The sequence below is a fragment of the Mandrillus leucophaeus genome, unplaced genomic scaffold (genome assembly GCF_000951045.1).
Source record: "Mandrillus leucophaeus isolate KB7577 unplaced genomic scaffold, Mleu.le_1.0 Scaffold421, whole genome shotgun sequence".
Taxonomy (NCBI): Eukaryota; Metazoa; Chordata; class Mammalia; order Primates; family Cercopithecidae; genus Mandrillus; species Mandrillus leucophaeus.
Genome location: NW_012104488.1, coordinates 2,259,143 through 2,331,231, shown reverse-complemented (window position 1 = coordinate 2,331,231; position 72,089 = coordinate 2,259,143). Strand labels below are relative to the sequence as shown.

The 72,089-nt window shown below is 42.0% G+C and overlaps 2 protein-coding genes across 4 annotated transcripts; one reads left to right on the top strand and one right to left on the bottom strand.

The window, feature by feature from the left end:
* The first annotated feature begins 10,924 nt into the window (after positions 1-10,924).
* Positions 10,925-20,782, top strand: RFXAP (regulatory factor X-associated protein). 2 transcript variants are annotated; one of them, XM_011992997.1, is made up of 4 exons: positions 10,925-11,691; positions 17,134-17,241; positions 19,328-19,434; positions 20,122-20,782. In XM_011992997.1, exons 1-4 carry the CDS (start codon positions 11,092-11,094, stop codon positions 20,207-20,209), a joined length of 903 nt encoding a protein of 300 aa, XP_011848387.1. In that variant the 5' UTR covers positions 10,925-11,091; the 3' UTR covers positions 20,210-20,782. The 2 variants fall into 2 exon arrangements, with proteins under 2 accessions (XP_011848387.1, XP_011848388.1); XM_011992998.1 differs by having other exon boundaries at positions 19,328-20,782.
* A 13,465-nt stretch (positions 20,783-34,247) lies between these two features.
* On the bottom strand, positions 34,248-67,867 carry SMAD9 (SMAD family member 9). 2 transcript variants are annotated; one of them, XM_011992995.1, is made up of 6 exons: positions 67,266-67,867; positions 60,313-60,570; positions 54,876-54,986; positions 53,154-53,375; positions 39,613-39,869; positions 34,546-35,003 (listed from the first exon to the last, which is right to left on the bottom strand). In XM_011992995.1, the coding sequence occupies exons 1-6, from the start codon at positions 67,675-67,677 to the stop codon at positions 34,860-34,862; spliced, it is 1,404 nt and encodes a 467-aa protein (XP_011848385.1). In that variant the 5' UTR covers positions 67,678-67,867; the 3' UTR covers positions 34,546-34,859. The 2 variants fall into 2 exon arrangements, with proteins under 2 accessions (XP_011848386.1, XP_011848385.1); XM_011992996.1 differs by lacking the exon at positions 54,876-54,986 and having other exon boundaries at positions 34,248-35,003.
* Between the last annotated feature and the right edge of the window lie 4,222 nt (positions 67,868-72,089).

The window sequence follows — 72,089 nt, the reverse complement described above, 5'->3', positions numbered from 1 at the left end:
GTAGAAGAAAATAGTTATTTCCTAAATCCTACCAATCCAGCTCATTCAATAAACTGCTTACCCTGCCATTACCCTTAATTGAGCCCTTTTTAAGTGCTGGCATATTATCTCATTTAATACTGTAGAGGGGAAAAGTAACTTCTTTGCCTCACCCATCACAAGGGTCATGGCTAATACTCCTATAACAAAAGACAGATTAATGAGAGAAAAGCTTAACAAATTTATTTAACACAAGTTTTACTTGAAACGAGAGCCTTCAGAAATAAATACCCAAAGAAATAGAGAAAACTGTGTTTTCATGCCTAGGTTTGATAAAGAGTGGATAGTCATGTAAAAGTGTAACTGGACAAAGGGGATATGATCTAGCAGTAATAAACTGGGGGAACTTAGCAAGGCCTGTTTGATCAGACTCTTCTTAGCATCACTATGTCTTTATTCCTTTCCTCTGGGTTTAGGGCAGGACACCTGTCACATGAGGTTCTTATGACCTACTTTCAGGAGAGGTACGTCAAAGAATTCTTTTACAGCCAGCTCTCACACATAAAGACAGGAGAAGGTCAGACAGTGGCCTCCAAGTTTCCATATTTGGGGTAGCGTGTCTTGGACCCCATCAATAATAACAGCAAATCTCTAAGGTAGGCAAGTTCTCATAGTCTCTTGCTAATTTAGGAATAAGATTTCCTTGGGGCTTATTAAAAATAAACGTTGAGGCCGAGCACAGTGGCTCATGCCTGTAATCCCAGAACTTTGGGAGACCATAAACTGAAGAGACTGGGCATGTGGTTGTGGGGGTACACATTGATGTACCACCTCGATTGATGGTGGGGTAACTTTGCAATCGAGGTACCTTAGCATTAGAGCTCTTCTGCATGAAAAATGGCAAGGCTGAATGAGAAAACAACAATACATTAGGAAAAAAGTTGAAGATCTAAGTGGCCCAAACCATGACTACACAAATTATAACAATAACTACTTTTCTTCCTGTTGTCTCATAGTTCTGAGTAGGTCGCCAAAGAAGAGAACACCAGGTTTTAGGTGCCCACACTTAGGTACCAGCTCCCAGGGCACCAGTGTGGTCCCAAACTGGTTCTGTACTCTGAAACTCATTCCCCCTCTTCAGCCCACATCTTCTTCTAAGAAAAGCTGACAGTGGCAAAACCAAATAAAATGCAAAGAGAGGATTTCTTCTAAGAGAGTGGCAAGCGAACTGTGTGTTTCCTTTGTCAAAAAACAAAATCTCAACAAATTCAATCTAAAATGTAATTGGATTTTATTAGCAATTCATGAATCAAGCAGCACCCCATCTAAAGATTTGGACAGGTGTTCTGCTGGACATGGAAAAACAGTCCTTTTTTAAAAGGCAGCTTGAGCAGGAACAAGGAAATAGTATAATACAAAAAAGCAGATTGGTTAGTGTCAGATTACTTTCCTTGTAAGGGTTAGAGCAGAGGGAACTTCCTTATTATGTGGGCTAAAACTGGGCTGATCAGAGATTTGGCTATCATCTTCTGATTTCTCAGAAGGTCAGATTAAACAACCTATTTTCAGTTTGGGGATGTGGAACTCGAGCATGAGTGACTGCATTCTTTTTTGGTCTGCTGGAACCTGGTGCAGGGGCTCAGTCTAAATCAATGGACTCTCATAAGTTTAACACCCTTCTTCCTTTCAAGATAAATGAGTAGGACTTAGAAAAAACATAATTGCACACATATACTGTATAGTTTGGAGGGTGACAAGGAATGTTGCCTGAACCTTTCTAAAATACATCTAAAAGCAAGGGACTAGCTAACACTGTCTTGATAAAAATGTAAAAGCCTAGGGACACCAGGAGCTATAGGAGTCAGCTTCTCTTTTATCTCTGGTAGGCCAAGATGGTTGGGCTTAAGTTATCCCAAAAGGACTTTGTCCAGGAGGACCACATGTGGCAGTATGGCGATCCACCAGCAGAAAGATTCTAAGTAATGGGTATCATCTAAATCAGGGAAACAGAAGTCATAGAAGCCCCCAGAAAGGAAGCCATCATTAGGACATCTGTCACATGAAAAGCCCCAACTACAGATTCCAGTAGCACCCACCATCACTCTTCAACTGTAGCTCTCCCCATCCCTGTGCCTTAATTGAAGGAGTCAAAAATAGCAACATAGTCAGGCGTGGTGATAGCATGCACCTGTAATCCCAGCTACCCAGGAGGCTGAGGCAGGAGAATCACTTGAACCCGGGAGGCAGAGGTTGCAGTGAGGTGAGATCGTGCCATTGCACTCTGGCCTGGGCAACAAGAGCAAAACTCCGTCCAAAAAGAAAAAACAAATCACAACAGTAAGTGGGGAGAAAGTGGAGGACAGGAGAATGAAGAAACTGGGCATGCTGTCTGCCCGCCACCCCCTAGTTAATTTTCAGACTCGAATTATGAAAGAGAGAAGCTCCAAAGTACATGAAAAAAATATGAAGTTTGATATTATTATTTTCCAAGGCTTTTTGTAGCCTGAAAATGAGATTGCTTATTAATTCATGAAAGTGAATAGAAGACACTAAGGGATCGTCCCAAAATATTCTCCAGAGTTGGGAAAGGAAAAGCAGATACATCAGGTCTGAAGAAAGTGGTAGAAGAAAATAGTTATTTCCTAAATCCTACCAATCCAGCTCATTCAATAAACTGCTTACCCTGCCATTACCCTTAATTGAGCCCTTTTTAAGTGCTGGCATATTATCTCATTTAATACTGTAGAGGGGAAAAGTAACTTCTTTGCCTCACCCATCACAAGGGTCATGGCTAATACTCCTATAACAAAAGACAGATTAATGAGAGAAAAGCTTAACAAATTTATTTAACACAAGTTTTACTTGAAACGAGAGCCTTCAGAAATAAATACCCAAAGAAATAGAGAAAACTGTGTTTTCATGCCTAGGTTTGATAAAGAGTGGATAGTCATGTAAAAGTGTAACTGGACAAAGGGGATATGATCTAGCAGTAATAAACTGGGGGAACTTAGCAAGGCCTGTTTGATCAGACTCTTCTTAGCATCACTATGTCTTTATTCCTTTCCTCTGGGTTTAGGGCAGGACACCTGTCACATGAGGTTCTTATGACCTACTTTCAGGAGAGGTACGTCAAAGAATTCTTTTACAGCCAGCTCTCACACATAAAGATAGGAGAAGGTCAGACAGTGGCCTCCAAGTTTCCATATTTGGGGTAGCGTGTCTTGGACCCCATCAATAATAACAGCAAATCTCTAAGGTAGGCAAGTTCTCATAGTCTCTTGCTAATTTAGGAATAAGATTTCCTTGGGGCTTATTAAAAATAAACGTTGAGGCCGAGCACAGTGGCTCATGCCTGTAATCCCAGAACTTTGGGAGACCAAGGCGGGCAGATTGCCTGAGCTCAAGTTCGAGACCAGCCTGGGCAACCTGGTGAAACCCCATCTCTACTAATATACAAAAGATTAGCCGGGTGTGGTGGTGTGTACCTGTAATCCCAGCTACTCAGGAGGCCGAAGCAGAAGTGCTGGAACCCGGGGAGCAGAGGTTGCAGTGAGCCAAGATGGCACCACTGCACTCCAGCCTGAGCAACAAGAGCAAGACTCCATCTCCAATAAACAAACAAACAAACATGGAAAAGAAGAGAGAAAGAAAGAAAGAAAGAAAGAGAGAAAGAGAAAGAAAGAAAGAGAGAGAGAGAGAGGAAGGAAGGAAGGAAGGAAGGAAGGAAGGAAGGAAGGAAGGAAGGAAGGAAGGGTGAAAATGAGTCCCGATGATAAGGACCCTGCACAATCATTTTTAAATATAAAGAAAAAAGGAAATCCTTTACCTAAGACAATTCCAAACCATAATCGCCCTAAGTAGGCCTTTAAATTTAAATGAAATATGTCCTTTCTGAGGGGCCATGGAAACACAAACCTTCAGTTCACCCCTTATCTGGACAGAGTACTTATAACAAGAGGTAGGTTTATGCAAAGATGAAACTTAAGTTCCTGATCCTCCACTTTCCCCTCCAAGGCTGGGAGAGGCCAGCAATGTGTTCACATGGTCCTGCATTTGTGTAAAATTTGTAAAAGAAAGTAATTAACCTTAATCAGTTGCACCCACTCACAGTGTCTTTCCACTGGAACTCTCCTTCTGTCACATTTCATCTCACATTGGGTGGTGTTGAAGAGGCACTGGGCCTTCAGGGGTCTGGCTGAGCGAGTGAGGTTGTAATACAGTTATCTTGGGCTTAGTGGGATGTATTCATGTCATTCACAGTCTCTTCTGTTAATGGTTCAGGGATTGCTCAATGGCTCTCCCAGTGGCTTTCAGTAATATTCCCACTTCCTACAGTGCTGACTCATTGGACATCATGACAAGAAAATGTAGGGCCAGAGGTCAAATCACAATATAAATGTGTCCTACAGCTCTCAGCATGAGCTAGTGGAGGAGAAAAAGAGTTTGAAATGTAGAGAGCCAGAAACCGATCTACGGAAAATTATTTGGCGGGGTGCAGGGGCTCACATCTGTAATCCCAGTACTTTGGGAGGCTGAGGCAGGTGGATCCCTTGAGCTCAGGAGTTTGAGACCAGCCTGGGCAACATGGTGAAACTCCGTCCTTTAAAAAGATACAAAAATTTGAATGGGTGCAGTGACTCACACCTGTAATCCCAGCACTTTGGGAAGCCAAGGTGGGAGGATCACTTGAGGTCAGGAGTTTGAGATCAGCCGGGCAAATATGGTGAAACCCCGTCTCTACTAAAAATACAAAATCTAGCTGGGTGTGGTGGCCGGCACCTGTAATCCCAGCTACTAGGGAGGCTGAGGCAGGAGAATCACTTGAACCCAGAAGACAGAGGTTGCAGTGAGTTGAGATTGTGCTATTGCCCTCCAGCCTGGACAACAGAGCAAGATTCCACCTCAAGAAAAAAAAAAAAATTAGCTGGGCATGATGGCATGTGCCTGTGGTCCCAGTTACTTGGGAGGCTGAGGTACAGGATCACTTGAGTTCTAGAGGTCAGGGCTGCATTGAGCTGAGATTCCACCACTGCACTCCAGCCTGGGTAACAGAGCTAGACCCTGTCCCCCCGACCTCAAAAAAAAAAAAGAAAAGAAAAAAAGAAAATTATTCTTGTCATTGAATGTGTAAAATTATAAGTACAAGATTTGTTTCTCATCAATGCTTACTCAAAAAGAAGACTTCTTCTGTTAGGAATATAGCACATACACTGGAAATATGTAAATACACAATGTACCATGTATTTCTTTCCCTTTTTGATGGAAATTGTACAAAACAGAATTTACCAGAATGTTTGTGCTTTTAAACACAAATATAGCAGTACTACAAGCCGGAAGTACATCTGTAGGTGAATTGCATGTTTTATGTATCATATGATTAGGCTTCTTTCCCTGGCTCTCTGTCCTTTGAGATCTTCTCAGAGTCCCTCGATGAAGGTATAATGGCAAGAGTGGTCTAAAATATAGTTGGGGCACTGGTCTTCCCAGATTGGACTGGCCCAGAACAAATACTACTTCACATATTGGACTACCAAAGTCGTCATCTTTACTCTGTCATTAGAAGCCTTTTTTGCCTAACTAGAATGGACCTTTGGTAAAGTAACCTACTCACATTTCTGTAAATCTCCCATCTTTGGAAAAATTAATGTTGCTATAAACTGATGGGGTTTAATGCCTCATTACGGTTCATCTTAATCAAAACAATAGCATCTTAATAAATAAGCAACTTAGTTAAACCAACAATTTAGTAAGTTTTTTAAAAAATGTCACCCCCGGCCGGGCACGGTGGCTCACGCCTGTAATCCTAGCACTTTGGGAGGCCGAGGCGGACGGATCATGAGGTCAGGAATTCGAGACCAGCCTGGCCAAAACGGTGAAACCCACCTCTACTTAAAATACAAAAATTAGCTGGGCGTGGTGGCAGGTGCCTGTAATCCCAGCTACTTGGGAGGCTGAGGCAGGAGTATTGCTTGAACCCGGGAGGCGGAGGTTGTGATGAGCCGAGATTGAGCCATTGCACTCGAGCCTGGGCAACAAGAGCGAAACTCCCTCTCAAAAAAAAAAAAAAAAAAAAAAATGCTCCCCCCACCATCTCTACATATAGCAAGAAGGATGAGAACATCACCTATTTCTCATCCAGACCCAGACTTTGGCTGCCATAGCAAATGGATTCGGTTGCCAGCTCTGTGTTTATATATGAATCAAGGACTGCTTCTCATTGCCCTTCCAGTCACACTATTTGTCTGGGACCAGACTTATCTAGATTACTAAAAAATAGTTTTAAAAATAAATTTCCCTACTCGTGTCCAAATGAGGAATCATCTTGGTGTGTGAGTATCTGATAACATCACAACTATTGTGAATATATGTCATGTTGCTATGGCTTAGATGTGGTTTGTCCCCACCAAAACTCGTGGAAACTTGAGCCCCAGTGCGGCAATGTAGGATGATGGGGATTAGTGGGAGGTGTTTGGGTCATGGGGGCAGATGCTTCATGAATGGCTTGGTGCCATTCTCAAGGCAGTTCGTTTTTGCTCTGTCAGGACTGGAATAGTTCTCTTCGGAATGGATTAGCTCGCATGAAAGCGAGCTGTAATAACGTGAGGCTCCTCCTCCTGTTTTGTCCTCTCTTCACACGTGACCACTTTCCCTGTGACCTTCTCCACTATGTTTTGACCTCTACCACGTCTGGCCCTCACCTGAAGTCAAGCAGATGCTGGTGCCATGCTTCTTGTGAGCCAAATAAATCTCTTTTCTTTATAAATTAGCCAGCCTCGGGTATTCTATTATAGCATCACAAAACAGACTAACACACATGTGTTGATGAAAGAACTGCTCTTGTAAAGGAACCACAGAAGGTCATGCTTGGGGATATTTCTCTGCTATCCTATGTTGTATTAACATATGAGCAATACATCCTGTGACATCTGTGTTAGGCCAGATTCAAGAATGATTTGGGATGTAAAAGATAAAAAACATAGGCACTCAGCCTCTGACTGAAGTGAACATATGAGGCATGACTATCTAAGAATATGTAAGCCCCTAAAACTGCTTCACGCTTACACGATGAGATAAACATAAAAGTGTTATGTATCCAACAATTCTTTAGAATCTTCTTTCAAAGGAGGTCATCTCCTGGCTATTCTAAACAAAATCAGAACAGTATTTCTGGAATTCTGAGCAGTCTCTTTTTTGTTCATGCATTATCTATGAACCGAGGAATGCAAGAAATACAGAGGCTTAAAAATGAACTCTATGTTCATTTTTATTTTCCTAATATTCTTCTCAGTTTCCTGGAAGCAAAAGATGAGGTTTTTTTAAAAAATAAATTTTAATTAAATAAAATGGTGATATATGATATAATATGTAATACAGATTGTCATAAATTTCTCATATCAGAATTCTTCATTGTGAGTCCTATGCTATAATAACAATAGTAAAGTTCTGTTTTGGTGAGAATTGGTACTCTGTGGACACCAAGCTTCACAGGTGATTGAAAAAGGATTGAAAAAAAAGGTGATTGGCAAAAGAAAATTAGAATGGTTCCTTTCCTCAGCCCCCAACTCACAGCATAAATTACTTCTCAGGAAAACATGACACTGTTTTATGAAGACAAGAAATGAAAGAAAAATAAGCTAGAAAAGGGGAAATGGAGCATAGAGTTGGAAATAGAGGAGAAAGGATATAGCCCTTTGGTTCTAGAAAATAATTCTTAACTTTTATTAAAGTTAAATAAAAATTCACCATATATCATTTTCTTTACCAAAGGCAGAAGTCCAAGTCAGGGTTAAATTACACGAATGTTGGGAAGGCAGAATTAAAGCAGTAGATTGAAATCAGTTGGTCCCTACCAGCCTGCATCCCCCTTTAAGGGAAACCACACAGCCACAGCCCCTGTTCTATGTGAAGGATTCCTCCTCCAGCCACCGACTGGATCAAGAATGGGCACCTTACCCAGGTGTAGACCATCCATGGCTTTCCCACAAGCTCCAACCAACCCAGCAATAAGAAGAACAAATGAGGCAAAACAAAGTCTCAACATCTGGAATCTGAAATGGAAACCTTGGAGACATGGCACCAGCGGGCAGTGAGAATTAAGATGGAAAGGTCCTCAGGAACTGAAGAACATGAATCCCATTGACGGCCACTATATCTTAAAGTCCCAGCAGGAAACAGAAGATACAGATAGTTCAAAGAAAGAGACTTTAACCAAGACTGTTTGCAGGAATGTAAACAGGGTTAAGAGAACATGCAAATGATGATAAAGTCATCCAGAAAGTAGCAGCAGCAGGAAGCCATTACTACCTGGGCATGAAGGAGCAGGGGGCAGAAATAGTGTTACTGGAGCTCAGCGAGACCGAGTAATGTGCAAGAGCGCCCCTCAGCAGGAGCTGTAGCCTCGGAGGGATACAGAGACTGCCAGAGAGGCAAGGTGGTGGAGAGAAGCAGAGTGCAGGAGAGAAGCAGAGTGCAGGCAGCATCCTCATCGCTCACTTTCCCCTTGCTCTAGTGGCCCACTCATTAGTCACACCCAGTCGGAATCCAGAGACCATGGGAATTCTGGTATGGTTCAGTCCTGCCCGTCTCCACCACAAGAAAAGAACAGGGGACAGCAAGCAAAATATGTTGCAAACAGAGACCAACCAGAAAGCCACGTACAAGCCCAAGTTATGAAGGATCTGAAGAAAGCTGGTAGACAAAGGAAAACTGTCCAGAAAAAAGTAGGAGACCTGAGAGAAAGACAGCTGGGGAGAGCAGCTGGTCCCTAGCCCTGCCTCAATTCTGATGCCATTCTGTCCTGGTTTTGTCTACTGATGGCATTGCCCCACCCTGACCCCCAGAGCTTGAGGCCCCTTTAATAGGCCTTGCTTCCTTGTCATGAAAAAAGCCCAAATAAGCCAGATTATCAAAAAAGAATACGCACTTCTCCATCTCACTGGTTCCCACTTAAAGAGACTACTCCTGGCAGGGCATGGTGGCAATCTCTTCCTCCCGGGTTCAAGCGATTCTCATGCCTCAGCCTCCTGAGTAGCTGGGATTGTAGGTGTGGGCCACCACACCTGGCTGATTTTTGTATTTTTAGTAGAGATTTCACCATGTTGGTCAGGCTGGTTTCGAACTCCTGACCTCGTGATCCGCCTGCCTCAGCCTCCCAAAGCGCTGGGATTATAGATGGGAGCCACTGAGCCCGGCCTTAAATTTAATCTTCATTAACATTTTCACTATCAGTTTCTTAAGTGCAGAGACAATCAACAATAAGTGTAAACCTGCTTTGTAGCATTTGATAATTTCCCTGGTGTAAATACTGCAATAGTGGCTGATTTCAAGCAATCAACATGCCATACTGAAGGCAGAGTTGGGAAAATGTGCAGTAACACACCACTAAATAATATTTCCGTATACAGATACGACATAAATAACCTTAAGAGCACAGATAATGATAAAACATAATAAAATAATTAGAAAATGAAGAGTTTTGAGATTTGTAACCTTTGTTTTTTGGTTTTGTTTTGTTTGTTTGTTTATTTATTGAGGCGGAATCTCGCTCTGTCACCCAGGCTGGAGTGCAGTGGTGCGATCTCGGCTCACTGCAAGCTCCGCCTCCCGGGTTCCCGCCATTCTCCTGCCTCAGCCTCCGGAGTAGCTGGGACTACAGGCGCCCGCCACCAAGCCCGAATAATTTTTTGTATTTTTAGTAGAGATGGGGTTTCACCGTGTTAGCCAGGATGGTCTCGATCTCCTGACCTCGTGATCCACCCTCCTCGGCCTCCCAAAAAGTGCTGGGATTACAGGCGTGAGCCACCGCGCCCGGCTGTAACCTTTGTTTTTAATATAATCTTATTGTAAGTTCATGTAGTAAGATTTTTAATAATAGCAGTGTTTAATTTTTCTGCTAATTATATTTCTGAAATGTTAGCAACCAGGTATCGTCAGTTGGCCCTAGCACACCACCGACTGCCAAGTTTTACTAATGAGGAAACTGAGGCTCAGAGAGGCTGTAACCAACTTGCTGTAGTCACACAGGACAGTACTACTTAGGTTGCTCTAATTCCAAACCTTCTCCCTTCCACTTGCCTCTTTTTAAAACATAACTGATCTACCTACATGTCAGCACCCAAACGTCTTGGTGTGAATGGATTTACAGTTTGTTGAATAAAGTCATTGCTTTCCGGTAGGTGGGATGGGAAATCTGACCAGGCGAAAGAACAGGATGAAGGGAAAAAGAACATCTACTTAACAGTTCAGGATACGGCAGGATATTTTCTCTCCTGGGATTTGGGCAAGCCAAGATTTAACAATCAGCAATTACCCAGCAACTGATAGAACTGATAGAACATTCATTGTTTTTTTTAAACTTTTGCCATTCAGTATTCCTTTTCACACATTTTCACTGTGTGAAATGAAAACGTTAAGACTTATTTCAGCAGCCACAGCAAAGAGCAAGTATTAAAAATCAAGTGAGTTTCCAGGAGAAGAAAACAAAGTTAACCCTCAATACAAATACAACTCGGCCAAAGGTGTGGCCCACCCCTCTCCGCTCCATTATTTTCAAATAAGCCATTTCTGCCCTCATGGACTGCGAGCTAGTGGCTCCAGGCTGTGACACCACTACAACCCAGCTTCAAATCTCCCCTTGCAGGCAGTTTGGGGGTAAATAATAAAATTAGCATCCTAACACTACAAGTTGTGAGACTGCTCAGGAACAATCTTAATTTGCTTACTGGAACTCCTGTAGAAGATGCTTTGAACCGCTTTAGATACAATAGGTTCAGGTAAAACGGCGCTGCCTTGCCAACCACAGCCCCGCAGACCGGATCTGCAAATCCCTCAGCTGGCCGAAGGGGCCGGATCCGCACATGCGCAGTCAGTCCCGTCGGCTGTGCGCTCAGCCGTGCGCTCAGCCCCGCCCCCAGAGGCGCTGCGCTCCATGACAGCCAGCGGGCGTACACACGCTGACGCTCAGGCTGCGGACGCGCAGGCGCAGTCGGGGCGCCTTCGGGGCACCGCCGCGCTTTCCCGAAGCGTGTCTTGAGTCTTTTTTTTGCGAAGTGCTGCTAGGCCAGGCAGGTGCTAAAAGCCCGGAGTCGTGGACCCCTGCTAGGTCTCAGCAGCATGGAGGCGCAGGGTGTCGCGGAGGGCGCGGGGCCGGGCGCCGCCAGCGGCGTGCCCCACCCCGCGGCCCTAGCCCCGGCTGCGGCTCCCGCCCTGGCGCCAGCCCCGGTGGCGACCGCGGCCTCGCAGTTCACCCTGCTGGTGATGCAACCCTGTGCTGGGCAGGACGAGGCCGCGGTCCCCGGGGGCAGCGTTGGGGCGGGCAAGCCCGTTAGGTACCTGTGCGAAGGGGCCGGGGATGGCGAAGAGGAGGCTGGGGAGGACGAAGCGGACCTGCTAGACACTTCGGACCCTCCAGGGGGAGGCGAGAGCGCGGCTAGTTTGGAGGATCTGGAGGACGAGGAGACCCACTCGGGGGGCGAGGGCAGCAGCGGGGGCGCCCGGAGGCGGGGCAGCGGCGGGGGCAGCATGAGCAAGACCTGCACCTACGAAGGCTGCAGCGAGACCACGAGCCAGGTGGCCAAGCAGCGCAAGCCGTGGATGTGCAAGAAACACCGCAACAAGATGTACAAAGACAAGTATAAAAAGAAGAAGAGCGACCAGGCCCTGAACTGCGGTGGGACTGCCTCGACTGGCAGCGCGGGAAACGTCAAACTCGAGGTATCAGACTTAGCTGAGGCCTAGGGGTGGGCGGTGGAAGAAGAAACCCAATCTTAACGCAAACCGCATCTCCAGGGCCGGCCCATCCGCTTCCAGATGGGCCGGGTTGCAGTGACTGGGTTAGTGGTTGAGAATTAGAATGTTTACCCTAAATTAAAGTTTATACCAGCGTGTGCAAAGCAGTAACAGTTCTGTTGCACCCATATGATAGGTGCCGAAATTTCAGTAAAAATAATGTGACATCGGCAGAGCTGTCATAGATCTGGGATGTGGCTGGAAGGACACAGAGTAAATGTTCGGTCTGGTTCATCGCTAAAGGAGACTTAGGAACCTAGATGAAGTTGGTACTTCTGAGAAAGTCATCTCTTTCGGTTTTCACTACTCTATTCTCAGTATCCAGTTCTCAGTACCTCTATTCGTAATACTCCTTGATTTAGTACTTTGTTTTTAGTGTCCTGTTCTGTTAACCCTCTTCCTAGTACCCTATTTTTAGTACTACTATACTCAGTTGCCTGTCTGTAGTACCCCTGTACTTAGTACACTTTTCTTACAACTCTGTTCCCAGTACCCCTATGTTTAGTCCCTTGTTCTCATGTTCTCACTACCCCAATACTTAATATACCTTGTTCTCAGTATCCTTGTTCTTAGTACCCTGTTTTCACTATCCCTTTTCTTAGTACCCCTGAGGAGGGGGAAAAAAGGATGATAATGGGGTATAAGTCTCAAAAAACTTTTGGATTGTTTGATTTGAACTGAGTCAAAGGTAAAACCAGTGTTCTGGAGTTGGACTTTTGGGTGCAAATCCCTGTTCCATCATTTGCTGGCTGTGTGGCTTGAATAGGTTATGAAACACTGTAAAATGAGCATTAAAATAGTATGTCATCCACAGTGTTGCTGTGACTATGTGAGCCATTCCATACTGAGTGTTCACACAGTGTCCAGCAACTGGTTCAAGTTTGCAAACCTTTGCTGTTATTATTGTCATTGTTAGTGGTATACTTTGAGGCTGTCACAGATAAGCAGATATTTCTTCTTGTGAGAGCTATGTAATCCCTCAGTGTAGAGAAAAATGTAATTTTGTTACAAGTGATCCAAGCCAAGTATGGTGGCAAGTGCCTGTATACCCAGCTGTACTCGGGAGGGTGAGGTGGGAGGATTGCTTGAGACCAGGGGTTCAAGGCTGCGGTGAGCCTTGTTTGCATCACTGCACTCCAGCCTGGATGACATAGCGAGACCCTATCTCCTTAAAACAAACAAAAAAAGTGGTCAAAAAATTTTTTTCTTAACTGCAAGCTGTCTTAGGGTCTTAGGATGTATTCTAAGTCTTTAAATTTCTTAGTTTCAGGCTGAACTTGAAGTGCTCCATTACTAAAATATTAGACCTTGTAATTGTTTACAAATGTAATGTTCTAGGCCAGGCACAGTGGCTGATACCTGTAAGCCCAGAACTTGGGGAGGCCTAGGAGGGAGGATTGCTTGAGCCCAGGAGTTCGAGACCAGCCTGGGTAACATAGGGAGACCCCTATCTCAACAAAAAATTTTAAAATTAGGTGGGTATGTTGGAACATGCCTGTGGTCCTAGCTATTCAGGAGGCTGAGGTGGAAAGATCATTGAGCCCAGGAGATTGAGGCTGCAGTGAGCCATGATTGTGCCGCTTCACTCCAGCCTGGGTGACAGAGCAAGACTTTGTCTCAAAAACAAAAAGTATAATATTCTAAATATTTCCAAAATCTACAGTTGCCAGTGTGTCATACTTAATTGACACTGGTTAGGACTGAGTGACTTCTCTTTCCCTTAAGTTTTAATCTTTTGGAGTAAGAGGACTCCTTTGAGTATCTGGTGACTTAATGAAGACCCTTCCTAGAAAAATCCACTATGTAATTTTAATTTTGCCTACTAATTAATGGGCTCAGGACTTATGTAATCTTAGTTTAAAAACCCCCTCAATCCATATTCTTGTTATATGTTTTACCAAATCTCTGATTATGGGGAATTAGAGAAATAAACACCTGGAAAAGAATGAAAGTTAGTAAAAGTGATCAAGTTTCTTCTTCAGTATGTTCCACAGGTGCTCATTCGCTTCAGAATTCTTTGGAGAGGGAGAAAAATAATACTTTTTTTCTTTCTTTTTTTTGAGACAGAGTCTCACTCTGTTGTTGCTCAGGCTGGAGTACAGTGGTGCGATCTCGGCCAACTAGAACCTCCACCTCCTGGGTTCAAGCAGTTCTTGTGCCTCAGCCTCCTAAGTAGCTGGGATTATAGGCATGCACCACCACCCCCAGCTAATTTTTGTATTTTTAGTAGAGACTGGGTTTCGCCATGTCGGCCAGTCTGGTCTCGAACTCCCTTTCCTCCCACCTCAGCCTCCCAAAGTGCTGGGATTACAGGTGTGACCCACCACACCCAGCTTAATAATACTTATTTTCAAGAAAGAAGTAGTTAACCTATGGCTGCTTACTTTTTTTTTTTTTTTTTAAACTACCTAGCATTTACATCTACAGTAAGGAAAATGTGTAAAAGGCAAATTCATACTGAGAGTCTCTCTCTGCACCTCCCACAAAAAGAACCTCATAATTGACTATTTTGTTATTTATTTACTTATCTAATTTTTAGAGATGGGTCTCACACTGTTGCCCAGGCTGGCCTCAAATTCCTGGGCTCAAGTGACCCTCCCGCCTCAGCCTTCCGAGTAGCTGGGATTACCTCACCATTGCACCCAGCTTCACTATTTTGAAATAATTTGCATGACTTTTTAGGGAAGGGAATTAATTGCTATAAGCAACAAATAATAGCTTACTATCCAATTTGTCTTATATTGTGGGATACTTTATCAGTTTTGAGGAGGCAACAAGATCTGTAAGTCTTTATCTTTGTTAAACTGAGTGAGTGTAAAGAAAATAACAGTGCCAGTCAGGATATAATAAGAGCCAACTATATAGTCCGGTTTTAGTAGTTCAGAGGAGGATAGATCATTGTAGGCTGAGATACTCCAGAAAGGCTTTGCAGAGGAAATGTGACTCAGGATAAACCAGAAAGGATGGGTAATAGTTTACGCTTAATGAGCTGAGTTTCTTATGTGTCAAGCACTGTGTTAAGCTATAAATGGAGTCTCACAACCCTTCGGCAATGGGATAGGTACTATGTTTTACATACATGGAAACTGAGGCACAGAGAGGCTAAAGGATTTGGCCTAGGTCATACAGCCAGCAAGTAGTGTACTCAAGCACAAGCAGTCTTATTCTAGAGGCTTCACTTTCACCCCCTTACTGTACTGCTTCCCTAGAATTCTGGTAGATAAAAGGAAAGAGAAGCACATTTTAGTAAAGAGAGAGAAGTAGGAATACAGAAAACACTTTTGTGAAGATAGCAAGTGGACTATTCTAGCTAAAATGTAATAGTTGAGTGGAAAATTCATGAGAGAAACATTTGGAAAGATAGGTTGAAGCCAGTTTTTTCTAGTATTGAATGCCAGCCTATGGGATTTGGGTTTGGAGTCTTTAAATGAAGTGATAATTAGGAAGGAGCAGAGGATCCTACCCTGATGGAGTGGGTTACAGTTGAGAGCCTATAGATTTTGAGACTATTTCGAAGATCATTATAGTAGGACTGACAGGTGATGACGGTATCTTCTGCTATGCTATGAGCAGCAAGATTAGAAATTAAGGTCTCTATTCCAATGAAGGATTTATTAAGGTAAAAAAATTAAAGAAATTAAGGTATCTAAAATTAGTTCTTACACAAGCCGAGGTTAAGTGAGGAATAAGTATGTATAATGTCTACTCCACCAATCTAAGAACTGTGCTATATGAGAGACACATAAAGGGACTAGGGATAAATGAATTGACTTCTGTTGGTGGGATTGTTGTTATTAAATATCTGAAAAGCTATCATTTAAGAGAAGGAGTAGACTTATATGGCATAGTTCTGAGGTGACTGGGATTCTTAGGCATAAATCACAAGGAGCATGTATTTCAGCTCAGCTTAAGTAAAGCTACCTAACATTCTACCGAAATATCAGAGCTATTCAAAACCAAATGAAGTGTGGCAAAAGTTGGTAAACTCTGTAGGACAAAGAGCATTGAAAGTTTTTGAAAAAGAATTCCAACATCTGTACAAGTTTGGACTAGATGAGTAAAGGTTATTTTCACTACAAGCTTCTCTATCTAATTCAGTATCTAATATTTTGTGATATTAACCTTTTGAATTTGCATAGTGAGGTTGTGAGGGCGGAGGGTACTGTACTGTCAAGTCAATTTCAGCATTCCATTATCTTGCACATAAAAATTAAAGAATCTCATAAATAAAATCAACTCGGGGGTCAGTGGGGGAGGAAGAAGTTATTTTTGTTTCCTCTGGGTATTAGAATTTTCTTTTTACAGTTGTTACGTGTTGAGGCCTAAAATATTTAGGGATGAAATGTTTTTGTAATATAAGGTTGGTAAACTTCTCATAATGAAAGAGATTAAGAGGATATTCTCATAGATAACTCAGAGGCCGGTAGAAAGAAGGCCAAGAGAAAAAAACAGCATAGATAATATTGTAAGTAAAGAACAAAGAGGTTAAATTCATGTAAAGTATGGCTTTCTGGTAAAACATTTATAGTTTTATATTTACTTAGTAAGAATTTTGGATGTATTGTAGTATAGTTTTGTAAGAGTCAGAGTATTTCAGTCAGCTAAACAATATTTTGTTATGCCAGCAAAATTGCAAATATTTAAGATGCAGTCAGGTAACTGGGAGTACCTGACTGGTAATAAGTGTGGCTGATTTTGTTTTTGGGCAGTTAAATCTCAGGGTAATGGTATCGTTTTAGGACTTGCCTGTTTTGTTCATACAGGTGGCAGGAGACTATACTAGTGCTTTTTCAAGCAAGTTTATCTAAATTTTGAAAGATTTGGTTATCAATTGCTTCTTTAAACAGTATTTTACTACTCCCCCATTTGTTTTGGTTGTTAACTGGGTAAAAGCTATCAGATATCTTATTGAGCAGTGCATAATTTGCCTCTGAGTTCATATATTTCATCCAAAGGCAAGCAGATTATGTTTTGGCCTGGATAGCATTATAAAAAGAGAATGGTCAATTCCACTTGGCATTTTTTGTAATGTTGAAAATAGCTCACAAGTAACTCTGCCTCAATCTTAGTGGCCCACCTCTCACACTGTTACTCTATCACACTGTATCACACACTATTAATTTTGAGACCTGTCAAGAGACTAAAGAACCCAGGTAGAAAATCAGGTGGGAGAGGGAGCGAGAAGGAATGTTACATCAAATTAACTGCTGGTATCATGCCTATAATGAAGAACTTTCCAGTGTTACAGAGACTGGGCAAGAAGGAGGAAGAAATGCAAAGACCTGTTCATTACCTCTTTGAAATACCTGTAATCATGACTTACTACATTAACTGTTTATCTATTTGCATTTTTATCATTTATCCCAGGAAAGTGCAGATAACATACTCTCCATTGTTAAACAAAGAACAGGATCTTTTGGGGATCGTCCTGCAAGACCTACTCTTTTAGAACAAGTGTTAAATCAAAAAAGACTGGTAAATATCTGTTTGTAAATCAGTTATAAATGTGTTAACAAACTTTTTTGTTATAAATGGAATTATTGAGATTTTTGAGATTTTAACTCATGACATCACACTATACATCAAAATGAATTCCTAATAAGGAGTCAAAGTTTTAAAAAAAGAATCAAAACTTTACCTCAAAAATCTGTAACAAGATTTTTTTAGCTTATATAGACAAAATCACAGGGAGAAGATTATAAACTTGACTACATAAAAATGAATGCTATAGTCAAAACTAGTGGCAAAATGCACAATAACCTAGAGCAAAAATATGTACAACAAGTATAAAAGACTGTGGTTATTGTGGCTGATATTTTATCACATAAAATATTCCTGGTTGGGCATGGTGGTTCATGCCTGTAATTCTAGCACTTTGGGAGGCCAGGTGGGAGGATCACTTGAAGCTGGGAATTTGAGACCATTCTGGGCAACATAGCGAGACCCCATCTACAAAAAAATTTAAAAAGTAGCTGAGTGTGATGGTATGTAGCTGTAGTCAAGAGGCTGAAACAGGAGGATTGCTTGAGCCCAGGAGTTTGAGGCTGCAATGAGCTGTGATCATACCACTGTACTCCAGCCTAGGCAACAGAGCACCCTATAAATCACTAAACATGATCAGTTTCCTTATATATATATATAAAATATGTTTCCTTCTTTGACAGCTTCAGTCTTAACTGCAAAGAAAGGTTATTACAACAATTCCTATAATTTGATGAGGAAAACCTTTGACTTCAATACATTGCAAAAGATACAAACAGAAAAAAAAAAGGCGGAATACCATTAAATGATATGGAAAGGTATTCAACATCATTAAAAATAAACAAAAAGTGAAAATTGTCTAAACGATTACCACAATGATGCAATGATGTTGAGACTTTCATGAAATGGGCATCCTCCTGCAGTTAATGGCATTACATATTGGTATAGCACTTTCAGAAAGCAGTGGGCATTATGTACCAGGAGTCATCCCTTTTGACTCAGACATCACATTTAATATGAAGGCATTTACAGGACGTAAATCCTAAATATGGATGGAGTTAAACATAAAGATATTGCCAGGAATATATTTATCATAAATAGTAAAAAGGTAATTGAAACAACCTAAATGTCCAACGGTGTCATAACAGCTAAGATGATTTTTAAACAAAACTATTTAATAAATAGAAAACGTACTAAGATATAATACATATAATGTTGAAATCAGGATTTAATGATAGTATGTTCACTTTATTCAGTTTATCTTTTTGCAACTTATTGGGGCCAAAGATTTTTTCTTTATAAATTTATGTATTTTATTATAAAAACATATTACGGGAGACTGGCAGGATGATTGCTTGAGCCTAGGAGTTCAAGACCGAGTGAGCTATGCTCCCGCCACTGCACTCTAGCGTGGGGAACACAGACCCTGTCTCTAATAATCATATGTTAATCACAGTCTGTTATATTTGTTATAGTATTACAACTATATTTTAAAATGATGAGTGTACAAAAAGGTACTGGATGTTTTGGAGCAGTTCTATTAGTTTTTTTCCTGAAATTTTGGTATATACCTATATATATACACATATATAAATGCACACCTATACACACAATTTTAAATTTCTTTATGAAGACTTAGTTGGCTAATGAGAAACTTGACTTCTAGCACTAGTTTATATGTATGTACAAACTGGCATTTAGCTGCTATTTTCACATGTGGCTCCCTTTCATCTCCATTTTTTTTCTTGCTATAATCCTGGGTCAGTGCTCTTTGTTCTTACGTATTTCAAGAGATATATTTGCTGGCATATTATAGAAGGCGTTTCCTTTGTGCACAAAGTCACCAATAACAGACTTCACCTGTTATTTTTAGGTTTTAGTATTTTGATGTGTGACATCACATTATTTTCAGTTTGCAGCTTAGTTGCAGTGCATCAGATATAAAAGTGATTTTGATTCAGGCATATTTTTGTGAAATATTGTGTCATGTGTAGGGACACATCAGAGTAATTTCATAGCATGAAAACAGTCTAATCACATAGATTAATGCTATTAATAATTTTTTTCTTTTCTTTCTAAGTCGTTACTAAGAAGTCCAGAAGTAGTGCAATTTTTACAGAAACAGCAACAACTATTAAATCAGCAAGTTTTGGAGCAAAGACAGCAGCAGTTTCCAGGAGCATCAATGTGAGGGAACTTATCAAGAACATCTACATGGTTTTTATCTTACTGTAATAGATAAGCATATTTTTTTACCAAATATAAATGGGGTAATAATATATGCCTGTAGAACATAAACATTTTCCTGTAAATGTATGTGTGCATTTGGGGATAAATAAGTATTGCACTTTGTGCATCTAATCTTTCAGATTACTATGAGTTTGAAGAAGTCAGCTTATCTTTCCAAAATAACATTTAATTATAATGTTTTTTAAAAATATATTCCTCTTCAGTCATTGTTACTGAAGGTAATGAAGCAGTTACTTTCTGTGGAAGTCATAAAGTTAATAGATATTAATCTTGACTCATCTAGCTCAGTGGTTCTCATCAAGGGTCCATTTGATTGTCATAGTGACCTTGAAAACCATTGGTTTTTAGTGAGTGGTCAGGAATGCTAAATGTTCTGCAGTATCAGGGGTAGTCCCACATACTAAGGATTGTCTCACCCACAGTGCCAAAAACACTCCTAAGAAATGTTGATGGCTATTTTGTGGTGCTAACATGTAGTTGGGGCACCTATAATTGGGTTCTCTTAATAACCTTTCTTTGCAGTTAAGACTGAAGCTGTCAGAGAGGTAAGCATATTTTATATAGATGTAAGGAAAGTGATTATTGTTTAGTATCTGTGAATTTAGGATGTGCATCTCTTTTCAGAGGTGTGCTAGTAAAACCTGAGGGATTAACTAAGCACACTGGGATGTGTCTTTTACAGTTGGCTTCTGTCTTTCACGTTACCTGTTAGTGTTGATCTCTTAAAGCAGATATTTCTTGTTTGTTGAATTTGTGAACAGTATAGATCTCAGCCCACCAATGCCAAGACAAAATTATTTTTCTTATACTTATTTTTATTAAACAAAATGAAAAAGATCCTTTTCAAAAAGGAGATCCTGAAAATAAAACTAACAGTCCAGCATTTTGTCATTGTTTTTCACAATTTGAGCTATCTCAAAACTGCTATTCCTAAGTAATGTTCAAAAATGATGGGTAATCTGGATACTTTTTTCTTATACTTTCTCCTAGGAAAACTTTAAAACTTTTAAAAAGGCAAACCTACCAATAGGAATAACAAATTAAATGTCAAGAGAATATATCCAATATTAGGATATAAATGTATGTGTCTCAAGTTTAACTATACAAAAATTTGTTACTTGTTTTTTAAACTCTATATATAGTTAAACTTAATCATGGCTGTTCTGAGAAGTACTTATGGAAAACAAGAATGTTTTTGTTCATTTTTTAATGTGTGTGTTTTTACTTGCATATCTGTTTGCTTTTAACAAAATTAATTCATTAAAGTCCAGTTGTTGACCTTTGAGTTGGCTGATTTCTTTATTCTGTTCTTTAGTTTATTCTTACTAGACGCAGAGGAATTCTAGTCTTGGTTTTAAAAGTCTCATGTTGGAATCTTTCAAATGTTTACTGATTTATAATGTCCCATTTCTTTTTCTAGAATTAGAAAATATGATTAATATGAATATTGTCAAATAGTTCTAATTGCTTTTGTATAACTCATTGAAATGGAAATTTTAGTATTTTAAAAAATCATTATTACACCCTCAGTTTCTAACTGTCTTTAGTTTCTAACTTCCTTAGCTAGAAAAATTAATGTTCTACTCATGACCACAGATACTGTTGAAGGTCCATAGATTAGGGCCTGTGTTCAGATAGCAGTTTATTTGAAAATGGACTGACTTCCTTCACTATAGAAAAAAAAAATCTGATTTAAATACCTCTTTTATTGAGTTTGAAGGTAACAGTTGTTTTTAAAACATTTTAATGAAAATACTTGACATATTTAATAATCAGGTGAGTTGATCTCACCTTTCAATCAAAAGATGAGCTATTTCCCTGATTACCCCTGACATATAGTACTCCATCTTCCATTGGTTGTTTGGATTATTCTAAACCACTGGAGATGAACTTTCTAAAAAATCATCTACTGCAGCAAAATAAATCTTTCCTCTTCAGAGCTTTACCCTAGTAGCAGAAAAGGATGTAGCCTGTCTTAAGATGTATTCCATAAGCACAGACGCCGATTTTTATGAGCGATTTGTAGCTTGGGCTTTAGAGGACCCGAGAGTGTGTGCAGCATGAAAACCCAAGTGGAAAGCTGAGGAAGAAGCCAGAAGACAAGCTATGACTAGCGGGAGTTTGTTTGTGTTACTCCTATAATTACACCTCGAACGATTTACTTTTCTTAAATTGGAGACCATAGTCAGCACTAATCAGATTTTATACCGGTTGCCTTTGAAAATCTAATAAGCAGCAGGGATATGTTAATTGTAATATATTAATTAACATTACATATTAGCATTAAAATTGTTAGTGTTTATTATGGCAATATGGTTATATCATTAAACTATACATGCATACCTGCACTTCACCATCATGCTGATTAAAATCATCTGCAGAAACTTGTGGGGGCACAGTGAGGGTAATTGTGACAGCAGTCCTTTTCAGAAAATGAAGGAAACCAGCCAATACGGTGGCTCACACCTGTAATCCCAGCACTTTAGGGGGCCAAGGCAGGCAGATCACTTGAGCCCGGGAGTTTGAGACCAGCCTGGGTAACATGGTGAAACCCTGTATCTACAAAAATACAAAAATTATCTGGGCATGGTGGTGCCCCCAGCTACTCAGAAGGCTGAGGTGGGAGGATTGCTTGAGTCCAGGAGGTTGAGGCTGCAGTGAGCCCTGATCCTGCCACTGCACTCCAGCCTGGGTGACACAGCAAGACTCTGTCTTCATAAACAAACAAACAAAAAAAAAATGAGGGAAACTGAGTATTAGAGACATCAATATTTTTCTAAGAAAACCTAAAATTGTCTGCTAGTATGGAAACTCAAGTTTGCTTCATGGCAGGGTGTGCTGAGACTCTTAGTTTTGAGATTCTCTTGTACTTGCAGAGCCGGCCTTTTCTTTTTAAACTGTCCATCATGACATGTACACCCTGCCTCTTGGGGTAATTAGGTGGACCCTTTTGGCCAGGGAAATGCTTGTCCAAGAAAAAACAAACATTGATCTCTTATCTGGGTGCCCTTCTCTGGATAACATGCCCAAATGATGTTACTGTGTCTCTATTTCTTGTTCACCTCTTTAATGCCAACAACAAAGAATCAATTGCCTTTTGCAATTAGTCCCAGACATTTGCTACCTTTAATGAGTTATAAAGTCCACCCTGTATCTCACTTTCCTCAACATGTCCTGCTTTGTTAGCAATTGAAAGTGACTCTAGCCCCTGCCCAGGCCAGGCATTGCCCTTTCTGAAAGGCAAGAACAACTTAGAACTGAGACATTCAGAGCAACTCTCAGGTACCCAGTTTGGAGAGGAAGGCTGTTTGCTGAGTGCTTTCTGAGCAGCAGCTCACCAGTCCCTGAGTGTCTCTCCGGCTATGTGCTGAAGGTCAGATGCTGAGGCCACTGTGGTGACTATGTCAAGCACAGCAGTGGCAGGAATGGCAGTGTCCTCAGAGGCCTGTGCTGCCTGACTGCCTACACTGTGCCCTTGCTGGGAAATGTAATAGCTCACCCCTAGTGTTAGTAATAGTGATGCAAGATTTTTTGCTCCTTAGTTCAGCTAAATCTGGGTTCTTGTCTCACAGCCAGGAAAAATTAGGTGCGAGGGCACATTGAAGGGTGAGGAGGGCAGAATTTACTAAGCAAAAAGAAAGCTCTCACCAAAAAAGGTGGGGGGCGAGGTCCCACCAGTAGGCTCCTACCTCACAAATTGAATACCAGGTCACCACAAACAAGCTGAAGAGACCAGGCCCCTCCCCTGGATAAGGCATGAATTCCTGGTGACTCTGCCCCATTCCCTCAGTGCACATATGGGCCCTTAGTCTGAACCATTCCATATTGACTTATTTCCCACATTATGCACGTGTTAAGGGAAAGAATTTTTCACTGTGGGCGTGTTTAGGTAAGCCCCCTGAGCGCAATGACCTGGACAGGTCAGAGGTTCTCTGGTACCCTTCCCTATCTGCCTAGGCATTTGGCTATCTCCTACCTCTATCAATAGGAGGCAGGAATTGATGGGTTTACTTCTAGCAACCAAAATGGCAAGGCTTCTCACGTGTTCTTGGAAAATCAAGAACAGAAATCTCTTAAATAGCTGACATACAAGCATAGCAAGTTGAACAAGATATTGATCAGAACCAGAGTAGCAACCGTATCATAAACTGCAGGTACTGCCTGTATTTTGTGATAAGCTGCTTATCTGAGACCTCTTGATGAACAGCAGGCAAAGTTTTATCAACATGCCAAACACCTGAATGATAGGCACAACTACAGCTTTCCTACTGTTTCAGTGTGTTAGATAACTGAAAAGCCCCACAGCGCAGTGGCTCAAATAACAACTTATTTTTTTTTCTTTTTCCTCACAGTGTTGTGGGTTGGCTGAGCTGAGCTGAGAGTTTCTTCTGGTAGTCTTGCTTGGGGCATCTCATGAGGCCGCAGTCAGATGGCAGCATGGCTGTGACTGGACAGTCAAGATGACCTCCCATCCTCCACAGCTGGAGGCTTCAAACCAAAGGCCCCAGTGCCAGTCCAACCCATGCTCAGTTTTTGTCATTTTTACACTTTCAGTAATTAAATTGCTTTTCCATTTTGTAATAGTTGAAAAACAATTCAAAACAAAAATATTTTGTGATACGTGAAAATTATATGAAATTCAAATTTCAGTGTCCACAAAGTTTTACTGGAACATAACCACAACCACGCTTATTCACTTACGTATAATTTACAGCTCCTTTTGCACTACAGTGGCAGTGCTGAGTGGTTGTGACAATCACAGAGACCACATGGCCCACAAAGCCAAAAATATTTACTATCTGGGCCTTTAGAAATTCTGCTGGCCCCTTCTCCAGAGCCTCTGTCCATCATAGTCGTCTCTTTTTTTTTTTTTGAGATGGAGTTTTGCTCTTGTCGCCCAGGCTGGAAAAGAATGTTGCGATCTCGACTCACTGCAAACTCTGCCTCCTGAATTCAAGAAATTCTCCAACTCAGCCTCCTGAGTAGCAAGGATTAGAGGTATGTGCCACCACACCTGGCTAATTTTTTTTTTTTTTTTTTTTGAATTTTTAGAGAGACTGGGTTTCACCATGTTAGCCAGACTGGTATCAAACTCCTGACCTCAGGTGATCCACCTGCCTTGGCATTCCAAAGTGCTGGGATTACAGGCGTGAGCCACTGCACCTGGCCCACAGACATCTCTTCATTCAGTAGTCTAGCATGGGGGCTTGCTCCCAAGAGTAACGTTCCAAGAAGATATGCCCCAAAGTGCAAGTACTCATTCAAACCTCTGCTTGCATAATGCTTGCTTGTTGCGGGAAGTCAGGGACCCTGAACGGAGGGACCGGCTGAAGCCACAGCAGAAGAATATAAATCGTGATGATTTCATGGACATTTATTAGTTCCCCAAATTAATACTTTTATAATTTTTTATGCTTGTCTTTAATGTCTTAATCCCATCATCTTTGTAAGCGGAGGATGAATGTCGCCTCAGGACCCTGTGATGATTGCGTTAACTGCGCAAATTGTTTGTAGAGCATGTGTATTTGAATATGAAATCTGGCACCTTAAGAACATGATAACAGCAATTTTCAGGGAATAAGGGAGATAACTTTAAAGTCTGACTGTGGGCTGGGTGGAAAAGAGCCATATTTCTCTTATTACCGAAAACGGGTAAGATAAATATCACTGAATTCTTTCCCCAGTAAGGAGTATTAATAATTAACTGCCCTGGGAAAAGAATGCATTCCCAGGGTGGGGCCACTAAAATGGCCGCCCTGGGAGTGTCTGCCTTATGCAGACGTAAATAGGGAAGAAACACGCCCTAGGGTCCTGCAGCACCCCCAGGCTTGCTAGGATTAGGAAATTCCAGCCTGGCAAATTCTAGTCAGACCAGTTCTCTGCTCTTGAACCTTGTTTATCAATGACAATGCATGTACAGCTGGACATGGACGTTCATTAGTGATTCTAGTTTCGCCCTGACCTCCTGCCTTGTGATCTTTTGTCGTCCTTGAAGCATGTGATCTCTGTGACCCACACCCTATTCATGCACTCCCTACCCTTTGAAAATTGCTGATAAAAACTTTTTGGTTTTACGGCTCAGGTAGCATCACGGAACCTGCCGACATGTGATATCTCCCCTGGACACTCAGCTTTAAAATTTCTCTCTTTTGTACTCTTTCCCTTTATTTCTCAGACCAGCCGACACTTCGGGAAAATAGAAAAGGACTCACGTTGAATTATTGGGGGAGAATTTCCCTCGATACTTGCTAACATGCCATTGGCCAAATTAGGTCACATAGCTAACCCAAAGTCATGCGGGTGGCCATCAACACTGGGATGTGTGTGGCTCATTGGAGGTCATTGAAGTAAAACCTCCCATAGTTACACAGTCAGTCAGTCAAATTCTTGGTTTATTGGACAGCTGACAGCTGTAAGAAGGACCCTATGTTCATGGAAATGGATACAACCTAATAACATGAACAACAGATAATGGTTTTTAACCATTAACTTCCATTGATGATGGTTCTGATTAGAGCACAAGCTAACTAGTGAAATGAGAGTTCCCTTATCCCCCTTGCAGGGCATGCGACAAGGGTATGGCTCACTCCTTTCGTCTCCCTGTTGCTCAAACCCATAGGAGGAGCATGCAGACAGGCAGGTGCAGAGGCCTTGGGGAGCGCTTTTGGGCTTCGGCCTAACGGCAGCATCTAGGGATGGCTGGCTGTGACTCCTGAATCCCAGGTGGCCGTGTGTTACAGTGTGCTCTTTCAGCTCTGCCGTCTGCAGATGGATTATGTTAATCAGCTCGATAGACCCTGTGCCTTATCGTAAGGGCAGTGTCCAGTGTGACGGGTTTCTGTACCCCACGTCCTTGCCCAGCATACCAGAAGAGTCGGATGACACGTGGACTTGAAGGATGAGTGCAAGGTTTTATTGAGTGGCGGAGGCTCTCAGCAAGATGGATGCAGAACCAGAAGTAGGGGACGGAATGAGAAGGTGCTCTTCCTCTGGAGTCCTGCCGTTCTTGTTTGACATTGAGATGCCTCTTCCCTTCTCTGCCGTGCCGCCCTGCCACTCCCACTCTTTGTCACTCTCTGCCACTCTCTTTCTCTGCTCCTCTCAATGTTCAGCCACTTGTGTCTGTGCCTGCTAAGGTCTCAGGTTTATATGGCCATGGGATGGGGGCATGGCAGGCCAGAGTGGTCTTGGGAAATGCAACATTTGGGTGCAAAAACAAGAATCTCTGTTCTCACTTAGGTCCGTGGGCACAGGCCCAAGGGTGGAGCCCTCGCCTGGGACCCCACTCTTCTCTACCCAGCACTTCCCTGCCTCCCTCCAGTATCAGTAGTAGAGTCTTGTGATAGGCTGGATAATGGCCCCCCAAGATATCAATGTGCTAATTCCCAGGATTTGTTGATGTTGTCTTACGTGGCGAAAGGAACTTTGCAGGGGTGCTTAAGTTGAGCATTCTGAGATGGAGAGATCAACCTGAATTACCTGGATGGGCTCAGAATGTAATCACAGGTGTCCTTACAAGAGGAACGCTTGCTTACAGAAGAAGAAATAGGAGATGTGATGATGGAAGCAACAGGTTAGAGAGATTCAAGAAAAGCATAGCCAGCCAAGGGAATGCAGGCAGCCTCCAGAAGCTAAAAAAAACATAAATAAAAATAAAAAAAAGCAAGAGAACGATTCCCCCTAGAGCTTCCAGAAGGAACTAGCCATGCCACCACCTTGTCATTATCCCAGTGAGACAGATTTCAAACTTCTGGACTCAAGAACTGTAAGGGTAAGAACTGTAAAATAAATTTATGCTGTTTTAAGCCACAAAATTTGTGGCACTTTTTTACAGCAGCAACAGGAAATTAATAAAAGTCTTCCAGTGCTAGGGGTTGAATCTCATCACATTTCTAAGGCAAGCACTGCTTAGTATCTTGCTTATTTAAAAGATAAACTTAGCTAGTATAAACAATAGTGACCAACTAGATTGTATGCTATACTACTTGTAACTAAATGTAAGAAAAATGATTGCATACTCTTTGTTTTCTTGTTTGTTTTGAGACAGAGTCTCACTCTGTTGCCCAGGCTAGAGTGCAGTGGCACAATCTTGGCTCACTGCAACCTCCACCTCTCTGGTTCAAGCTCTTCTTGTGCCTCAGCCTCCTGAGTAGCTGGGACTACAGGCACACACCACCACACCCAGCTAACTTTTGCGTTTTTAGTAGAGACAGGGTTTTGCCATTTTGGCCAGACTAGTCTCGAGCTCCTGACCTCAGCTGATCCACCCGCTTCGGTCTCGCAAAGTGCTGGGATTACAGGCATGAGCCACCGCACCCAGCCAATTGCATACCCTGGATCAAAAAACCATTTCCCTCAAGTTAGAATATGTGATATTTATTGTACATTGAGTGCCCTCTGCTGCTTACCCAAAGCTTTCTAAACCTTAACCAAACTCGTGAAGCTTATAAGCAGTGGGACAATTTGGAGCCTTAAACTCCCAAATTCTGAAATGTCTTCTGACACGATTTTCCACAGCAGTCTGTGGCGTGTCTGGAGCAAGGATGGGGGCATCATGATTCAGGGGTCCCCAAGGAGGGTCTATCATAGACTGTTACTTTTTAAAGTAGCAATGCTTTAAACTGTCATTGTAGATTTAAGAACCTGTGGTCCAAATGTCTCAGTTTAGTATGTAAAACCCTTTACCTCCAAGCTCCTGCCTATTTCTGCCTCTCTCCTTTACTTCAAGCCATCATGATTTACATGGTATAATGCTAATGGATCATTGTTTCACAGAAGTTCTTTCCATCCTTTTAGTTCTTTTCCACTCCTTCAGCAAGATGAAGAGCTCTCTCTTGTCCTTCAGCATTGAGCTTTGTATTTCTTTTATGCCAAACCAGGAAAAACAAATAGTAACTTTGCCAACTTTTGTTTGCAAACGCCTTTCATAGTAATCTATAATCTCACCAACTCCTTTAGAAAACAATCATCAATTTAACATTTTTTTCATCATGTATGAAAGAAATGATTTTAAGTTTAAAATATTTTATTGTATATCAACATGTTTTAAACATTGTACTATAATCATTTCAGTATACCTTTAAATATTTTATTAAGACAAATTTCACTTTCCACAGTCATGTAGTGATGGGCTATATTTAATTTGTTTTAAAATAACTGAGTCAAGAAAAGCAAGTGTGTCAACAATGAATTGTAAAATGGTATAATATTTAGCTTGAAGACTGAATGTATAAGAAAGTATATACTATTATGGCATCAAAAAAGACAAAACACTTTTACAGTATGATGTTTGGAGTATTTGAAATTAAACATCAGTGGATCATTTTGATAATATTTATGTATTTATTTTTTGAGATGGAGTCTCGCTCTGTCGCCCAGGCTGGAGTGCAATGGCAAGATCTCGGCTCACTGCAACCTCAACCTCCCAGGTTCAAACGATTCTCCTGCCTCAGCCTCCTGAGTAGCTGGGATTACAGGTGCCCTCCACCACGCCCGGCTAATTTTTGTATTTTTAGCAGAGACAGGGTTTCACCATGTTGGCCAGGCTGGTCTCGAACTCCTGACCTCCGGTGATCTACTCACCTCGGCCTCCCAAAGTGCTGGGATTACAGGCGTGAACCACCGCTCTCCTGGCCTATTTTGATAATTTTTCGGCTTTTCCTTCCTAAATGATGAGACTAGAGAGAAGTTAGCCTGCCACTTGCAAGCGTTCTCTCCAAATAACACATTGCAGGTGTGAATTCTGTTTGGCTTAAAAACCAAACTGAACATAATTTTCCTTATATTTACTCCATTTAACATTGGCATTTAGATTAAGAGTCATTCTGAGGCCATACCTGACATTTTTATCAGATGCATGCACATAATGGAACCATCAGTCATCATGCAGAGGTAAACTTTCAGAATTAGTGTCTTTTTGTTAATTTGGTCTTATAACATCGAAATTCTTTATGCTTGTCATACTCAAATTCACATTGTGAAAACAAATTAAATGCTTAGAATAAAAGCAATTTTAACTGTTTAATTGCTAAAGCTACTTTTCCGTGCTACTGCTAGGCAGCTGGATAACTATTTCCAAACTGAAACACAAGCGTGCTTTTCTGATCCCTATCTGCTGTGCATGGTCACATGATATGCAATTGGAGGCTTGCAATGCATTTTATTTTGAAAGGGAGAAGCTAAATACTTACTGATATTTTTAAAGGAAGAGTTAAAAACAACTACCATTTCTGCCTTTACAATGTGATCCCCAAAAGCCTTTCTAAACAAACAGTAGCTGGCAAATGCTGAAAATGAATAAATGGAATCCCTGTCCTTAAACATGTCCCAGCCTGGCAGAGAGAAGGGTAAGTAAACAGGGTGGTGCAGGAACTGATACAGACCATCGATGGGCACAAAGTATTATGGGAACACAGAGAGGAGCCACTAACCTGCTTTAGAATGCCCAGGATGATTTACTAAGAGAACCGACATGAAGGATGGCAACTTCGATCGGCCCAGAAGCCTTCCCTGGTACTTACCCAGGGTCTGATGTGGATGTCACTCGGTGGTCCCAGCAGCTTGTCACAGCTGACAGCACACTGCTTATTATTGGTTTACTTGTTCATCTTTCTCCACAAAACGGTAAGCTCCTCAAAAGCAAGGACTTTGTCATTGCATCTACAGTGCCTGCTGATACATAAGAACTATCTGATAAGTAAATATAAGCAGTCTATGATGAAAATACTTCTCTAAGACAGGCTGATGTTTAAAGACAGTATTTTTATGTCTATACCACGTTTAAAGAATGTGTATTCGTGTTTGAAATGCCAATGCCAAATATTAGGTGCAAGCACAGGGTCAGGAACCATGGGAGACGCAGACAAACAAGACACAATCACTGCTCTCCAGAAACTTACAGTGTAAACTGGAGGCTTCATGGTCCCCACCTGGATCTAAACTGGCACATCTTTCATGTGTTTATATTTTGGAGTCCCACAAAACACTTTTTTTGAATAAAGGGCTCCATTCGTTAAAAAAAAAAATTGACAACTCTGATCAAGTAAATAAGAAAGCTGTTTTCTAGGTGTAGAGTTTCCCCTTCCTTTTTAAGATTAGAAGGAAATTTAGATGCAAGGAATTGAGAATTTACATTTTTAGATGTGTTCCTATTTCTTTGGATTTCATCTTAGTTTTCCCTCACCAGTTGCCTTTTAGCATCTACTAGGCAATCTGTAGCAATGTACAGATGTTTACAATAATAAAAGTGCTCATTCTTCCCTATACACTGCAATATCACGTATTTGCTACTATCCAGAAAAAGGTTCTACATATATCCTTTCTAAAGTTACTGTGAAGTATCTTCAGGATCTATACTTCACGATGGTTATTCTAAGGTGTTTAATCAAAACCACTACCTAATTTCTCTATAGCATGTGGAATTTAACATCCCATTTTCAAAATAGAATGGTTTAAAATTAATTGACTTAAGATGCTGCAGACCCACATACAGTGACTCTTCTATGAGGTTTACAGGAAAAATGAGCCAAAAGACATATAGGTACGGTATTCTTTATTATAAACAATCAGATAATAGTGTAAGTGTGCATTTGATGGATAACCGAAGCCAAGTTATAATAGAAAGCATGACTTCACTCAAATAGAAAGTTTCTTTGTTGTTGTTGACCTGTTTTACATTAATTTGAATTTAATATGCTAGGATCACCTAAACTTACCATACAGTTCTGCTATTAAAATCCTAACAGGGAAAGACAAAATGTGAAATGCATGTTATATTTTGCTTTATTTGTTGAATATATATATATACACACACTAAATATTTGGGACACATTCAAAGTTAAGCAGGTGCTTAGAGTCTATCAAGTGATATTTATGAAATGTTTTTGTTGCTGCTTAGTTGCTGTTATGGGAACATCCATATCCTCCAAAGACAATAAAAAAGAGGATTCTAAATGCTAGGTGGTTGGCTAAATTTTCCTAATTTATACTGAGTGTAAAACAAAACAAAACAAAACATAAGGTATATGTGTTACGTAGTGACATCTTTATAGTTCCAAAACAGTGGCAACTATTAAAATATCATCCAGCTAAAACAAACTTTTCACAATTTTTTAACAGAAAAATAATAAACCAACAACAAAAACGGGTAAATGTTCTGGGTGTTGTGAGCAGACCAAAATGTTACTATAGTGTTCTCTGTTGTATGATCCTTGTCCGTGGCAACCTTAAACATGCACCGCCGTGCTCATGTTTAGAGGCTTAGCTGTCTGCTTTAATAGTTATCCTGGAAAGAATGCTATTCGGTTTTTTCTTTTATTGTCTACATCAAGGAATAAGTGCTAAATGAGCACATTTAGAAGCCTGAAATCAAATACTGCATTCATTTTTTGAAACTCTTGGTAGCAAAAGAAAAAGCTGATTAAAATATGATTATGTTACAATGACTAAGGGGTTAACTTCTCATCACTTCTAAATTCTTCAAATTTTACAAGCATCTTAATAAAGGCTTTTGATGAGACATGACTGGTGATGATCATATGTGCCAATTTAGTAATTTATTTGTCACAGAAAATTCAGGTTCACTGCAATATTGTGTTCTGGCTTCCCAAAGCTGCAGGGAAATACAAGTTTTTTGTTGCTTGATTTTTGTTTAGAGGCAGGGTGTCACTTTGTCACCCAGGCTAGAATGCAGTCGTGTGATCATAGTTCACTACAGCCTCAAACTCCTGGGCTCAGGTGATCTTCCCATCTTGGCCTCCCAAAGTGCTGGGACTACAGGAATGAGCCACTGCATCCAGATTGTTTTTTGTTTTTAATGTCATTTATGAGCCACCAGTTTAGATTAATTCTGTAAAGGTGTAAGATTACCAGAGGAGGCCAGGCACGGTGGCTCACGCCTGTAATCCCAGCACTTTGGGAGGCTGAGGTGGGTGGATCACAAGGTCAAGAGATAGAGACCATTCTGGCTAACATGGTGAAACCCCATCTCCACTAAAAATACAAAAATTAACTGGGCGTGGTAGCCCATGCCTGTAGTCCCAGCTACTTGGGAGGCTGAGCCAGGAGAATGGCTCAAACCCAGGAGGCAGAGGTTGCAGTGAGCCGAGATCGCACCACTGCACTCCGGCCTGGTGACAAAGCAAGACTCTGTCTCAAAAAAACAAAAAAACAAAAAAAGAATAATCAGAGGATAAGTTCGATAGCTGGTAGAGAGATCATGAAAGCTATGTTTGATCTCTGGAGCAAAAGCTGTGTTGAAGTTCTCCCATGGAATGGTTCCCATATGAGACTCACCATATTAATGCCTTTTCCAAGAGAAGGGGAGATGGAGAATTACTGGAAAATAGGGAAGCAAGGAGAGGAACAAAACCCACTTTGAGACATGGAAGAAAAGTAGCATTTATACAAGGAATCCATTACCTGACTCTGCAGAAGAGCAAGGAAATAATAATTTCAAAACAGAGATAAGAAATTACATTCTTTCAAGCAAAAGACAGATTGCATTGTTTTGTTTTAAAAGTTCTGAAACATGAAGATGTCTGTACAAATAGATTCACTATTCGATTCTCGGCTCCATGAGGGCTGGGACTGTCTTCTATTTACATTTGATTCTACAGTTCCTAACATTGTACCTGACACCTATAGGTAGGTGCACAATACATAGTTGATGAACCAATCAACTACAGATTTTTCTAAACACTACATGAGCCACATATTACGTTTTTCAATGTAAAGTGTAATAATTCTTTTCTATTGTGTATGTATGAAAGTTCCTATTAGATAACACTAGTCATTATAAGAGGTGACAGTAGTAGCTCAATCATACATCTTTCTCACGTGATCATTTCTACCTTGAATACAATTTAATTAGAAAAACTACCATGTGCACTAATGCTAGAAAGAGTTGAGGCAAAATGTATAAATGAAGAAATTTCTTGGATTACTGAAGTGCTGTCTGTTACAAGCATAACTGCTATCTTAAATTGTACATTTTTAAAGAGGGTGTGAAATATTTTTCCAAGCAATGTAGTGTTTAGTGCATGGCAAGTATATATATGAAAGTACCTGGAAATTTGGGGATTTTCCTCCCTCATCTAAAGTAAAATAAGAACATGTTTTAAATATTGTGTATATTTTTAAAAGATATATTATTATTCATTACCACTGTTCCCCAGAAATTATAGACGATTATGAAATTATTATCACTTTACTTGGGAATTTATTTCCAGCTATGAGACTTCAGATAATCACTGGAGACACTAGGTTAAATAACTCATTGATCCAATAATGTGTCTAGATCTTCTCAAAGTCTTTACTGTTGATTTAGTAATCTGCAAAGAGTTAATATTTGCCAAGAGGCAAGAAAACGTGGCAAAAGAGTGTCCTTCCCAGGAGACTGGAACGTGGGAAATGAGAAAGTGTAAGTCGACGTGTGACACTTTTCTCCAACCTTTGCTTTCACCTGCTTCCTGACACCAGACTGAAACACGTGCTATTCTGGCACGCTGCGCAGACTCGAAGTTTGCAGGACGGCATGACACGAACGACCAGGACAACAGGAGCCTGGTCTCCTCTGTGGAAAGCAGGAGTCTCCCTGGGTGGCTCTTGGAGCAAGTTCTGGTCTTATCTTGTAATTTGGGAAACAGCATTTCATGCTATCTTCGTATTTATTTTCCCATATTAGACTCTGTTTTTACAGCGGTAGACTGAGGGAACATGACTTTCGGCTTCACAGTTTTTTTTTTCTTTTCCGATCACAGTTTGTTTAAAATGTACCACTGAATATGAACACAGGAGCCCAGCTACAGGTATGTCAACCTTCGAAATAAAGTTTCTACGGATTATCTCATTAATTCATTGTACAAGCTTTTTTTGTTTTTTTTTTCTTGCCAATAGCACTAAAAGTGACATCATTTCAACCGGAGGGGTTTCACTGCTTTGTTTCATCTGAGTGATATTTGCTCTAGTGCTGCTAATACCTGACTTTTGCTGTATAAACAGTTTCAGTGTTTCTGTGAGGCCACACAACATGCTTTATAATGACATGGCTGACTAAAGCTGCCTTTTATTCTGCTAACACCCTGCAAATACTGTTGACAATACTGCCTCTCAATTGTTTCCTCCCACAAAATCTGCTGCTTATAGCACAGGCACCAAAGGCCTGCTTTTCCAATTGCACTGTGCTGGCATCAGGTTAACTAGAAAGCACAAAACAAATGGTGATTAAAAAAAATAGGAACAGTATACATTCTGTGTATTTACACATGTTTTTAGAAACTTCAGTTAGTTGCAAATCTGAAATGATACAAGCCACTCCCTGCAATAGCCTCTATCCTATGGAAATGCAGCTTAAGACATGACTGTTAAGACACTGAAGAAATGGGGTTATGTGGAGAGCCCATCTGAGTCAGAACTTTGTCCAGCCACTGCAGCGGCCCATGAAGATGAATCTCAATCCAGCAGGGGGTGCTGGTGACATCCTGACGATGATACTCAGCGCCCCAACCCTGAAAAACAAGAACGGAGCTGAGTGATGGTGCCACACTTACACTCAGCCTCCAGAGCCCCAGGCACAGCTCAGCAGGGGCAGAGCCGACACTCCAGGGTAGCTCCTGAGACCTGAGACAGAGAGAACATGGCCTCTACCTTCCTGTAAACACGGGTCAACTCTCGCACCAACCAGATGCCTTCAGATGAATCCAAATCAGTAAATTCCCTCGCAACTGCATACTCGGATCTAGAGAGGTTCTGGCACTCCAGTCACATGGGAAGCATTGAAAAATCATTTTCCCTTCCACAAAGGAAGAAACTTGACCTTTTGTTCACCCCTTCATGCCCAGGACAGTGTTTTGCTGGTTACTGCAGACCAGTGACTGGACCTGAAAGTCGTAAAGACAGAACTGGAAGGCGCTCTTGGTTTTTCAGGGCTGATTATCAAAGCTTGCTTGTTCTCTCTCGTTCTCTCTCTCTCTCTCTCTCTCTCTGGTTCACCTGGCAATTTCCCTTTTATCACCATTCAAAGGAGAGACAGTAAAAAAATTTTTTTAAATAATTTGCATATTTTTCTCTATATGTTATACACCAATGAAAAGATATTTCAAAATGAAGGGATATCACAGCCAAGTCAATCAGTTTTGTGACTGGGAGTGATTCTCTGTAGAGTTTTTTACAACTTGGATTTCAACACAACCATGCTGCCTGATCACATTTTACTTTCACTACTGAGAACCTCAAGGGGACCTGTGATGTCCCCAGCAGTCACAACCTACCCTCCAGTCCCCTCTTTCATGTCCCCCTCTTAGGTGACTGCTCCTCCCCACTAAAACCTCCAACTCCTTTTCCCCTGTCCATACCTGCAACTGATGGATTTATTTTGTATTTTAACGAGAAAAAGGAAGACATCAGAAATAAGAGTTTCCACAGGACCTGCACCCACATACTTGGCCTTTCTACCTCTTACCACAGATTAATTATCTATGTTTCCAAATAAGCTGATCCACCCACTTATGCACTCTCAGACCTGCCTTCCCAGAGACATCATTCCAGCAAATCTTCTCCTCCTCTCCTGCAATCTTTTGCATCTACTATATCATTCCCGTCAACATATGAACACACTGAAATATCTTCCATCTGAAAGATACTTCTCCACCCCCACCAGCTACTACCCTATGTCTTTATCCCCTTTCTGGCAAAAACCCTCAGAAGAGTCATCCACACTGGCTGTCTCAGTTTGTCTCCTTCCATTCTCTCAAATCCATTCTGATCATTTCACCCCAGCCGCCAACAAAACTTTTCTTGTCAAGATCAAAAAAGGCCTTCATATTGTAAAAATGAATTATTAGCTCTCAGCCTTTGTGTTACGTGGGTAGCATTTGATTTAGTTCATCACACCCTCTCATCAATGCACTGTTTTTTCTTGGCTTCCAAAGCACCACACTTCTTGGTCTTATTACTACTTCACTGGCTGGTCTCTCAGTTTTCTTTGCTGATTCTGTCCCTTCTGTCCCATCTTTAAATGTTGAAGTGTCCCAGGGCTCAGTCCTGGAGCCCCCTTTCTTCTCTATTTTTATTTACTATTTATTATTATTATTATTACTTTTGAGACGGAATCTGGCTGTCACACAGGCTGGAGTGCAATGGTGCGATCTCGGCTCACTGCAACCTCTGCCTCCCAGGTTCAAGTGATTCTCCTGCCTCAGCCTCCCAGGTAGCTGAGATTACAGGCATGCACCACCACACCTGGATAATTTTTGTATTTTTAGTAGAGATGCGGTTTTGCCACGATGGCCAGGCTGGTCTTGAACTCCTGACCTCAAGCAATCCACCCACCTTAGCCTCCCAAAGTGCTGAGATTACAGGCGTGAGCCACCACTCCCGGCCCTTCTGTTTAAACTCAAACCTTTGGTGTTCTCATCCAGACTTAGGGAGTTAAATACTGTCCCTTTGCTGACAATTCCCAAACTTGTATTTCGGGCTCAAATCTCTTTCCCCGAATCCAGACTTACATCGAACTGGCTACTCAGCAACTCCACTTGAATGTGGACAGACATCTCAATACACCTGCATCTTCATCTTGATTGAAGGCAACTAACTTCGTCTTCCTCTTTTTCTCACCCCCACGCCTCATCCGCCTTCACAATTCAGAATCCCTCCACTTCTCACAGCTGTACTGGATCCCTCCAGGTGAGGGCGACTCTCATCTGAATATTGCAATAGCCTCCTAACTGGTTTCCCTACTTGCAACCTTGTCTGTATAATACCTATCCTCCACACGGCAGGCAGGGCGATCCTTTAAGAACAGAAGTCAGATCATGAAAATGCTCTGCTCCGATCCCTGCAAAAGCTCGCCACCTCCTCAGAGCCACCGATAAACTCCAAGGAGTGGCTCAGGAGGCCTCGCTGTGCTTCCCTGCAGCTGCTCTCATCTCGCTCCCCCTGCTTATTAGGCCCCAGCCACACTGGCCTGCCTGCTCTTCAGAATTTCCAGGTGTACGCTGTTGCCTTGCTCTTCCCTTTGTTTCTGCTCTTCCTCCAGAAGTCCCTGGGCCTAGCTCCATGTCTCCTTCCAGTCTCTGCTGACCTGTCACCTTTTCAGTGAGGCCCACCCTGATGTGCAGATGACTCCCACTGCCCCCGTGCTCCAATTCCCTTCACCCTGCCCCAGACTTTCTCTTTCCATCCTTCTTCTGTGTTATGGCTGTTGTTTATTATCTCTCTCTCCTTCCTAGAATATTGGTTCCCTGAGGGCAGAGATCTGTGAGTGAACATTGCTATGTCCCACACGCCTGGCTGCACATGGTAGGTGCTCAATAAATATTTGTTGACTGACTGAATGAGTCCTAGAATCGGTAAAAATCAGAGCTGAAAGAAACCTTAAAGAGATCTGATCCATTAGCCCAGTGGTAGCTACAGTTGCTCATCTCAAATGTTTAAAAAAATGATCTATAGTTATATTTACTATGTATTTATTTTAAAAGTTCCTGCAGTATTAGGAACAGGTTTGTCTTCTGTGTCAATTGTGTAGCTTTATGAATTTAAATGTTGCCTATCTGAGAAATGTATCTAGTTATCAGGAAAATCAGATTTGTATATAAGCTTATATTTAATTAGAGTGAAATAATTACCTATGAGATATTGGCATTTCATCCTAATTTTAAAAACACAGACCTGGACAAAAAAAAAACTGTATGATTCAAATGATGCCCTCTGCCATTTCTAAAGCAACAGAACATTTGAAAAGATTTCCAAGTTATTTGTTAATATAACTTTGTAATAGATGCTTTTAAAACACTAAATTTGAATGAAACTGCTTTGTCACCATGAAAGAGAAATAATTTCAAGCAGCTGTTTTTTAAAATTGGAAACGATATTGTTCTTAGTTTTTAAATAATTACTAAAATTATAAACAATAAAAACAAAATTTGAGTGTAGAAAAATTCTTTGTCATGGTAATTTTAAAGTGCTAATAAAATGTACTTTGAAAAAAATGCCTGGAACAAGCCATGCTGATTCCTTGGATGGAGGCATGGCAGTATGAAAACTGTCACACATACCCGGATACTCTGATAAGCCCAGATTTTGAAATATTAGACTGATTTGCGAGTACTTTGCAACAGATAAAATAGCAGGTGGTGAAACTGAAAGCTTTTGCTTCCATATACAAACCCAGTTGTTTTTCCTTCCCACTAAGAAACTTCCTTGATTCTCCAGCCTTCATAGCAACCTTAACAAGATTCGAGAAATTCAACAAATACTCATCGACAGAACATATACTACTCTCAGAATTAATCACACCCGCCTCATGTTTCTATTCCAGATTGTTTATACCTTCATAACACTACTTAATTTACTGTCTTGTATTAGAACCAATCCTGCCTATTTTGTAGCTTATTCATAATTATTATCCCCTCCATGTGCCTGTATGCTTTCTAAGAATAAGGAGAGTATCTTACTGAATTCAGATAAATTCGCCAACATTCACTGAGTGATAATAGTGCTTGGCAATTCGAAGGATGGAAAAATCTCTGTTGCACTAGTCCTGTAAAATTACTGTTGTTACTTTATCATCTGCATTAAAAACAGAGAGCCACCTTACTTGTTTTTCCTCAAAAGTAATGTGCCAGAATTTTCATATAATTGCTAAACAACACAGTTTATACTCAAAGAGGAACTCCTCCTAAAAACAACAGAATTCAAAAAAAATTGCTTTTGGGCTGGGCGTGGTGGCTCACACCTGTAATCCCAGCACTTTGGGAGGCCGAGGCAGGCGGATCACAAGGCCAGAAGTTCAAGACCAGTCTGGCCAATATGGTGAAACCCTGTCTCTACTAAAAATACAGATATCAGTCAAGCGTGGTAATGCACGCCTGTAGTCCCAGCTAGTTGGGAGGCTGAGGTAGAAGAATCGCTTGAACCCGGGAGGCGGAGGTTGCAGTGAGCCAAGATCATGCCACTGCACTCCAGCCTGTGTGACAGAGTGAAATACCATCTCAAAAAAAAAAATTGGTTTTGTCTATCTGAATTGACTGCAGAACCACCACATCAGTCAGGGTGCTTTTTTTGTTTTGTTTTGTTTTTCACTGAACATTTTATAATATGATAGCAAGCACTCCTTACCTTAACAAAACTCATCCGGATAGTGCACATCTTGGTCAGTTCATACACAACTTCAAAGCCGTGGTGAACTGACTGGGCCAGGAGCTGAGCGAAGAGCTGGTTGTTGAAGACCTTGAGGCTGCAGCCGCTGGGGATCTTGCAGACGGTGGCTGGGTGGAAGCCGTGTTGATAGTTGCAGTTCCAACTCTGCACAAAGATGCTGCTGTCACTCACACACTCGGCATACACCTCTCCTCCGACGTAGTACAAGTGCACACCTGCAGACACAAACACACAGCCTTCCTTCACATGCCCTTTCACAGCGTGCCTCTCCCACTGATTCCTGAAACCCTAGGAGATGTGACTCTTCCCTGTCAGGTTCATTGTCAGATCACTGATCAGATGAATGAGATGTGTGACCTAAATACCACTTAGTTTAATTATAATCTGTGCTTTTTCCATAAATCCATTTAAAAGTGGATTGCAGCCGGGTGCAGTGGCTCATGCCTGTAACCCCAGCACTTTGGAAGGCTGAGGCGGGCAGATCATTCAAGGTTGGGAGTTCAAGACCAGACTGGCCAACACGGTGAAACCCCTGCTCTACTAAAAATACAAAATTTAACCAGGCATAGTGATGGGCACCTGTAATCCCAGTTACTCGGGAAGCTGAGGCAGGATAATTGCTTGAACCTGGGAGGCAGACGTTGCAGTGAGCCAAGGTAGCGCCATTGAACTCCAGTCTGGTGACAGAGCAAGACGTCATCGCAAAAAAATAAATAAATAAAAGTGGATTGCCACGCATGTTAACAATCACCCCCAAGAACCAGTCAGTAAGGTCTCATATACTATTCCTCCCATCACTCCTGTTTATTTGTTCCAAAAATAAGGTTTTGTAATATTAGAAATGAACTGAATATATCATGCGAAAAAATCAAATAATCCTTCATGTACATATACAAATTTTAATTTTTTTTTTTTTTGAGACAGAGTCTCACTCATCACCCAGGTTGGAGTGCAGTGGCACGATTTCAGCTCACTGCAACTTCCACCTCCCAGGTTCAGGTGATTCTCCTGCCTCAGCCTCCCAAGTAGCTGGGATTACAGGTGCCTGCCACCACGGCTGGCTAATTTTTGTTTTTTAGTAGAGACCGGGTTTCACCATGTTGCCAGGCTGGTCTCAAACTCCCGACCTCAAGTAATCCACCTGCCTCGGCCTCTCAAAGTGCTGGGATTACAGGCATGAGCCACCGCGCCCAGCCTACAAATTTTAAAATTTAAAACTGTACACAGTTAATATCATGAAAATGTTACTTAAGTGCACATATTAAACCCACTTCAGTGGAGACAATAAATGACGCTTTAAAAATTTACCAACACTTAGAAATCTGTTTCTCTTAACAAATACCTCAGAGACCTATTTCATTTAAGTTTGTCATCCACTAATATCAATCATATAAATAATGTCTATTTTTTATTTGTGAACAGTGAAATTTCTACATTTTCAGATACGGTAATATAAAAACTCATAAGCAAAATATAGCCTATATCACTTCATCTAATACTCTTGGAATTAAAGTTCAAAAGAGCATCCTGAGGCTAGGCGCTCACACCTGCAATCCCAGCACTTTAGGACGTCAAGGTAGGTCAATCACTTGAGATCAGGAGCTCGAGTCTAGCCTGGCCAACATGGTGAAACCATGTCTCTACTAAAAAATACAAAAATGAGCTGGACGTGGTGACACACGCTTGTAATCCCAGCTACTTGGGTGGCGGAGGCTGCTGCAGTGAGCTGAGATCACGGCACTACTGCACTCCAGACTGGGCGACTGGGTGAGAGTCCACCTCAAAAAAAAAAAAAAGAAAGAAAGAAAAGCATCCTGAGAATGTTGCTGCTCATGCTAATTTCCATTCCAAATTAAATTTTAGTTGATTCTTTCCCTCTAAATGTCTGGGTTTGAGATTTAATATAAATGTATAGCAAGGGACTGATGTTAGAAAAAAATGAAGAAATTCTAGTCTAGTGAATATTAAGTAACAGAACAATTTTACTCCAACTTTTGATGGGAAAAAAGTCTCCAGCACTAGAAGTCAATGTGATTACACATATGATCACTGCAGTTAAAAGGTGTTTGTAGAAACAATCCAGAATATACTTATATATTTGGGGTCTCCTCAAAATGAAATTGTGAAAGTTTTAAAGAACAGAACTTACAGCTTCCAGGGCTGCTCAGGGCCCCGTGTGCATAACTTAGAATGTAGGAAACATTACTGATGTAGCTGCTGGGAGTTTGTCAGGTCCTAAGTAGCACTTGACGCAGTTCTGCATTATATGTGATTACATCCCACCATATTTATTGTTTCCTTTTCCCTTAATACAATTTTAGAAAAGAACAATTTTTAGTAGTATGTATCCCAACCACATCATTCTGAAGCAACTGAGCCAGGGTCGCACAGCTAAAGCACAGCCCTGGATATCCAGGCCACGATTGTCCTGTCACTGCTTCTCCTCTTCCTCAGCCAGAGACTGGCTCCCCTTCTCCGCTTCCCTCAGCCTTCCTCTCCCTCCTCTATCTCATCGCTGCTACCCACTCTCCTGAACGGCCTTGGGCCCTAACCCCAGGGCCTAGGCGGTGGTGCCAGGGGGCAGAAGGATGGTCCTAACTGGCTGGGAGAGTTACTTGGCTGGACCCTCACGATCATAAAGAGAACCCCAGGCTGGGGCAAAATGCAAACACCGCCTCCTACAACCACCCCTGTGGGCTCCAAAGGGGAAAGGCCTGCCTTGTGGGGGTGGGCAGAGGTTCTTTCAAGAGGGAAAGCCGGTAAAGGAGCCAGAGTGGAGCTGCTAAGGATTTAGTCGATATGTGAACTGAATGACCTTCAAACATATAATCCTCTCAAAACCTATTACATAAGATAAATACGATTTTTTTGTTATGTGAGTCTGGTCTTTGGGGGTTGGTTTTCAATCTGTTCAGGTCATCTGCAACCACAGTCCACTCTGGTAAAGCTACCAACGCAGAGAAGAGCCTGGACAGGTAGGCAGTCATCCAGCACCCTGAGAGAGAAAAGCAGAGCCAATGGCACCAGCACGCGGAGCCCGCCCAGAAACACCAGGAAAGGGTGGAACCCAGCCTCAGGGTGAAGGAGGCCGGATTCTGGCTAGAGACACCATCATCTGAGGAGGAGTCAAGCAGGCCAACGATGTTATTTGCATCCATCTGGTAGGCCAAAATAGTAGCTTTAAACGCTGGTGTCAGATTCAAGATCACCACAGAGTAGAACAGTGGTTCTTAAACCTTAGCTTGCAGTAAGACCACTTGCAGGGCTTATTAAAACAGATCACTACTTCAGCAGGTCCAGGGTGAGGCCGGGTGACTTGCACCTTTTTTTTTTTGAGATGGAGTTACCCTCTTGCCGCCCAGGCTGGAGTGCAGTGGCGTGATCTCGGCTCATTGCAACCTCTGCCTCCCGGGTTCAAGCGATTCTCCTGCCTCAGCTTCCCGATTAGCTGGGATTACAGGCACCTGCCACCACGCCTGGCTAATTTTTTGTATTTTTAGTAGAGATGGGGTTTTGCCATGTTGGGCAGGCTGGTCTCGAACTCCTGACCTCAGCTGATCCGCCTTCCTCGGCATCCCAAAGTGCTGGGATTACAGGCATGAGCCACCACACCCAGCCAGTGATATTCCTTTAAATGGTACAGGAAAAGCATGAACATGTCCAGATTTTACTGCAGCCTACATTCTGACAGTTCTTGTATGAAATGCTTAAAAGAGACATCATACCTATCATTGTTGCCATCAAATATGCCATTAATATGTTCATTATTGTAATTAAGAAGCATTAGAAGCTTCTGGAAGGAAAAGCTAATGTCACAATCCTGCAGCCTGTTCTAACTCCTAGCAATAAGGAATAAATGCCCCAAAAGAAGTACTGCCTGAGATCATAAAGAGAACCCTGGCGATGCGGCCCTCAAGCAAGTTCCACCCACATCTTGAACTACGTATGTGCTTGGGCTGTGTCTTTCTTCATCTGAACTTCTCACTTGAGTGTGACTGCCACCCACTTTTTATGAGATCAGGGAGTGTGGAGTCCTGTGTTGTGGTTAATGAGGACCAGAAGAACCCTGGGTTTAATTTGGGTCTGCTGGGTCGAACTACAAAAGGGTGTCCCCTTTTAATCCTCTTCTGTTGTCTCGAATGACAGGAAATGGCTGGGAAGAGGGTAGGTTGGGCAGGCTGGTGAGTGTGTGCCAATCTCTGGACTCTACTCACAGAGGAGGAAGTCGGTGTCCCCAAGTGGAAGGAAGGTGCAGGGATACCCTCCTCACCGGGAGGGGGGCAGGAAGATCACCATAAAAGGCAGAGTGTCCTGCAGAGAATGCCGAAGCCTCTCCACAACGCTTAGGATAAAACCTAAACATCCCAGCACAAGCACAGCAACGCCTCCTCCTGAGTTTGTAATGAATCTTTCCCTTGCCTTTGTTGCCTTTTCTTCTGCACAGCGATTTTAGAAGCTTTAAGAAAATATAAATATTTCTGAGTGTAATAATGGTATTTTAAAAAATTTCTTATATAGTTAGATATAAACTCCAATAGATGGGAAAAAGGATATGAAGCCTGAGATTTGCTCTAAAATATTCTAGCAAAAATACTGTAGAGCGATAGATGAAAAAGAATGGCACAGAATGTGAATCTTTATTGAAGCTGGAGATAGTAAAATGAAGACTCATTGTATTCCCCCGTTTTCCTAGTTCAAATTTCCCACAATAAAAAAAGTTTTAACGGGTGGTAAAAAAAAAAATACTAATAATATAAATATACAGACTTCCAGATCCACACCAGGGCCTAGGTCAGAGGATGGAGTCAGGTCCGCTACAGGACTGTGCCTATCGTTGTGCACTGCACAACCACTGCAACCCAGGGTTTGCCTCCTAGTCTTCAGAGCTTTGTGTAATTATTACAATCCTTTCCCAGCAGATGGCAGTAGTTTCTCTTGAGGAAGAGGCATCTTTTCCTAACTCACACAAAGTCATCACTGGGCTGACAGCAAGGCTGGTCCGCTAAGACTGTCCCTGATGACTGAGTCTCTCGGCACAACACGATGAACAGCTTGTTTGGGTCCGACTGCACTACACGGCATGTTCCATCACTGCCACTCAAACACGCGGCCACTCCGCCTGGACTGCACAGTGAGGTGTCTCCCTTACCACTGCTGCTGCCTTCCAGAGCATCCTTACACACCACGCGCACCCCATCCTCACAGGATCGAGAAAGCCCACTATAGAAAATTTAGAAAATATGGACAGAAAAGAAAAATCAGCCACAAATCCACAGCCCATAAATAATCAAAGCTAATGTCTATTATATACCTTTCAGTCTTTTTTATGTGTTTTTGAGACAGCCTCCTGACTCGTTGGGGCTACAGATGCACACCGCCACACTCAGCTAACTTTTTTATAGAGACAGGGTCTCACCATGTTGCCCACCTGGTAGTAAACTCCTAGGCTCAAGCAATCCACCCACCTCGACCTCCCAAAGTGCTGGGATTACAGGTGTGAGCCACCGTGCTCAGCCATGTGCATTTTCAAGAAGAAAATTGGGATCATACTCTACAGGATGTTTTATAACTTGTTTTCAGTTAATAATATCTTGTGAATATTTTCTCAGGATATTAAGTATTCTGCAACATCAAGTTTAATGACTGTAACAGTGTGACATCGCATCCTATGTTAAAATGCTTTTTTAGGATTTGCTTTTTGTAACATGAGAAGCCTTACATGTGTTCAGAGGTAGAACAAAAGGACTATTTTGAGACAGGGAAATGAAATCCATTGGGAAAGGAGGCAGCCCGTATACCACCTGGACATGCAGACCCTCGGCCCAAGGCGTTTGAACCAGAGTGACTCCGTCTTGAGTAGAAGCTGGGTAAAATAAGCTAAGACCTACTGGGCTGCATTCCCAGACAGACAGGCTTTCTAAATCATAGGATGAGATAGGAGGTTGGCACAAGATACAGGTCATAAAGACCTTGCTGATGAAACAGGCTGCAATAAAGAAGCTGGCCCAAACCAAGATGGAGATGACAGTGACCTCTGGTCATTCTCACTACTACACTCCCACCAGTGCCATGACAATTTACGAATGCCATGGCGACCACATAGGAAGTTAACCTATATGGTCTAAAAAGGGGAGGCATGAATAATCTACCCATTGTTTAGCATATAATCAAGAAATAACCAGCTGGGCGCAGTGGCTCACGCCTGTAATCCCAGAACTTTGGGAAGCCAAGGCGGGCGGATCACCTGAGGTCGGGAGTTTGAGACCAGCCTGAGCAACGTGGAGAAACCCCATCTCTACTAAAAATACAAAATTAGCAGGGCGTGGTGGCACATGACTGTAATCCCAGCTACTCAGGAGGCTGAGGCAGAGAATCTCTATTTTTTTTTTTTTTAATTATTATACTTTAAGTTCTAGGGTACATGTGCATAACGTGCAGGTTTATTACATATGTATACTTGTGCCATGTTGATGAGCTGCTCCCATCAACTCATCAGCACGCATTAACTCGTCATTTACATCAGGTATAACTCCCAATGCAATCCCTCCCCACGCATGAGAATCTCTTGAACCTGGGAGGTGAAGGTTGAGGTGAGCCAAGATCGCGCCATTGCATTCCAGCCTGGGCAACACGACGGAAACTCGGTCTCAAAAAAAAAGAAAGAAAGAAAAAAAAAAGAAATAACCATAAAAATGGGCAACCAGTAGCCCTCGTGGCTGCTCTGTCCTTGGAGTAGCCATTCTTTATTCGTTTCCTATCTTAATAAACTTGCCTTCACTTTACTCTATGGATTCGCCTCAAATTCTTTCTTGTGAGAGATCCAAGAACCCTCTTTTGGGGTCTGGGTCAGGACCACTATCCGGTAACACCTCTGCAAGGAGCTGACTGATGAAACCCTTATGTCAGGGTAATTCCTTTCATAAAACAGGAAGAATTACTAGAATTCTACAGAATTTGAGATACACAAGGAAATAAAGATTCATAAAATGGTTTTAAAAATCCAATTCCGAACACAATGCAATGATTTGGAATATGTGATAAGTATTTTCAGGATATGCTTGATCTCCAGAAGTTCAATAACCAGGGTTAATGGTTACCATTTTTTTCTCCCACAAAGGGAGATCTGCAAAAGAGAAACGGGCCAGTCTCGCTCAAAGTGTCCTCGCATACCAAGAACCCAGCACAGGCTCATTGTGAAGGTTACTAGAGCTAACTTCAATTACAGCAGAAATTATCAGTGCTCAAAAATGTTGTACTATTGATTACGATTATATTAAGTCATGAATTTCCAAGAAATACAATCCTACCTCAAATTCTATGTTCGTGCAGTCAACTCAAAGCTGTGGTTTGCGTAATTATTTGGAAATCGAGGCCATCTTAAAAGCCAGTCTAAAAAAGCAGGCACACAGTATCCTCCAATTATCTAGATTGACTATTACATCATTCCCACACCGTCAGGAACTCGCCCTTTGCTTTCTTTTGCGCTGTCACGTATCAGTCATACCAGTATTATATGTCAGTGGTTCTCTGTCCTTTTACTGGAAAGATCCTTACAATCCTCCACAGAGGTACCCGTGAGCTCCATGTAAAATCTCTGTGTAGTACTCTCCTTCTCGCACAATATTTTTGTAAAAAAGAGCATAAAACCTCTGATTTACCTTTTAAAAGTAAAATATTGTAAAATGTCAGCACTTTATTATTATTTTGGCCTTCTTTCAACATTGCAGAGGTGATCATGGCACACAAGGATTGTGGCATATGATAGGCATTTTCACTCCATACTGAAAGATTCAATTCTACAAACCACTACGAGGGGTGCCAAGATAAAAGGGCAGGAGGGTCCGTCCCCTCTAGCAGAGGGGAGCAACTGGGCCTGAGTCCTCTTGGGTGCGAGTCCCTGGCATCACCGGTGTGACCATGTGTAAGCTACTGAACTCTCAGAGGTTTAGCTGTCTCATCTGTAAAATGGGACTGATACACCTAACTTGTACAGTTACTATAAGGATCAGAAATGATACATATAAGTGCATGCCAGCATGTCTCTTACATATTAGGTAATCAGTGGGGGTAGCTATCATCATCATATTATTATTATTTGATATGTCACTGGAGAGAGTTCTAGTGGTCTGCCTAGTTTCTAAGGAAGAATATGGATAGGTCCCACACTGGAATGCGATGTTCCAGGCTGCTCAAGGTATTGCCTTTGACATCTAAGTGGTAGCTTTTGGTATGCTAGTGCTAACTGTTAGTAGTTATTTAAAGCATCTTGCTAGTGAGGTCAAAGTCATAGCCTCGATCCCTTTGTACCAGTTAACTGCTGCATGGCTACAAATAAAAGCTTTCTACCAGCCCCTCCACCTCAGGGACATACCCATTAGATGGTAAGTGGGGTAAATCAGCACCCATCATCACCACCAGAGAAAACAAAACTCAAAATGCACGCACTGCTGACAGGATGGCAACATGACCTTCCTTTAGCAGGGCCAGCCATCTTAGCTAATTTAAGTCACAAGGAATACAAGCCAGAAGTGGCGTGAAGGCTAATTGGTATCTACTGTGTAGGGGAATGGCTCATCATTAACTATAATAAAAAGAATTTTTTTTTTTTTTTGAGATGGAATCTCACACTGTCGCCCGGGCTGGAGTGCAATAGCACGATCTTGGCTCACTGCAACCTCCACCTCCTGGGTTCAAGCGATTCTTCTGCCTCAGCCTTCCGAGTAGCTGGGATTATATAGGCATCCACCACCACACCCGGCTAATTTTTTGTATTTTCAGTAGAGACAGAGTTTCACTATGTTGGCCAGGCTGGTTTGAACTCCCGACCTCAGGTGACCTGCCTGCCTTGGCCTCCCAAAGTGCTGGGATTACAGGCGTGAGCCACCATGTCCAGTCACTAAAAATAATTTTTAAAAATGATATATTCAGGCCAGGTGCGGTGGCTTACACCTGTAATCCCAGCACTTTGGGAGGCTGAGGCAGGGGATCACCTCAGGTCAGGAGTTCGAGACCAACCTGGCCACCATGGAGAAACCCTGTCGCTACTAAAAATACAAAAATTAGCTGGATGTGGTGGTGCGTGCCTGTAATCTCAGTTACTCGGGAGGCTGAGACAGGAGAATCGCTTGAACCCTGGAGGCGGAGGTTGCAGTAAGCTGAGATTGTTTCACTGCACTCCAGCCTGGGTGATAGAGCAAGACACCCATCTCAAAAAAAAAAAAAAAAAAAAAAAAAAAGACATCTTCTATCCTTGTCCATCACAGTCTAATTAATCTCAATAGAACAGCCAGGCAATCTTTTTGAAGTGTAAAGTCAGATCATGTTGTAAACCAAAAATAAAATTTGAAGGCCCCACAACAATTTGAATGGACCCTCACCCAGGCAGGGAGCTCTAAAATTTAACCTGAAAGACTGGTTCAGGCTCCATGAACACTGACTTCCTTGCTCTCTGTGTCACAGCCATTTGAACCAGAGCAACTCCATCTTGACTAAGGGCTGGGTTAAAATAAGGCGGAGACCTACTGGGCTGCATTCCCAGGACGCTGGGCATTCTGAGTCACAGGATGACATAGGAGATTGGCACGAGATACAGGTCGCAAAGACTCTGCTGGTGAAACAGAGTGCCATAAAGAAACCAGCCAAAACCCACCCAAACCAAGATGGCATGAAAGTCACCTCTGGTAGGCCAGGTGCAGTGGCTCACACCTGTAATCCCTACATTTTGGGAGGCTGAGACAGGTGGGTCACCTGAGGTCAGGATTTCAAGACCAGCCTGGCCAACATGGTGGAACCCTGTCTCTACTAAAAAATATAAAAAATTAGCTGGGTGTGGTGGTGCGCGCCTGCAATCCCAGCTACTTGGGAGGCTGAGGCAGGAGCATCGCTTGAATCTGGGAGGTAGAGGTTGTAGTGAGCCAAGATAGTGCCATTGCACTCCAGCCTGGGCAACACAGCAAGACTCCATCTAAAACAAAAATAAAAAATAAAAAAATAAAAAAGAAAGTGACCTCTGGTCATCCTCACTGCTCATTATATGGTAATTATAATTCATCAGCATGCTAAAAGACACTTCCACCAGCACCATGACAGTTTAGATGCCATGGCCATGCCCATAGGTTACCCTATATGGTCTAAAAAGGAAATGAACCCTCAGCTCCAGGAAATCATCCCTTTCCCAGAAAACTCATGAAAAAAATCCACCCTTTGTTTAGCATATAATCAAGAAATAACTGTATTATCAGTCGAGCAGCCCATGCCGCTGCTCTGCCTGTGGAGTAGCCATTCTTTTGCTTCTTTACTTCTCTAATAAACTTGCTTTCAGTTTACTCTATGGACTCACCCCAAATTCTTTCTTGTGTGAGTTCCAAGAATCTTCTCTTGAGGTCTGGATCGGGACACCTTTCCGGTAACATCTGCTCAAACGTCACTTTTTCAGGAAGGCCTTCCCTGGTTACACTGGTTTAAAGTCTCCATTCTCTTCTTCCCCTGCTTTGTGTTTTTCTACTGGACATACTATATGTTGTATTTTGTGTCTGTCTTTCCCCAGCAGCAAGTAATCTAGGAAGCCTGGGCATTGTCTTTTTTCCACTGTTGCATCCCTAGTGTCCAGTCTGGCTGAGAGTCGGTGCTCAGTAAGTATGTGTGAGATGAATGCGTATCACTAAAATCTAACGTCTGCTAATTAACTCCACAGGGCAAGTTAACTCATTTGCTAGCCTAGGAATGCATTTTGCAGCTCACTTATTCAGGCTGGTGCTCCCGGAAGCCACGCTGCTCAGAACCCAGATAACCCATGGCAGCATCTGAGAGAGAATCCTGTGATGTCACAGACGACCGACTGCCCTTGCTTTAAAATCTCCCAAGCCAACACTTTTTTCCGCCATGCTTTATGGCAAGGCTTGTGGCACGTCTAAAAAACATTTTTTTTTTTGTTTTTCCACATTGGAGTAATTCCTAAGCAGCTCTGAGAAAAGTGTAACTTTGCTTTCAGACCACGTGACAATGAGTACCCTTGCATCGAGGGGAGCACTATTAGATGCTCCAGTTTGTGGAACAGGCCATCAGTCCCGGCTCTTGCTCATGTGGCTTCTTAACCCTAAAGATGAGCTCTCAGTCAACACCACAGGAGCTACTGATATAATTGGGATATCTAACTCCTCCAAATCCAGCATCGAAATCTGATTCTCAATATTGGAGGTGGGGCTTGATGGGAGGTGTCTGGGTCACCCAGAAAGATCTCTCATGATCTGCTTGGTGCCCTCCTTGAGGTAATGAGTGAATTCTCACTCTATTAGCTCTGCCAGATCGGTTTGTTAAAAAGAGCCCAGCACCTCCCTCCCTTCTCTCTCTTTCTGTCTCTTCCCAGGTGACACACAGGCTCTCCTCTGCCTTACACAACGATTAGAAGCTTCCAAAAGCCCTCCCCAGAAGCACATGCCAGCACATGTGCTGCAGTACAGCCTGCAGACCCACGGGCCAAATAAACCTCTTTTCTTTTTTCGTTTATTTTTTTGAGACGGAGTTTTGCTCTTGTTGCCCAGGCTGGAGTGCAATGGCACAATCTCAGCTCACTGCAACCTCTGTCTCGCAGGTTCAAGCAATTCTCCTGACTCAGCCTCTTAGTAGCTGGGATTAGAGGCATGCGCCACCACACCTGGCTAATTTTGTATTTTTAGTAGAGACGGGGTTTCACCATGTTGGTCAGGCTGGTCTCGAACTCCCGTGATCTGCCCACCTCCGCCTCCCAAAGGGCTGGGATTACAGGCATGAGCCACCATGCCCAGCCTCTTTTCTTTATAAATTACCCAGTCTCAGATATTCCTTTACAGCAACGAAACAGACCACCACAGACTCTCCATGTCCTCAGCAGGAGCACCTTGAAGAAGCGACTTGCAGACAGGTTCCTAGAACACATTCAGCACTCCTTTAATATTTGAATCCTGTCTTTGGATCCACCGGCACCAGCGGAAACTGAACACACAGACCAATCTGCAAAGCTCCTCAGCAAACGGCTTCACAACGTCATGTGTTAATGTTTTGCCTTGAGAGTTCACTGAAGATTCTTCTAAAAATCATTTGAAAGTAAAGCCATGCTCAAGAAACTTGTTTAGGAATTAATTCAAAGATTATTTCCTTTGAGGAATGGCTATTTTCCCACTTTGGGATAAAAATTACATTCCAGAGTGAGGTTTTCATTTCTTCTCTCCCTGTCAGGAAATCTAGAGCAAAATCACCACCACCTTCTCCAGCTCTCTGTGTCAGAGACGTCTGAACCAGAGCAACTCCATCTTGAGTAGGGGTTCGGTAAAATAAGGCTGAGACCTATTGGGCTGCATTCCCAGGAGGTCAGGCATTCTCCCATTCAAGTACTAACCAGGCCCGACCCTGCTTAGTTTGGTTAACAATGTTTTAACCCTTATGGATGACATATCTGGAACATCTGGATTCTTCTCCCCGCCCCTCAACCCTGTGTTTCTGATTTTCTATTTTTCATATATCATTTCACTGCAGTGGTTTCTCGTAAGTTGCCTCAAAGCCACTATGGAGACAGAATATAAATAAACATAAAGTAACTGTCTCCATTAAGAGTCAACATCAATGAATGATTTCAGCCTGTTTCTAAACAATGGCTTTTAGGTTTACTCCAGCAGGAGACATTTTGAAGGCATGTTAGGAAGAATATCAGAATGCACCACCAAATGGAACAATGAATCTCCCCTGGAAATTTCAAAGAAAAGGCTCAGGCTCCCTTCCCAAGGTGGTTTAAGTGCTGGATGGAGAGAGAGAAGGTCAAATGACTGAAGAAGGTTCTTTACATCTGTGACTCCATGGTATCACTTGAAGATACCAACTATTCCAATATAATAGAAAATAATTTAAAGATCCTCAGCCAGACCACACACTCATCTGGGATTTGCTACCATCACTCAGACCAGTGAGATGGGCTTCAAAAGCATCACAGGTCAGAACAGAGACCAGTATGACTTGTACCCCATCAGCTGCTGTACGCCTGCACACAGGAGAGCCCCAATCACATGCCAAGGGCTTCCAGACATACATCAGTCATTCTTTCTAACTACCCAGCTGCTAAGTCTCCAAAGAGAACTTTACCTGATACAAATAATCATCTAGTCAGAATTCCTGTTCTTCAGAAATGATCCTAGTTTGCACGTTTTAGGCAAATGAAAAATAATGCATAATACTTCTATTCAATAATTTCATCTGGCTTTCTTCATATCTATCATCTTGCTTGTCTTCACAATCCCCAGTCCATGCCACCCTAGAAGGTGGCATGATGATGTTAGAGGCAGAGACCAAGATCCTGGTGACCCATGTGCTTTCCCCAGTGGAAATGTCAGAGCTATCTCAGAGCTCACCAGCCCTGCGGTCCTTCCACAGGGGCACATGACCAATATGTGAGGGTGGTCACGTGCACTTCTACACACATGACCATCTACATTTTGGCTAGACGACTAAAGGAATGGCATCTTTGCTCTTACCCTTTCCTATATGTCTCCTGGTATTTTCTATCGTTGAGTTTCTGTTTACATTAGAAAGAAGTCCAAGACAGAATCTGTTCCTGTTATTTGAAGGGTCGGTGAACCCATCTATGAGCACACTTCGGGAGGAAGCCTGGAACGTCTCCCCAACTCGGTTGTTCAGTTCGTAGTAGGCGACCGAGCACCAGTGCTGGGGCTCCTCGTAACAAACTGGCCGAAAGTCTGGAAGAAAACACACCAGAGAGCACATGGCGACTGTCATACCTGGGCTGTGTAGTTCATGATTCCACCAGGAAACTTAGTTAATGCTTTTCACCAGAAAGTCGGCTGCAAGACTGCGCATGCCATTCTGTCATCTTTTAGAACTTGTAGCTCTCATGGGAGCTGCTTGGGGCTGGCTCATTTCACTAGCACACCTGAGATGTAGAGTCCACGGTCCTTGTTCATCTTCCATGGCTAGAGCATTTATAAACATGTGTATTGGTCATGAAGGGACCAGGGAAAACATGACATGAACAGATGAACATAAAAAAACTGTCGGCCCTAAAGCAAGCACAGCTCAAAGGAAGCTAGCAGGTCACCTCTTCTTTCAGAAACATGTGAAAGATGGCATGCTGCTGTTACTGTGCCCACTTGAAACCTTGTGGCAAAAACTATCATTTTCTAACAAACTAGAGATGGAAAGTAATAGTTTGACTATGATGATAAAGAGCAAATCAATAATGCTGAATAGGACATTAAATTATTTAAGGAAAAAAAAGCTTCCACATAGAGGGGCTCACATTCTGCTTTGTGGATATCTACTTATGCATGGAAAAAACACACATTTAAAGAGAGCTGGATGTTTCATCAGGAAACCCATGAATGTTTTCACACCCAACATAAAGCGAAGTCACTTTTCTGTAACCAAAGCTCAGAGTTCGTTTTCTTTGCCACCCACACCCTTTCTCTGCCTTTCTATTGATTATATTATCTTTGTCTTCCTTGAATATCCTTGTCACTCTTGCATCTAGAGTGTGTTCCTATATGCACTAAATATAAATTTATGCAACAGATAAAATTCGGGGGTTGTTATTTCTCTCACAAAAGGATCTTAGTTTATACAATATTCACTTGGAGTATTTCAAATGGTACACTTCTTTAGAACCTCTCTATTCAAGATCCGGCTCATGGAACAGTAGCCTCTGCATTACATGGGAGCTTAACAATGCAGATTCTTGGACCCCACCCTAAGATCTACAGAATCAAAATCTGCATTTATGCAAGATCACAACGTGGTTTATACAAACATTAAAGTCAAGCAACACTTATCTAGGCTATTATAAGATGCAAATAAAATTTTGTAAAAACCTCATTTATGTATATTTCTAAGAATATCTCTCTGGCCGAATGAAAGACACATATGGTAAAACACAAATAGAATAAAATCCCTAACTTCTTGAGTTCCCAACTCCATACTTAACATCAAGAACTACAAACTTCTAAATGCTAAGTTAAAATAAAAATTAACTTATTCTAGTAATGAGGATGATAAAAACATTAATTCTATGGTACCGAGGAATGTCAAAGTTAAAATGCAAAGCCATCCCATTTGCCTCTTAAAACACATGCAAAACAGCAGGCCAGTACATTTCTGGTTCTGTTTTTTGAATTGCTTTGCTTGGGGGTAATAGGAAATACTTTTGGAAAATAGCTACATTTCACTGTTCATCTGCAATTTACCTCCATTTGGTATCGATAGCACTAAATGTCTATCAGCTGTGGCATCTACAGGTTGGCCACTCTGGGTCTCAGAGGCTTCTGTGGCATGATAAGGCAGGGGTGGTGTGTCAACTAAAAGAAAGCAGTAGAACAAAGGAATTGTCAAATCGATAAACCACACAAAGACAGCTGGATCCGACATCTTTTGCCATTAAACTCCTGAGCTTGGTGGACAGTGCTACTCCTACGGAGAGACCATATGAATGTAACAAGGCTCTTCTGAAGTGGCATTGTGAGTGCTCTACAGAAGAAACTGGTTGTTCCGAGAGCCTCACTAAAGGGTCAATTCCTTTTCCCTCTGACTTCTGAGTTATCACTGAGTTCTAATGACGTCAGGGCAAGACTTTCAAATGCAGGACCTGTTCTCCTAGCTTTTCTCATAGCAGAACAGTCTGTGATCCAGCTTGCAAAACACAGAGAAAGCTAAACCTTCTTTGAAGTGAGCTTAATTTTCAGCTTCTATGTTGTCATGAATTGTACAATGGCCACGGGGACGCTCTATCCCTGAGATACTTCAGGATATGCCCCCAAAACACAGAATAGCTGAAATATAATTGTAACCTTGTACCCAAGGCACACTGAGAAGGGCCCTTCTACCCAAATGTCAGTTCTGTGACTGGACAGTGATCATGGTTAGGCAAATGGGATGCATTCCATGGAAAACAATTCATGACACGTAAAAATTCATGAGGCACAGGGAAAACTCTTTATGGAGGGCCTCAGCACAAAACAACCGATTCCTTCAGCAGGCATGTCTAATGTTAGTTCAGAATGGTCTTGTTACACCCGTGGTGGAATACAACAGCATAAAAGGTTGGATCAATCTGCCTTTGTTGTATCTAACTGTCCACACAAGTAGTTCTCACACTTAAGTGTACAAAAAAATTGCCAGTAGAGCTTGCTAAAAATGCAGATTCTCAGCCCCATCCTTAGCAATTCTGATTCAATAGGTCAGTGGTTGAATGTAGCCATGTACATTTTAACAAGCCCCGATGGCAGGTCTAATGCAGGGTTGATGGACCATACTAGGAAACCATGGATAAGGTATTTCCTTCTGAGAAAATGGGCTATGACTCCTGTGACTCTGGTAAAAAAGTTATAAGGCGAGATGGTCTTTTTGTAGGTCTTTGACTAAATACGTCTATTTACTCAAGGGGCAGAACAGGCTGAGCACAGTGGCTCACACCTGTAATCTTAGCATTTTGGGAGACTGAAGTGGGAGGATCACCTGAGTCCAGCGCTTTGAGACGAGCCTGGGCAACATGATGAGACCCCATCCTACAAAAAAAATTAAAAATTAGGTGGGTATGGTGGTGTGCACCTGTAATCCTAGCTACTCAGAGGCTGATATAGGAGGATCACTTGAACCCAAGAGTTTGAAGTTACAGTAAGCTATGACTGTGCCACCATACTCCAGCCTGGGTAACAAGACCCTGTCTCTAAAAAATTAAAATTAAAAAAAGGGGGACTGAAAATAGAATTACCATATAATGTAGCACTTCCACTCCTAGGTATATACCAGAAGGAATTGAAAGCAGTGTGTTATTTACTAGAGCCAAAAGGTGGGAACAATCCGAATATCCAACAGCTAATGAACTGATTTTTTAAAATGTGGTATAGCCATACAATGAGACATCATTCAGTCAGAAAGATGAACTACCGATACATGCTACAACACAAACTGTGAAAACACTTGGCTAAGTGAAATAAGACAGACACAAAGGGGCAAATATTGTATGAATCTAGTATATGAGGTACCTGCAATAGGCAAATTCAGTGAGACAGAAAGTAAATTAGAGCTTACCAGGGGCTGGGGAAGTAGGGAAATGGGGAGCAATTGCTTAATCAGTATGGAGTTTCTGTTTGGGGTGATGAAAAATTTTTGAAAATAGATATGGTGATGGTTGCACAATATTATTAATGCACCTAATGCCATCAGATGGCATTTTTTTTAATAGCCCTCACCCAGGCTAGAGTGCAGTGGCACAATCTCAGCTCACTGCAGCCTCCAACTCCGGGATTCAAGTGATTCTCGTGCCTCAGTCTCCTAAGCAGCTGGAATTACAGAGGTGCACCACCACGCCCAGCTAACTTTTGTATTTTTAGTAGAGATAGGGTTTCAATATGGGTTGGCGAGGCTGGTCTCGAACTGCTGACCTCAAGTGAACCGCCTGCCTAAGCCTCCCAAAGTGCTGGGATTACAGGCATGAGCCACACTGCACCCGGCCAGATTTTACTCTTAAAAAATGGTTAAAATGGGCTGGGCGCATTGGAGCACACCTGTAATCCCAGCACTTTGGGAGGCCAAGGCGGGTGGATCACCTGAGGTCAGGAGTTCATGACCAGCCTAACATGGTGAAATCCCATCTCCACTAAATACAAAAAAATTAGCCAGGTGTGGTGGCGCACGCCTGTAATCCGAGGTACTTGGAAGGCTGAGACAGGAGAATCACTTCTACCTGGGAGGCAGAGGTTGCAGTGAGCCGAGATTGCGCTACTGCACTCTAGCCTGGGCAACAAGAGCAAAACTCCATCTCAAAAAAAAAAAAAAAAAAAAGTTAAATAAATTTTGTGTTTATCTATTTCACTACTACTTGAAAAAAATTAACATATGAAAAGTCATTGACTTGTACACTTGAAATGGGTGGTTGTATGGTATGTGAATTATACCTCAATAGAGCTTTTTAAAAAATCTAGAGGCTGAACCAGTAAATCGCCAAGGTTCCTTTTACGCTTGTTTATCTGTGGGTCTGTTACTCAGGTTGGCATTTTGGTGTTAATCATTCAGACAAGAATTATTTTCTTTGAAGTGAAAAGGGCTATGCCTTCGGTGAGAAACTAACCAGCTTCTGCATCATTGCTGGGGTCTGTCCTGCGTGGGTGGGAAGAGGAAAAAGAACATCAACCTGTCAGAGTAATCAGGGCAGGAATTCAAAGTCAGCACAGGAAGTCTTTGTAGCATAGAGGTGTGTTAGGTAAATATATATTTTGCAATACAATTATCCTCCTGTTCCTTAGCCAAGGCTCTGTCCTCAAATGACTTCTCTTTCTGTTGTATTTCTTCTTTCTCAGTGAACTCAGCCACTTGCAAAACTTCAACCACCTGCTCCCACACTGAGTGAATGACTCTCAAGCTACTCTCCAGCATCTCTGCCTTCACCCTACAGTAGGTCCTGCTGGACCCCCTCCTCCAATTCACTGCCCTCTTTCCAACCCCACATCCCTGTTTTAGTTCAAGTCCTTATAATCACTTGCCTGGACTGCTACAGGCTACCTATACGTGATGGCTCTCAACAGCTACTGCCTCCTGAAGGCCAGAGACCACAGTAGTCCTCCTTCTCCACTAGAGATACAGTCTGAGACCCCCAGGGGATACCTGAAGTTGTGGCTAGTACAGAGTACCACATATACTATGATTTTTTCCTATACATACCTGTGATAAAGTTTAATTTATTAAACACAGTAAGAGATTAGGAACAGTAACTAACAATAAAGTAAAACTATTAGAACAATAGCCAGCATCACTACTCTTGTACTTTGTGGTCACTATTAAATCAGAGTGACCTGAACACAAGCACTGCAATGCCTCAACAGCTGATCTGATCACAGAGACAGCTACTAATTGACTCACAGGTGGATAGCGTCTTCAACATGGATACGCTGGGCAAAGGGATGATTCAGAACCTGGACAGGATGGCACAAGGTTTCATCCCCACATACAATTTAAAATTTATGAATTGTTTATTTCTGGAATTTTCCATTCAGTATTTTCAGGCTGCAACTGACCTCAGGTAACTGAAACCTCATATAAGAGGGGACAACTACATTGTCTTGATCATCACTGCACCTCTAGCACTGGCCCAGTGCCAGGCACTTCGCAGGTGCTCAGTCATCACTTACTGAGTCAATGAAACCTGTGCCTATGGTCTGAAGCTCCACGTCCATGTTCTAATGCCTGTGTGGGCCGGGTGCAGTGGCTCATGCCTGTAATCCCAGCACTTTGGGAGGCCGAGACAGGCAAATCACCTGAGGTCAGGAGTTCGAGACCAGCCTGGCCAACATGGTGGCCATCTCTACTAAAAATGCAAAAATTAGTTGGGCATGGTGGTGCCGCTCGTGTAATCCCAGCTACTAGGGAGACTGAGATGGAAGAATTGCTTGAACCTGCGAGGTGGAGACTGCAGTGAGCCAGGATCATGCCACTGCACTCCAACCTGGGTGACAGAGCAAGACCCCATCTCAAAAATAAATAAATAAATAAAAATAAATAAACACCTGTGTAGTAATTTATTTATTCAATAATCAACTGATGAGCAACCACTGCATTTCAGGCTCTGTGCTGGACATAGAAAAAAGAAGGCTCACTGTTTAATGGGGGAAATAGACACACAGGAATTATATAATACAGTGCAATAAATGTAATAGTAGATGCTTATGTAACTTGCTGAGGGGCAAAAGGAACTAAGTAACTCAGAGGGGAAGAAGCAATTCCCTCTTTATCTTCCCACATTGTATAAGCTCTGTGAGGACAGGCACAATTTTTATTAACTTTTATTCCCCTTTCAGCAATCCTAAGGCAATACTTGCATATAGTAAGAGTTTAATAAATATCCATTAAGTAAATGATTGCAGGAATAAATGAATGAGGCAGACTGTAACATCTGGCACCAAATGTATTTATGCATGCCTTTAGGAACTTGCCAGCTCTGCGTAGTATTTATCTCACACTCATGAGGTGCGTATGTATCTTTTATTCATTATCTCAACTTAGATTCACTTTACAGGTACGGTAGCAAATGCAATTATGACAGCATGCTAGAGGCTCCCTTTCCCTTCCATAGGCTTTCTCAATTCAGCAAACTGAAGAGCTCTGTAGTTAAGCTCTTCACATGGCTTCACATGGCAGGAAGGGAGAATGCACTGGCTGGAGCGGGGGCTGCACTTTCTGCCTCACTCAAAGGATGCAGGCATATGTTTTAGGCAAAGGCTTCCTTTGACTGTTGAAAGAGGCAACCAAGGTGAAGGCCTAGCATTGACCTTCCATGTTGCTTGTCCTCAGGCCAAGTCTTCTGCTTGGATTACAGGAGTCTTTTAATCTTATTTCTACTGCCTTAAAAAAAAAAATCCTTGGAAATTCCCAGGGATACTATTCAAATCCATTTAGTTTCTGAGAGCTTCCAGAGCATTAGAACTAAAACTAGAGCAAAAACATGTTATATCTCCAGGGTAACTGCTTCAAAATGGGAATAGTCCTAATCATTTTAAGGCTGATTGCTTTGTCAACGGTTTACACTATATGAATGAGAGTTACAATGACTGTCATTGTGACTGTTCATCACAAATCATCATGTTGGGCTTATTTTCCCGTATTTCCCCAGAGACCATAGTTCTTACTGACCTGAGTGTTGATAGGGACTCTCTGGCTCAGAAGGACTTCCTGGGGAGTGAGGGTAGCTGGCCGTGCACGGGGACTGGGAGAACGCGTGGCTGGGTGAGGGAGGGAGTGCAGAGCACGGAGGCTGCTGGAAAGAGTCGGGATAGGTGGCGTTGTGTGGCATGAGTGGCTCACTGTGCAGGGAGGCGCTGCGGAACTTGGCCAGGAGGCTGAGCTGGGGGTTATATTCACTGTGTCTTGGCACGAGCACAGGAGGCAGCACTAGGATCAGAAAGGAACAGGGCAGTTAGAATTGAACATTGCTCATCAGTACACAACAGAGCGGATACTTGCTGTTCTTATCTATTTTTTTGATGATAGAGCTGTTTTTCCCCTTGGGAACTACTCCCATTAGTCATTGTGCTCATCATAAAACTGTCGATTCAGTCCCCATCTCCACCTAAGAAGCGAGCATGTGAGTAAGCTAAGGTAACAGTCTTCTCCTTGTAACCTGAATCTTAAGCAGAATGTCATTGTTCACAAAAAATATTTGCAGAAGGATCTTTCTAGTGTCAGCACTCTAAAGAGACCTGCTATTTATTCCTATCTTGGAAATGACCAGAGCTGCCCTAATACCTGGCCTTCTGGCGACCTGATGGTTACATCTTTCTTTAATTCTGCCAAATGAGTCTTTTTCCCCCCAAGGCAGAATCCGTTTCTGTTGCTTGCAATGAAACCCTAAGTGATGCCCAGAATATTTTTCCTCCAGAGATCATGTTGAATTATTTAGATGACCAGACACAATTTCAGGTTCAGTAGTGCTGCTGAAATAAAAACATTCTATGCGTCCTTAATGGAAAGATTTCAAGGTGAGTAATTAAAAGTTATTAAGTAAAATACAAATGGTGAATAATAATAAAAGTGACTAAGTAAAAGATAAGCAGCAGCAGGGCACAGTGGCTCACGCCTGTAATCCCAGCACTTTTGGGAGGCCGAGGCGGCCAGATCACCTGAGGTCAGGAGTTTGAGACCAGCCTGGCCAACACGGTGAAACCTCGTCTCTATTAAAAATACCACAATTAGCCGGGTGTGATGGTGGGAACCTGTAATCCCAGCTATTCAGGAGGCTGAGGCAGGAGAATCGCTTGAATCTGGGAGGTAGAAGTTGCAGTGAGCCAAGATCATATCATTGCACTCCAGCCTGGGTGACAGAAGTGAAACTCTGTCTCAAAAAAAAAAAAAAAAAAGGTAAGTAGCAGTAAGAAAACATAAATGATGTTTGTTCATTTTACTATGCTTTTTTGGATTTCATTTTTTAAAAAGAATGTTACAGTTCTTGATTTTGATTCTATGCAAAATTTCAGAATAAATTCAAATTCTTAAGGGAAAGTTTTGCCTAGGCCCTCACGTCCCACTGACTCCTAGAAGGTTACAATGCCTGGCATAAAGTAGCTACTCCAAAAATGTTGTTGGAGAGCCATCTGCAACCAACATAAGTTCCAGACAGAGAGGCAAAGAAAACACAAGGGGGAAGCGGCCTAAGAAATAACAAAGGAAAACTTCAAAGAGCTACGAAGGACCTATGTCTTCATATTGAAAAGAGCCACAGAGTGCGCTGAGCTCAATTAATGAAAATAAGATCCCGACCTAGTCTTTCCATCTTGAATTTCAAACATTGCGGGAAAACTGGAATATTCCAGAAGCTCCTAGAGGATCACCACAAAGTCACCTACAAAGAAATGAGAATCAGCCGACCTCAACGTCCCACTCCTACCCTGGCTATTAGAAGTCAACGGACCAACACCCTTCTGAGGACAAATAATTCTTATCCCCAAATTCCACAATGGAAACCACTGGAATAACCAAAAACAAATACAAACTATGAACTAAAATACAGAAATCAAGGACTGAGAAGAGGAGGAAGGAAGAAGATTAAAATACAAGTGAGTGAGGCCAGGCGCGGTGGCTCATGCCTGTAATCCCAGCACTTTGGGAGGCCAAGGCAGGCGGATCACAAGGTCAGGAGATCGAGACCATCCTAGCTAATATGGTGAAACCCTGTCTCTACTGAAAATACAAAAGATTAGCCGGGTGTGGTGGTGGTTGCCTGTAGTCCTAGCTACTCGGGAGGCTGAGGCAAGAGAATGGTGTGAACCTGGGAGGTGGAGCTTGCAGTGAGCCAAGATCGCATCACTGCACTCCAGCCTGGGCGACAGAGAGAGACTCCGTTTCCAAAAAAAAAAAAAAAAAAAAAAGGTGTGTGTGTATATATACATACATATAAATATAAATAAGAGTGAAATCCTCATCTTTTATGTTAGAGAGTCAATGACATCTAAAGGTCACAAATTTGGAAATAGATAGGTAAGCATGTATTATCTAGAGTTACTGTCATAATTCTTAGTAATAATAGAAAGAAATACAAAAGAACTAAGCAAGAATTGTTTTAAAACAGTTTGTCTCTGGGTATAAACAGGACAGATCTTGGTTCTAATCACACTATTGATTTGTCAGTCACAGGCAAGTATTAATAAAAACTCACAAAAAGTAAATGTTCTAAAACTGCTCTAAAAAATAAGGTCTTAAAAAAGGTAAATGTTTTGGAATAAACAGACAATAACAATAACAGTGACAACCCCAAAGTCTGCCATCTGCCTTTGACATCATACATCTCTCTCTTTTGTAACAAGCAATAATTTTCAGTTACATGGACAGAAAATAAACTCAAAAGAGTAAATGAAAGGTTTTAAACTAAAATTGCTACAAGTGAGGGTGGCAGAGAAACAAATAATTTCTTCCCCTTTTACAAGCTAGTATTTGTATACGTATGCAGCCTTTGACACCAGAGAATAAACATTCAACATCACCATGAAACAGTGACATGGATAATAAACCATTAAATTTCCTTTAATGTGTTAATATTCCACAACTATGCAGGAAAAAAAAGATTATGTGCCTCATGAGTAGTCTGAAGTGAAGAGTTGACACAGCAAATGCGTATGGCTTCTTTGTCAATGACCCTTCATCAAAACGTTAACGATGTTCAAATAAACATTCACTTTTTTATGAAGAAGAATTTGAATAATCTCTGTGACTTCAGTTTTAATGTAAAATACCTACGGTGTATTCTTAACACTGATAAAAATATAATGCCTCCTATCCATCTGAATGGAGAGACTTCTATTTCTTCATGGCCTGTAGATCTGAGGCACCAAGAGAAAATAAATGATATATTTCCTTTATCGTAACAACTATCTTGATAATATATTTTTACCATCTGGGTAAAATCAAAGCCAGTGGATGTTTGCAAAGAAAACTGATGGTTTCATCCTAGTTGTTATTTGACCTGACTGGCTCAGTTGCCTTAAATGTGCACAGATCATATTTTTAAATACCTTCACTCAAAAACACAGCTATCCCTAATTACTTAACTCCACTTCTACATCTCAACTGCTGCTTGTAAATATGACAGTGCGCTTATAGACACTCATTCCTATCTCATGCCACTTTTAAATACCATGCTATCTTTACATCTCAGTGTTACCCAGGAGAGAACAGCAGAAGGAGTTACAGGGCACATGGGGGTGCAAAACAGAGCTGGAAAAAAACACTTTTGTCTTTTTAAAAAAAGTCATGTGGTTTTGATATAATATGACTATTTTATATAAAAAAGAAATTACACTCCTGAAATAACCTCTGGCCTAACGGAGTAAAATCATCATGTACCACAACAGTCTTGCATGGCTTCCACCAGACCCATGCCAGGTAAAGTGTGGTCTGAGGACTGGGGACCCTTGGACAACTGTTGGGGACCAGTCTGTGAAGAAATTAGTGCTTAGAAACTTTTCACAGCAATTTCACAGTTTATAGTTCATATTTCTTTAAATAATTTTTTAAACTGGGCTTATATTTTCTAAGTCTTTTTAAAATTTCATTTGCCTAATAATTTGTCTGTACTATAAAAGTATTCGTTTGAAGGACCGGAAATTAAAAAAATAAAAACTGATCCCTCACCACACATAACTTGGAAAGCACTGAAGTCAACTATTGAAGTGGATGTGTGGATGCAAAGAAAATGGGAATACAGCCTTCAACGTATCTAAAGTAGATGGCCAAAAAATGAGATTTCAAAGGCAAAACTTCAGCTTTATGATACATAGGAAGTCAGCAAACTTGTTTAATGTTAACATTTTTATTATTATTATTATTTTTTTTTTTTTTTTGAGACGGAGTCTCGCTCTGTCGCCCAGGCTGGAGTGCAGTGGCCGGATCTCAGCTCACTGCAAGCTCTGCCTCCCGGGTTTATGCCATTCTCCTGCCTCAGCTTCCCGAGTAGCTGGGACTACAGGCGCCCGCCACCTCGCCCGGCTAGTTTTTTGTATTTTTTTAGTAGAGACGGGGTTTCACCGTGTTAGCCAGGATGGTCTCGATCTCCTGACCTCGTGATCCGCCCGTCTCGGCCTCCCAAAGTGCTGGGATTACAGGCTTGAGCCACCGCGCCCGGCCAACATTTTTATTATTCTTAAAATATTTATTTTAAATATGGATAGCTAACTAGATATAAAATCTACTTTTTCTATTAAAAAAATCACAAGAGGAAGAAAAACCTCTGTAACTTAAATATTACCTTAAATTAATATAATCTTTACACCCATCTTTCCTTCTGGAAATTCACAGCTAAATTATGATAAAATGAAATCTATTTACCATACGTAAAACATTCACACTATCATTCCTAAAAGAATCTTACAGAACAGGAAAAACTAAGGGCCAGGTGTGGTGGCTCACACCTGTAATCCCAGCACTTTGGGAGGCCGAGGCAGGTGGATCACGAGGTCAAGAGATGGAGACCATCCTGGCCAACATGGTGAAACCCCGTCTCTACTGAAAATACCAAAATTAGCTGGGCAAGGTGGCACATGCCTGTAGTCCCAGCTACTCAGGAGGCAGAGGCAGGAGAATCGCTTGAACCTGGGAGGCGGCAGTTGCAGTGAGCAGAGAGTGCGCCACTGCACTCCAGCCCGGCAACAGAGCGAGACCCTGTCTCAAAAAACAAAAAACATGAAAAACTAAAATGTCAAACAGTTCTTTGAAATTAGGCTTTCGAATATTCAAAAGGAAAACCAGGTACATTTTACAAGATAATTCTTATAAGTTGTTACATTTTACAACTACATTATTCAGGAAGAGAGAAATGATTTTTTAATGAACATTTTTCCATTTGGGCATATTTTGGATGCTTAACGTAATTCAAATCTTTGAAACACATAATGGAATCAAGTCATTTTATTATAAGCGTAGACATTATTGACTTTTTTTTTTTTTTAAAGTAAACGAAGAGAGTCAAAATGAAGCAGTGAAGAAGGGACGAAAGCAACTCGTTCCAGGATTTAGGGGAAACACATCAGATTTGCCAAGCATGTGGAACCTTCTAATACCTTCTCAGCCAGGGCCTCAGTCCCTGAATGGGCTGTGGGAGGCATCTACACACAGGTAGATGACTTCCTTAAGTTCTGGGAGCTGGAAAGATCACTTAGCTAAGACTGAGGTAGGCTGGGCATGAGTCACTTATTGGATACTGTTTTAAGGTTAACTGAACCTGCCTACGTAGATGGGACCATCTCTTCGTTGGACACGGGCAATTTCCATGAGCTAATGTGTCAGTGCTTTGGTTTCCTGGGATGAGGCAGATGGCCAAAGAGAGAAAGCTCTCCTAAAACTGTGTTCGTGTGTGGAATGCCACAGAAACAATCAAAGAGAATCACAGTGAAACCCTGTTATAGCCAGTGTGAAGGAACAAAGATAAACACCTGGCTTCTCCAAGAGAAGGGGGAAATACAGATAGACAGATATATATATGTATAAAATACACATATATATAAAATATACATACACACACACATACAGGGGTGTGAAGGGTTTTAGAAAGGTACTTTCCTATACAGTCATGCACTGTGTAATCATGTTTTTGTTGAGGGATCACATATAAGACAGTGGTCCCTAAGATTATGATACTGTATGTTTAGATCTGTTCACATACATTCAATACCACTGTGGTCAGGATTGCCTACAGTATTCAGTATAGTAGCATGCTGTGCAGGTTAGTAGCCTAGGAACAACATGCTACACCATACAGCCTAAGGGTGTAGCAGGCTATCCCACCTAGGTTTGTGTAAGTACACTCCAGCGTGTTCACACAAGGAAGAAATTACCTACTGATGCATTTCTCAGAATGTATTTCCATCATTAAGTGATACCTATCTGTATTTAAAACCATTTTTCAAAATAACTGCCTGGAATGATTTCCAGCAACTCTTTCACTGGCTGTTGTCAGACCTACATACAAAATACCTTCTATTTACCTGAACTTGAACAATTGGTAGCAGCCAAAAACCCCGCCTTAGTTCAGTTTAGTACAGTTCAGTTCAGTTGTTTGAGGGGGGGAGGATGATGTTTAATTTTTACAGCTCATCATTATCAAGGCCGTTGTAAAAACCTTTCAGGACCCCAAGAACTGGTAAAAGATTATGTCAACTTGTCCGAGACACCTCAAAATAAAACTTTTATGGGAGTTTTCTCTCTTTGATTAGCCATCTGCCTCATTTTCAAAATCACACAAAGCTTGCAAGCATAATGAGATCAAATGAAAGTATCTTCTTTCTAGATTTTTCTGGCTAGTTTATCTTCATTCCCTCACACTGGCTATAACAGGGTTTTACTGTGATTCTCTTCGGATTGAGTGTTCCTGTGGCATTCCAGGCAGGAATATGGTTTCATGGGAACCTTCTTTCTTTGACTGGACATCTGCCTCATTCCAGGAAACAAAAATGTGGACCAGTCCCTCAAAACTGAACCTCCCTCTCCTCTCTCTCTCTTTAGGGACAGGTCCCTGTTTGCTGGTACTCCGTCATTCTCCATCAATGGGGCACACGCCCTTCACTCTGAAAATAAACCTCGACGTGGTAAAGACGACCCACCTGGAGTCTCCACCCGGCGGTAGTGGTAAGGGTTAATGCACACCTCTTTCTGCTTGGAGCCAAATGGGAACTCACAGCACTCCAGTGGCTTCAGCTCATGGTGGGACTGCAGATCCGGCCAGCGCCACACGCGGCAGTAAATCACGTGGGGCAGGCCCTTGCGGTGGGACACCTGCAGCCGCCCGTCCAGGGAGCGGGGAATCGTGACGCACTTGCTGGGCTGCCCCGGGCAGCTGAGCGCCCTCTCCAGCTCGTCCATGGCTCCTTTCTTCTTCTTTAATTTCTTCACTAGAGAGTCCACCGCCTTCTCTGCCCACTTTTCCTCTTCATCTCCTTGCTTCCAGCCTAGCAGTCTCTTCACTGCGGGGCTGGTGAAGGAGAAGAGGGAGCTGATGGGGGTGGTGGAGTGCATAAGGGGCCACAGCAGGCTCCGGCGCAGCACGGGAACCGCACAGTCCTTCACGGCAAAGTGGGCGGCGAGCAGCTCTCCAAGGGTGGCATAGGGACCAACCCGCCCGTTCTTCTGGGAGCGGCTAGGACCAATTCAAGTTGGGAAGTGTGTTGACTTTCTCCTAAGCCCTTGCACACGCTGGCCAACTCTGGAAAACACGACAAGACTTCAATTAGTTTAATCAGGGTAACATTCAGAAAAAGTTGAAGTTGGATAGAAAGAGGTGATCCACACCTGCAGTCCCAGCTACTCAAGCGGGAGAATCGCTTGAGCCCAGGAGGGTCGAGGCTGCGCCACTGCACTCCAACCTGAGCAACAGAACCAGGCCCCAGAGTTGGACAGAAGGGACGAAACATTCTTCAAATGTTTTAATTTGAAAACTGTTGTCTTTGACTCTGCCCTCTCCTCTATTCCCTATATCCAGGTCTCAGGTCATTCTGCCTTCAAAGTCTTTGGAGTTCGTCCCTTTCTCTCCATTTCCGCCGACACCTGAGGTCTGGCCCACCACACCACTCCTCTGAAGTAGCATCTCCCCTTCTCTCTTTCCATTCTAATCCACTTACTCCCAAACATGGCTCTTAGCACTTTCCCATTTAAGAAATCACAGTGGCTCCTTGGTCTCCCAAGTGTAAACTCCTCTGCCTGGGTTTTTCCAGGGCCCCCATAATCTTCCCTCAACATATGTTCTTTCTTTCTTTCTTTCTCATTTTTAGTTTGCACAAGCAATCCATCTTCTTGTAGAAAATAAATACTAATGAAAAGAAAAAAAAAAAAACAGGATCGTGAATAATCTCATCACTCCTGGACAGCCACACTTAACATAGTCTTCCAAACTACTTTTCAGGACAGCGGCTCTCAAAGTGTGCCCCAAGGATCCCTGGGAGTCCCTGAGATCCTTTTAATGGGACTGTGAGGTTCTCTCTTTTCCAATTACTTATTTGTGTGAACTAACTTCTCTTTACACACTTCAACCAAAACATAGCACAACAGAGTATATGGAGAAACAGATAATGACAATCTAGGTGCCATTTATTAAACCAAGTATTAAATAGATTTGCAGTAATATAAAACTCAATAATACTCTTAATAATACTCAGTAATACTTCTCAATAATACTCAGTAATACTCTTCTCAATAACTTTTATGAAAACAATGTTTTAAATAAAAATATTTTATGTTAATATGGAAGTTTTTAATGAATCACTAAATATTTTTAAATTTCTTAGTTTTAATATTTAAAACGGTAAAAATTAATAGATCCAGCCCACAGAGGCAAGAGTTCTTTGTTCTCGATGATTTTTAAAAGTGAAAATTTTTAAGACCCAAATGCCTGACAACTGCTTTTCTAGAAATTATACACTATCACAGACACAAATACATACGCAAGAAAGCACAGCTGTCACGTTTGTTATCTGGTATAAAATCAGCTGAATTCTTCTTTGCCCTCTCATCCACAGGAGATGTTCTTTCCCAGTTATTCAGCAGTCTCATTTAAATATCCTGAGGTATTTCCTCTTCTGTGAAACAGTTGGCTTAAACAAAACCTCCTCCTCCTTCCAGATTTTAGAAACCAGCCGCCTCATTAATGTTTAAAATGGCTGGCTGGTAACATTTTGGAGCAAGCTGACTCAAGTATTTTGGGCTATTGGAATCAATGTAGCTCATAGTCTCCAATAATTGTTTGTTTAATATGCATTAAATATAATCTTCTCCTTTGCTGCCCTGGAGGGCAAGCTGTACCTTTCTGAGTCCAATTCTACAAACTTCTTTTGAACATAGGTGCCTTAGAACCCCCTGCTAGAGTGATCATTATCGGGCACCTCAGGTGAGGAGGATGGCACTATGGTCCCATAAAAACGGATGAGATTTAATGAGTATAAAGCAATAGTCACATCACTTTATTCCTCATCTGGCATTGTACAGAGATAAACTATGACAAAAGGGAGAGTTGAGAGCTCCATAGCTGCCCTTGTTCGCTTGGCAGTTTGACTTACACTCAGTTTTATTTGGAAAGGTTGCTTTTGTGGCTTAACAATCATGAATTTATATAGTTCAGTCACTGTGTTCAAGTTCTGTTTACTTAATCTAGTCAGGCTGCCTTAAAGCAATGGCTGAAGAGGGTTAGGAGCTTTAAGGAGAAGTCTCATGATAGAATAACCTGAACCCCAAAATAGTTGTGAATTCTGCTTAGTTTTACATGGGATTCATTGTCAGTAAGTTGTGGCATAGATCTTTAAGCTGAGGTCAGTCATAGAGAAAAGCTTTTTATAAAACCACTCAGCAGAGTTAAACCAAATACACCTATCAGAAACTTTTGCTCCATGAAACAAGAAACGGTTCCCTAAACCAGGTTTTGTTTGGTTCATCTTTTTAAACTGTGGGTGCCTATTTACCAATGGCATGTGAACTCAATTGATTGGAACAAAACAGCTTTTGTACAAACAATAAAACAAAATAGACTTTATTGCAGAGCAGCTGACAAAAATAATAAGTATAATAATAATCATTTCATTAAGAATTTTCATTCAGAAGTATGTGCTCTGTGTGTGTGTGTGTGTGTGTGTGTGTGTGTGGCGGGGGGCGGGTGTGTGTGGCGGGGGGCGGGTGTATGTGTCCAGGGTCACAGTGGAAGATTTACTTAAGTTGGGTTACAATAAAAAAAGTTTGAAAAGCACTGCTCCTAAACCATACATTTTTCTTGGAACTGTCTGTCTGAGGTTTACCTTGACGAGTGACCTTCAGTGGCCACCATACTTTCTCATACCTTGGAGAACTGCCATCTAGTCACGAATCTAGGGTCTGAAACACCTCGGCTCTCTGCAGACCGATCTCACTGACACATTTCAAATCATTACAGTGGTCTCACGACAGTTCCAAAACTATGATTTTACTGCTGCAAGATACCGCTCCTGTCCCATTAAACGCAGGTCCTTGCATTGAGGGAGGCCCCGAAGAGTTAAATTTAGGACTTCAAGAATGATAAACACCCAATTCATAACAGCGGCCTCCAGGTAGGCTAGAAATAGAGAATATCAAAAAGATTTTAATGAGGCTGACTGGTGGGTATACAGATGTTCAAAATATTATTTTCTATGCTTGTTTGTATGCTTGGCATATTTTTAATAGAAAAATTAAGTGTAAAAAATGATTCATGCCAGGTGCGGTGGCTTACAGCCTGGGTCCCAGCTACTCAGGAGGCTGAGGTGGGAGGATCACTTGGGCCCAGGGGTTTGACTCTGCAGTGAGCTCTGACTGCACCACTACACTCTGGTCTGGATGGCAGAGACCCCGTCCCCTTGTCTAGGTTGTTTCTATTTGTCCAGGCAGTGCACTCTAGGGTTCATAAAGGTTATTCATTCTCATTCCTATAATGTTTTAGCCACTAGTAGAACAAAGGGCCTCCCTGTTTGTCTCCAGGTGGTCATCACCCTGACATTAACAGTGCAAGTTTGTTCAGTTGTGTCAACCTGGCTCCGAATAGCTTTCCATTGTCAGAGAACTGAAATGCCCACAGACTCTAAGCCCTAACCTACTGTCATCTCCTGAAAACTCCATGGCCCAGGTTCACCATAACAATGAAAAGAGAGCACCCTCAGAGCGTTCAGTGAAAAAACAACTGGCTGCAAAAACAGAAGAAAGGGTGATTAATATTTCTCTCAGTTACTACATTTCTAAAAAGTGCAAAGAACAATGAAACAAACAATAAGTGAGCAAAACCTGAGGGGGCGGGAAGTCTGGAAAATTCCTGAGAGGATAACTGGGCTGCACTTCAAAGGATTTAAATCACAGTTAAAAAAAATAATAATAAACTGGTCGGGCACGGTGGCTCTCGCCTGTAATCCCAGCACTTTGGGAGGCATTGGCGGGCAGATTCCTTGAGCTCAGGAATTTGAGATGAGCCTGGGCAACATGATGAAACACCATCTCTACAAAAAATACAAAAGTTAGTTGGGCGTGGTGGCGCGCACAGGTAGTCCCAGCTACCTGAGAGGCGGAGGCAGGAGGATCGCTTGAGCCTGTGAATCGGAAGTTGCAGTGAGTCATGATTGTGCCACTGGACTCCAGCCTGGGCAACACAGGGAGACCCTGTCTCGAAAAATAATAAAAATAATAAAAAATAAAAATATAAACTGTGGTGGATTAGGATAATTTTCTAAGATTTTTTGGTGTGGTATAGTCTCACTTTTGTAAGAAAATCGTGTATCCCTGTCACAGATCAACTGTGTGCTCTTAGGCAAGTCATGTTGTCTCTCTGGATCCCACCCCCTCCTCATCTGCAGATCAAGACAAGGCTCAGTCTCCAGGGAAGGGTCTGCCTGGGAGATGCGTCCATAACTCCGCAGCTGTTGGCTGGATGTGCCACATGGGATCTC

Coding starts and splice junctions, on each gene's coding strand:
- RFXAP (XM_011992997.1), top strand. CDS start 11,092: ATGGAGGCGCAGGGTGTCGCGGAGGGCGCGGGGCCGGGCGCCGCCAGC. Junction 11,692..17,133: donor CGGGAAACGTCAAACTCGAG/GTATCAGACTTA, acceptor CATTTATCCCAG/GAAAGTGCAGATAACATACT. Junction 19,435..20,121: donor CAGTTTCCAGGAGCATCAAT/GTGAGGGAACTT, acceptor ATCTCTTTTCAG/AGGTGTGCTAGTAAAACCTG.
- SMAD9 (XM_011992995.1), bottom strand. CDS start 67,677: ATGCACTCCACCACCCCCATCAGCTCCCTCTTCTCCTTCACCAGCCCC. Junction 53,376..54,875: donor GCTATCGATACCAAATGGAG/GTAAATTGCAGA, acceptor GTTTTCTTCCAG/ACTTTCGGCCAGTTTGTTAC. Junction 35,004..39,612: donor TCCGGATGAGTTTTGTTAAG/GTAAGGAGTGCT, acceptor CTTGTTTTTCAG/GGTTGGGGCGCTGAGTATCA.